Source organism: Colossoma macropomum, unplaced genomic scaffold (genome assembly GCF_904425465.1).
Source record: "Colossoma macropomum unplaced genomic scaffold, Colossoma_macropomum, whole genome shotgun sequence".
NCBI classification, from domain to species: Eukaryota; Metazoa; Chordata; class Actinopteri; order Characiformes; family Serrasalmidae; genus Colossoma; species Colossoma macropomum.
Window position 1 is genome coordinate 24,238,258 of NW_023494785.1, and position 72,089 is coordinate 24,310,346.

The 72,089-nt window shown below is 39.4% G+C and overlaps 3 protein-coding genes across 3 annotated transcripts; 2 read left to right on the forward strand and 1 right to left on the reverse strand.

The window, feature by feature from the left end:
* Window positions 1-5,725: 5,725 nt before the first annotated feature.
* On the reverse strand, window positions 5,726-8,001 carry tpbgb (trophoblast glycoprotein b). The gene has a single exon (XM_036588131.1). It carries the CDS (start codon window positions 7,473-7,475, stop codon window positions 6,315-6,317), a length of 1,161 nt encoding a protein of 386 aa, XP_036444024.1. The 5' UTR covers window positions 7,476-8,001; the 3' UTR covers window positions 5,726-6,314.
* Window positions 8,002-13,273: 5,272 nt separating this feature from the next.
* On the forward strand, window positions 13,274-29,787 carry ibtk (inhibitor of Bruton agammaglobulinemia tyrosine kinase). Its single transcript, XM_036588143.1, has 28 exons — window positions 13,274-13,658; window positions 14,855-15,775; window positions 16,132-16,228; window positions 16,417-16,541; window positions 19,591-19,701; window positions 19,807-19,977; window positions 20,070-20,187; window positions 20,396-20,576; window positions 21,140-21,263; window positions 21,369-21,546; window positions 21,647-21,800; window positions 22,156-22,773; window positions 22,946-23,032; window positions 23,136-23,218; window positions 23,673-23,710; window positions 23,852-23,948; window positions 24,039-24,140; window positions 24,254-24,371; window positions 24,584-24,644; window positions 24,732-24,859; window positions 24,954-25,090; window positions 25,473-25,612; window positions 25,775-25,890; window positions 26,123-26,218; window positions 26,383-26,535; window positions 26,631-26,825; window positions 28,515-28,647; window positions 28,849-29,787. Exons 2-28 carry the CDS (start codon window positions 15,452-15,454, stop codon window positions 28,972-28,974), a joined length of 4,011 nt encoding a protein of 1,336 aa, XP_036444036.1. The 5' UTR covers window positions 13,274-13,658; window positions 14,855-15,451; the 3' UTR covers window positions 28,975-29,787.
* An 11,091-nt stretch (window positions 29,788-40,878) lies between these two features.
* On the forward strand, window positions 40,879-45,896 carry tent5aa (terminal nucleotidyltransferase 5Aa). The gene is made up of 2 exons (XM_036588156.1): window positions 40,879-41,636; window positions 42,291-45,896. Exons 1-2 carry the CDS (start codon window positions 41,223-41,225, stop codon window positions 43,074-43,076), a joined length of 1,200 nt encoding a protein of 399 aa, XP_036444049.1. The 5' UTR covers window positions 40,879-41,222; the 3' UTR covers window positions 43,077-45,896.
* The last annotated feature ends 26,193 nt before the right edge of the window (window positions 45,897-72,089 follow it).

A 72,089-nucleotide genomic window follows, 5' to 3' on the forward strand; every position in this document is an offset into this window, starting at 1 on the left:
TTAAAACTGACCACACCATGACAAACAGATTTATAAAATGATAATAGGGTGCGTGTTTGTGTCCTTTTTTACATTCTACTACTACAGCTAATAATAATAATAATAATAATAATAATAATAATAATCATATACCCTTAAAAACTTGTGAGTACTTTACATTAATAACATAAATAATACAATTTCAGGGTCAGGCAGTTCAAAAGGTGAGAAACCTGTGGGGAATAGGTCTCATTTTGTCTTCAGCTGAAAGATTATTCAAGGTTTTGGTAGCGCTCCCTTAGACTCCAGAATATAAACTGTGCTGGTTCATTCGGAAATGAGAGGAAAGCGTTTGCCGATTTATGTGTGGCTCTGGCTGTTGACAGTGTGTTAGCACAACGCTGTTCTGAGGCAGGCAGGTCATGTGGGTCTCACATTAATCACCATCACGTCGGACAAATTATTTGATTATAAATATAAATTATATGTGCTGAATGTTACCTCCGAGCTGGCTTGGCATTCCAGTTCAGCGCTGCTGTTGAGCTGAGGAGGCCAAACATTAGCAGCACAAAGTCTATTGCCTCTGCATGGAGAATGTGAACATTTGTGTAGTTTTTCACTTTTTCATAGAAAACAATTTTCAGTGCCTTTGCAGTCACAGTAATATCTTTAGGATAATGAGCCGTGAAATTGACTCTCGTTTTTTTCCTGACCCGTGTCTCCTGCTTCAATTCGTCAAGTCCATAATGAGGAACAGCAAGGCACAAAGTGGAATATGGTACACAAAACAGAGAAAAGAAAAGAAACATAAGAGCACACTTAACCATAGGAGCTGAAAGTACTGCGAATAACTAAACTATTTATTTTAGCAGAAATACAAGAATATTTTAAGTCTTATCTTCAAAATGGTAGAATCAGGAAAAACATCCAAAACTATAATGTATATTAATGGATTATAATCCAAGTTATTTTGGACCATTTGTATTTGTTCGTTCATTGTGAAATGTCCTTAACTTCAATGTATGGAAATGTTTTCAAATGGTGTAAACAATAAATAAATAAATAAATTCTTTTTACAGCAACAGTATGATTTAGTACGAGCAGTCCAGTTTATTGGGCAGCTCTGAGCAATAACTGCACGAAGGAGGCCTAGAGATGTGACCGTATGTTACCTCAATCATATAATCATATCAAAGCCTTGAAACAGATCTCCCAGCACAGTCCTGGTCAAGATCAGCCTCCTTCTTAATCCGTCCGTTATCTCAGACAGCAGAGTCGTTTGTCAGAGAGGGACAGAGGGATGGATGAACAGTCCTCTTTCCATGAGCTCATGGTCACTGTAGTGGTCAGTGCTCACGCTTCAGCTGTCTGACACCACTCCACAGCAGCAGTCACAACGCGAACACAGCGTATTTATCTCAGCCCAATAACGACCCTCACAGCCAAGCAATCCTGTGAGGTCTGTTAGAACAAGTATCAGATTCACTAGAGAATAGAACAAAGGCAATTGTGTGGTTACCGGACTCCTCCATCTATGTCAACCTTGACAAGACTCACTTAAAGCACGAGGGCGGTTTGTCTCAGTTCCATCAGTTAGCAGGTATCATGCAAATGCACCGGGTCTGAGATGAAGATGGCGATATAAGTGCCTCCCTAAGTCTCCTGAGTCACCTCTAAAATCCGAATCAGAATTTCACGTGCTGAGCTCTTATCTGAGGTTGCTAATTGACACCCTGTCATCATAAGTGGACAGTCATCTGCACAAAACTGTGACACAGGACTATGAGAGTAATCAGTCAACTGAAGAAAGGATCAATAGCTTTATATAGTTATATAGTTTATTATAGTTAGAGACTGAGGTAATACTTTGTAACAAGATACACTTTTAAACAGGCAGATGAATGATGCAGTGGGCCTGAACTGGTGGTTTTCTGAAGTGGATTTGAGATGAGGGAGAAGCATAAAGTAAATAAATAACACCTGGTATTATGGAAGTGCATTATGATAAATCTTACATTTTAGAGGTCTTGAATTGGCCTTTATCCTTATAAACGAGGCCCATTGCTCCTTCTCACCGCAGGCACTTTTCCCATTTCCTGCTAGTTTTGTCCCAGCGGAGGCCAGGTTGAAGCAGCATTGCTGTCATCTCGGATTTGTCTTCATTTCTCAGGATGCTTGTTTAATAAAGCTCAGTAGGGAAGAAAGAAATGGCACACTAATATGTTGCATCATAAATCCAAATTAGGCAAAATGAGTCTCTCCCATAGCGAGAGCCACAATTCAGATACAGATACACCCACAGGATGAGTATGCGGCAATGCCAGCTGTGAGTTGTAGGAATCTAAGCTTGAGAGCAAATTCAAAAAATGATTATTTTAAACATTTTTTAAGGGTAGCTTGTTGAGTATGAACATGAGGCCTACCCCATAACTTGGATCCAATCAGACGTATACCATTAGGTGTTTCTTTCGAAGGTTCTTGTGCTTCTGTCCTTGGAGGTTTTGTCGTGAGTTCCCAGGGCATTGCGGAGGGAATAATGAAAATCTCTGCTGACCTAATAACACGACAGTCATTGCCTTGATCCCTTAGCACCGGGAAAGTGCTAGAAGTCATAACCGTGATAGGGTATTCACGTCTGCTCCTGAATGAGTCTGATGCCCGTGTATCTCAGCGTGACACACTCAAGCTATTTCACAAATCAGTCTTCCAGCTGAGAGAGGGTGGATGGGTAGAATCAGAAGATGGTATGAATATGGAAAGAAAGTAAGAGAACAAATGAATGACTGAAAGTGAAATGTCTACATGGCAACCTCTTGAAATAACTTTTTAAAAGAACTACTGGACTTGCATAGCCTTTTTCTAGGCATCATTTAACGTGTACACACTTCATTTAGGTGATATGACAGCAAGGTACACTTGTACTCACAAAACATCAGCTATTCATCCTTTATTTATTCAACCTTTATTTAAGGTTTGAGCACTACAAATAGCTGTGTGAGGGATTTTTATTAAAACGCCATAATATTTAGCATATTAGGAGTTCAATTTAATATGCAATACAAGGAGAGTAAGGTCTCTACTGCAAAATACAACCTCAACCACCACACAGAAAAATTTCTTCTACAGCACTTAAAACTCTCCCACACAATCCTTTATTGTTCAACCCCTAATTACACCTGCTCAACCAGGCATGGACAAGGTGCGCAGCTCAAACTCGTTAATAAAAGTCTACCATGTGCCGCCTGCCACACAGCAAGTGCGCAAGGTCGAGATCGTCGCCGTGGAAACATGAGATAGAAGGCACCTGTTCCTCCCCAGAGAGGGGAGCCCGAGCCCTCTCCTCTAGGGAGGGTGTGGCCCATCCTCGGGGTGTCATCAGCCGCTCTATTACACCCAACGAGCCATTATCTGATACAAGCATTAACCTCTGCTCAGCCTTTACTCTCAGCTCATAAACCATAAACACAAGTACAATGTTATTATAGGAAGAAATTAACAGCAAACATAAAAAACATACACACATACACAAAGTACCAAACTGTCACTAGGCCGGTACCCTCAAGAGTACATCTTCAGTACTTTTAGTTATAGATCATAATTGTATTATATTTCATTGAAAATATCTTTTTTTAAGTTGTATTGACGCCACACACCCTGTTTCGACTCCAGGCTTTTTATTTTACCATTCTGTTTCAAAACAATAGTTTATGAAAAGTATGTAACTTCTTCCTGGGAAATACACATTTAAGATTCAAGGTTGGACCTGTTGTACGTTTGAGGGTACATTTACATTGCCATTTTCCCACAGAATGTGTCTCCTTAGACCCGCATTTCTACAAGCCATGGGCATACCTTTACATCTCCAGCCTGCGGAAGCAGCCATTGTCCTACAACACCATGCTTGGCTGGAGAAAGAAGAAGCATTGACACTCCAGACAGAGCAGATTATATTACTCGTCCTGTCCCATCCTCTAGTTTCACCAGCCTTACTGGAGATCTGAGAGACACCTGACAATGGCCAAGAACACAAACATAGCGATAAAGAGGCCTGATTCGCTGGATGAATTACCACTGATCACAGGTTTTGCTTGAGCTCATTTCAACTGAAGCAGCCAGCACTGCAACAATCTGCTCCTCAATTACAAAATTGCTTCACATTTGGGACACTTAACAGATCCTGACAATGACCATCACATTCAAACCTGACATCTGGTCACACACATACAGAACGTCCAAACAATTCCAGAGACAAAGAAGTGAAAGAAGGATTCATCAAATATTAATCATCACTGAGCACTAACAAAGAATGAATTGTTATCATTAGTTAAGTGCATCACATAAACATTGCACCTCACCACTGAAGAGTAGGGATTGTTTGGGTGGCATGGTACGCAGCAGGAGAGGCGCAAAACCAAGGTGTCTGTGTGTGCTCAGCCCTGTGGGTGGTCTGCTCTATGACAGACATTATTACTCCTTCGATAAGACTTCATTAAGAATGTTTATTACATTTTATGCTATAATTTAAAAATGGAAGATTCTAAGGTTTTAGTACAGCTGAAAAAACTCCAGACCTAATAGTTTCGTTTTTTTTTTTTTAATTGTTGAGTCCCCCTTTTTCTCACTTCTGTAAACTTATCAAACACCCATCTTTACTTCATAAACTTGCAGGTATAAAGTATTCAGAAGAAATTATTTCCAAAAATCCAAAAATCAGTACCTCATGATAGTAAAAAGCATTAAAATTATTTTATTTTACTTACAGAACATCAAATGTAGAATTATGTTCTGTTTAAATTGTCTATATATGTACATCTAAATGTGAAAAAACTGCAACTCATGCATGGGCAGAGGTGGGCAATGTGGCAAACATCTATCATCAAGATTCTTCAAGATATTTTCATGATACACTACATGTATATTTAGTTTTTCTGAGGTTCGATAAGTTGTAGCAGACAAAAAAGCACCAGCAGTGCCAGATTTAAAATACCAGCAAATGCTATTATACAATGATTTTTATTTAACATCTAACATACTGCACTGCACTAAATACAATTAAAAGGGATTCTTAATTCTGAATATTGTTGGTGGTTAAAATATTAACAATGCATCATCAACAATGCATCCACATCACTAATGTATCTACTTGCAAAAAATAGGCAAAAAAATGTGAAAGTATGTAAAAGTTCCCTTCCCTCACTTCCGTGATCAGTCAAGAACCCTTGATGAATGTTTCTCAAACACTTTTTCCTTATCTTAATCCGTAAACAAAGCCGTTACGGAACTGGAATGCTTTGAAGTAGTGCTGAGATTATGAGGAGTAGTTGCAAACGAAAAGCCAGTAAATGCTGGCTATTAAGGTCTATTTCAGGAACAGCTCTAGTTCTGCAGTCTCTAGCCATACTGGTAATATCCAACATTTATTCTGGTATTATATCTGACAAAAATATGTATCTCATATTTTTCTTAGGGGGTGATAAACCCCTCCCCACAAAAAAAATCAATGAAATTAAATGACAATTATAGACAATTCTAGGAATCTTTCCCTATTTTTAATTCATTTATGAAAACTGATCTTTAAACATAGGCAGAGTTTTTTTTATATTCTAACATATAGGGCACTGTGACATATGTGTCTATTTGTGTGTGGGTGTGTATGCATGTGTAAGAATATGCCTAATCCCTGTTCCTGTTCCAGCAGCTTCGGATTCCCCTCTGGAGTTCAAAGCACTGGAGTGGAGAAGAGGGATCAATGCAAGACCTTTTTATTCAGCAGAACATATTCATAAGAAAAGTCAATCCATGTCCATTGAACAAATGTGAATATAAAAACGGACAACTCTGATAGTCAAATGTGGATATTATGATATTACAACCACTGGAAAAAGTACAGAAACACATGCAAGCATGGTACCACATCATCCAAGTTTTAAGGAGGGGAAAAAGGGAAGCATTAACAAGCATATGTTAAGACGTATAAATGTTCATTTCAGTCATTTCGCAAACGAAAAGTGTGCATATCTTGCAGACATTAGAATTAGAGAGATCCTTGCATCACACGCCGCATTGTTCCAAAATACTTTATGGAGAAGAACTTATGAAGCTCTATAATGAGTTCTTAATTCATGCAGCATTGCACAATATTTACACTTGACACAACACATCAGCAGACATAAAATAGCAGGGGGGCGTGCATGACTTGTCCACCCCAGCAGAGGCCAATTAATGTCCTATCTGGCACGGCACACCGCATATCAGGGCATAAGCTTGAGGAAACTACGCAAATCTAGAGCTGAGTCACTGTGCAACAACTGTGTGAAACACTTCCCCCCACTTCCTTACACATCCGAGTTGAGGCTTAGGTTGGCCAGACGCGGATCCGAGTTGATCTCGTACCTGTAATGGTAGCCCTCCATGTGGTCCCTGCATGCGTCACGGATATTGTACATCCATCTCTTGATGCCCTTTCTGTTGAGGTAAAGGACTAGCAGAAATATAACCCCGATGAGGGCCAACACCATACCCAGAAAGACATATGACGTCTCCATGACACCTTTCATGTTTCCAGAATAGTTGCACTGCAGCATTGTCTGGTCAACCTGTAAGAGTGGGGCGTTTCTTAATTCTGTAGGCTCAAAGCAGGTCATGTTCGCTTTGTCCACAACAAAGTCAAATTTCTGTAACCATATCACCATGTCCTTCATTTTGCAGTCACAATACCATGGGTTTTCAGTCAGGTACATCTGAAGCCCAGGTATCTGACTGAAGTCTGCTAAAGTCCCATTTGGTATATCTTTCAGCGCATTGTCCCGCAGGTCCAAATGGTTAAACACTTGACTTTTGAAAGTGACGTTGTTAATCGAGACTACTGAGTTGTTCCTCATGTCCAAAGAGGTGAGGTCAGATAAGCTAAAAATTCCATCGGGAAGCAATTTCAGATCATTATTGGACAAGTTGAGATGGGAAAGTTTAGGAAAACTGTGCTTTAAAAGGTTGGACATGTCTGTGTACGAGACATTGTACAAAGACTGGCTTAGGTTTAAGACCCGCAGCTTATTGTTCTCAGGGATGGCATCAGGACTAAAACTGAGGATCCTGTTATTGCTCAGGTCAAGTGAATGGAGATTTGGCAAGTTGTTAAACACCCCAGGGTCCACTTGCTCTATTTGGTTTCCAGACAGATAAAGGTCTGTCAGCTGCTCCAGACGAACAGGGAAGGAGCTCTCATTTAGATGGGAAATGCTGTTTCCAGTGAGAAAAAGTGTCGTTATGTTTGCTGGCAGAGGCTGTGGAATGGACATTAAGTTCTGATAGAGGCATTTTACCGTTGCTGATGCGCAAACACATTTATCAGGACAGTCCAGAGATGAGACTTGGCCAAAGCAGGAAAGAAGGAGCAGCACACATAGAGTCAAGAGGCGGTGGGCATGTTTCCTCTTCACTGCCAGCATTTTTGCAGGGGTTTGAAATGACAAATGAAGGTGACTGAAAAGCAGCATACGGATCCCCCCTCGGAACAGTGTAACAAAACGTCTGCTCAGAAATGAAAAGGATGTCTGAAATGTGCAGCTTTTCTATGCTCACTTGAAATTCCTGGAGAACACCCACATTCCTTCCACTTCTCTGAGGACTTCTCTCTTACGTAGTTAAGGACTTGAGGCGAAACAACAAAGGCGGCATGCAAACGACCAGTTTAGCGGCTCTCAAACACTCACAGTCACATACCCATGATTACCGATCATATTTGTCGACTTGAAGGTGATGGCAGCACTGCTTCTTCTTCATTACTTCCACCAAAAGTTCAATCTGTTACAGTCTACTTATCTCGTGCCAAAAAGAAAATTACATCCGGCGTGTGAACTGTTCGAGTTTTAAACGTTTGGTAGCGTTTATGTATATCCAGAGCCTTCTGCCTTTTACATTTCTTTTGTGGCTTCTGCGTTCTTTTCGGATTTTCATGTCAGTGCCGTTGAGCTCAGCACGCAGACTTCACGAGTTGGATTCCTCCTCGTCCGCTCCCTGAAACCTGGGCACAAACCACTGAGTGGACTGTACCACTACAGCAACACGGGGGGCGCCACGACATCCGCACACCATGCTGAGGCAGTTAAAGGTGTTTGGTCATTCAGGATGAGATCCTGTTTGGTTGTTTTTTTTCTGCTGCTTTTATTAACTTTATAGTTTTACTCTATGTACATTAAAGAAAAGCTTTAAAACCATCCAACTTTTATGCTGTCATCATGGGGTCTGAGAAAAAAAGCTTCATAACACCTTTCACAGTATTTAGACCATTCCCCAGTTTAAAGACAAACACCCCTGAATTGAGAGTAGGCCTACAAGTCTCACTATGTCTTTCTCATCTTCACTTTATTTGAGTACACCTCCTATCCGTTGGCTGAAGGGAGGGATAAGTATTTCCCACAGCAAATCTTTCAAATTTGCTCACTGCATGGGAATGCCATTTGACTTCTCTTACAGACAAATTCTCTCAAATACAAATAAAGACGGGTTTCTCTCAGGTTGCTTAGACACTGGCTGTGTTCAAAATAGCCTACTACATACTGCTCGCGTACTGATTGTGCCCAAATGTAGTAAGTAGTATGCAGTATGTGACCAACATGAATTTCTCCAGAACGCCAAAGATACCCGGGTGACGTACCGCTCCGGCCAAATATTCCAGTATGCAGTCAGAGCTATCTCTGTAATATACTGCATCCCAAAATGCAATGCGTTGATTTCAGGAGGATGGAACCACTGACATAACCACCTGAATATTTTTAATATTCCCTGAAATTAGCTTTTCAATACATTAATAGCAGCAAAATGAAAGAAATGTGTCCAAATGCTGCAGCACTCAGTGCCACACTGAACCCGTACTCTCTGCTAGTGTCATTGTGGGTTTGCTTACTTCATCTATTTAATAAAGTTAACTTTCTGCAAAGATAACGTGATTAAAAACAAAACAGTATCTCAGAAAAATTGGTCTCAACTAAACAACCCGCTCAGCATCGGCTTTTCAGGCCCCTATGTGGAGTCAGTCTGCTTATTATTCAGTAAAACTAGCTCATATTACCAAAATGTCATGAAAATGAAATAAATGACTCACAAATGGAGGGAAACTGGTGTGTTTGGAAACCACACAGGTTTACGACTCCACAGCTGCCGTTTTTTAAAGTTTATTTTGGGCTTTGAAGATGGGTAGAAAACAACGTCCTGCCCTCTGTCATGGTATGGTGTGTCTTTTAAGAGTCACACAGGCCAAAATATGAATGTACCCACTGAAAAGCAGGTAGCAACTATTGCTAAGCAGTGATTGGTGTGCTGAGGAAAATGGGGGTGGGTCTTGAGATGGATCTGACTGGCTCAGTCTCCAATGTTGGCAGTCTAGATGTGCCCCTGTTCTGTAATATGGCACATGGCTTTTGTCATATACTGGATATGGTATTGTATACTACTACGAAGAGTAACATGCAGTATACAGTATACACTAGTGCAGTACAAAGTATACAATGCCCAGTATATTTCTAACATAGCCATTGCTTATGGACAAAATTATTTAAAGGGCCCATATCATGAACAAACAAATTTCTCTCTTTTTTTAATACAGGAATTTGAAGTAATATGTATACACTGTTTCAAAACATACCATTCACTATTCAGTCCATACATGGAAACTAAGCTGTAAAAACAGCCTTTTTGGATTCAGTGTATCTGTGATGTCACGAGAACCAATTCATTTACATACGTCAACCTATTCAGTCTACAGCAGTTTAGCTCTGCCCACCAACACTGAAGTTATAAGGAGTATTTTAGCTCTAAGTGCTTTTAAGATGAGGCACAATACAGGGCATTCAATCAGAACAGAGCTCATTTGTCTTTCGTTTATCTGTCATACATCAATCTAAAAGGTATAGTAACAAAAACAGCCTGTTTAGTTCTAAGGGATAAAGAGAGCTTGTAAAACAGTCATGGAAAAATAAATTATGACCATGTTTGGTACATAAAACCAGAAAAATATTATAAGGCCTCAGGGGAAAAAATAAAATACAATTAAAGTATAGGATATGGCCCTTTAATGTAAAAATCTAATAATGATCAATCAAATAATAATATAATCAAATAAGGTCATCACAGTTCCACCCAAAATGACCCTTTTCCATCTTAACCTGAGACGAAATGCTAAGCAGACTCAAACAAGTCTTCTTCCTACATTGATATTTTCTCCTTTCTTTTGTGTTTAGTCCTTTTGAGTTAAGACAATTACATAGAATAGTGTTCTGCGTGGCCACCTCCACAGTGCACCAATGTCTTAGATTTTTCTCTGGTCTGATTAGGCCTGTTTTCATTCATATCTTAGCCCCAGCCGTCGTGCTGCCACTGAGTGGGTTTTGTAATCACTTTAAGTCTTGACTGCTATTCACCCACCCTGTTACAGCACTAATAGTGTTCTGCTTCTTGAGTCCATAATGTCAGATGTTTTACTACAGCTGCTAAACTAAAACTAGAACCTAAAAACTCATGCTTGCCTCAGACTGGAATTTAATGTACAGCTGATGAAATATGATTAAATGCACTTCTTAAATACAATAAGACTCAGAAGCATTTCCTGTATAATGCTGTTGTTATTGTGCTTTTCATGTCAACTTACTTCTCCAGTAATCTTACAATTGTATGTTTTAAGCCTTGATATAGTGACAATTACTGTTGTGCAAATTATACAGATACAATGCCACAGTTGTTAATTATTGTTTCAGCAAATCTCCAATCAATCCAACCAATATTCTCCAAATCAGCAAAGCAGGGATTTAATGGTTATCTAACAAACTGGGGTAAAGAAGTAAATGCCTCCCTTTGTGAAAAGGCAGAGGGGTTTAGACAAAAGTGCCTTTGCAATGTTTACCAAATTTCTTTAAACTATTTATATAGTGAACCCTATGAAAGCAATAGACTTTGCACACGGTACTGAACAGAATGTATACAGACTAAGTCATCTTTTTCAGCCTGCATGTGGGAAAAACATATTTCATGACTAATTAGGGGAAAAGTTGCAACATTTGAAAACTTTTTGGAATATGACCTATTAGAATGACTACAAATTACAAAAAATAGGCTAATTTTAATATAACTATGGTAATAGATGTTTTGGCTACCTTACATTCTTTATTGGAATGGAGAAAATCACAGGAACTGTAGTGTTGGTGATATCCTACATGCAAAGAAAGAAGGTGGATTTAGGCAGATTCTTTTCAGCACTACACAGTGACATGCACCAGCGGCCCTGTGCAGATTTAGTATGGGATATATGAAGACAACTGGAGATTCAGAAACAGCTTATTATATTCTTACTTCATTTAAAGGGCCCATATCATGGAAAAATCTCACTTTTTTTTGAAAAAGTTTGGTGTAGGATATTGACCATAAGATATAGTGTATCTTAACCAAGGTCCTGAGGCCCACTGCCCTGCACTTTTCCTGCTATAAAGCAGCCACATTAACTTAATAAATGGCTATTAATGAGCTGATTAGTTGGATCGCTGGGTCACGTGTACTGGGAGCAGGGAAAATAATAAAAAGTGCAGAGCAGTGGGCATCCAGAACCAGGGTTGAGAAACACCTGATACAGTCATTGTTAAAGTTTCAAAACATATGATTCCCTCCCCTGTCCACACAGTCCCAGAAATGGTTACTAAGCTGCAAAGAAAAGTAAAAATAAAAAATTGTAGGATATGGGCTATTTAATACTCCCTTAAACATATTCAAGAACATTCATCTATAGTCTGTGTCTTCCAACAGTAACCAGGTATGTGTGACACCAGTTCTTTAAAATGCAAAAGTAATTTAAATGCTTGATTTACATTTTCACATTATCATAGTCAGATAATCATTTGATTTGCTTTTTCAGGTGATCAAAGACTCTGTATTTCTTGAATACAAGACTAGCATTTGTTCAGTTGGATGATCTACTTTTGGATTTACAAGTAATATGTGATTTTAAATTGAGGAAGAGGGAATTGTTTCAATTATATTCAGCAGCACCTATATATATATATATATATATATATATATATATATATATATATATATATATTTATTTATTTTTAGTTGATGACATAAGAACATATTATATTGGGGTACCAAAAAAGTGAATAATAGGCTAAGGGAAATGTTTTTTGCCACATTAACAATGTCCTGCAACCTTACACTGCTGCATTCCTGCCACTATTTCTAATTCTAGTTCTGGTAGCCTGAGATCCAGACTGCTGACACTGCTTGCTGCTGCCCTAACAACTGATCATATTCAACCCTGTAAGTGCAGCATATCAGCCACCAACACAGCTGATGGTGAGTGTGCTCAATTTGCACCCAGATTGTGGACAGAGTTACATAAGTGCCAAAGCTACAAAACAGCACATAATCTAAAGGTGACGCAACCGAGAGAATGCTTAAATTTATACATATTTTGTACCTATCTGTCAGCTGCAGAGCTGACAAGACAAAGGAAAAATGACAAATCTAAAAAAGGTAACTAGTCACAAAATGTGCTCTAATTCACTTCATTAATAATGTTTTTTGATTATTGATTAGTAATCCATTAGTATATGGAGTGGTAATCAGCATATGCTGCATGAAGGTGCTACAGCCACAGTGGACTGACCCTTAAGCTATGTTGATGAATACAGGATGATCCACTATACATCCGAAAGGTTTGTAGAAACCTGTTCATCCAACGTTTCTTGTGAAATCAAGGGTATAAAAAGGGTGTTTGCATTCTCTTTGCTGCAGTAACAGCCTCTACTCTTCTGAGAAGTCTTTCCACTAGATGTTGGAACATTGCTGTGAGGACTTAACTGTGTTCAGCTACAAGAGCATTAGTAAGGTTAGGTACTGACGTTTGATGATTAGATCACAAACTCCACTCCAGCTCATCTCAAAGTTACTGGATGGAGCTTTATCACTCTAGCTCCACTGCTCCACAGTCCAATGCTGGGGGGCTTTATACCCCTCTAACCGACACTTGGCATTGGGCATGGCTGCTCTTAAATGTCTTATTCTAATGGCAGTCCTTTTTAATGGAAACTACACAATGCCTGTGTCAGCAATGGGTGCACATTTACTGAATTCACCTTTAGGAAGGAGCGTCTGGACGGTTTTGGACATGTAGTGAACAAATGAACTCATACACTTAGTGAATGTTCTGCAGTAGAAACCTCAACAGCTCTTCATCAATGACCCCCTGCAGACGGTGACGCAGTAGAGGAGACCCTTGTGCTATCAGTGTCCCACATATGGGAGGAGAGGTCGCTGAAGAGAGCTCCTCTGAGCCTATCCACTTCGAACAAACATACACACTGAACAGATGTCTCCTGTAGTAAAAACAAAGATAGATTTTTAATTTGTTGCATTAGAACTGTTTGCTATCCTAAACTAGATGATACACAGCTTTGGAATGTGTGAGCTAAAGTCACACAGCAGTCAGAGTGGAGGAGTCCAATAGAAGTGGACGATGTTGGATTCCCGGAGCCAATCCGAGTGCTTCTTGCTGCTCTTTCGGGTGCCTACCTGGCTCAGTTGCAGCTCCTCCGAACATTTATAAAAGCAAGAACGTCTATTTGAAGATGGACCTGTGGATCTGCTATTCTGAGTCAGACTCAAATACCGCTTTCTCCTTCATCTAGCGGCAGGTGAGAGAGTGAAGTTCCGGCTGGTTGTGGATGTTTAGCAGCCAGTTTGACTGATGATGTCACCCTGTGTGAGCTAAGTTAGCCTTTGCTAGCTAACTTACTTCGCATAAACTTACCGGACCTTCTAGTCAGCTGTTTGGCTGAAAACATGAGAGGATATATATATATATATATATATATATTATAATATATATATATATATTAACGTAGCTAGTCGCCTTTCCACTGCCACTCTTAAATTCTGATTAGCTAATATTAGTTAGCTAATGTCAAGTTAGCTAACGGCAGGGTAGCGTTAGTTGCCTTGCTAAGTATTAAGCTAACGTCTCAATTAATAATTGCAATGATTTTCGAAAGTGTTGCCATTATTTTGAACCTAAATCATGAAGGTTAGGGTTTGTGTATTTAAACGTCGGTGTTGAGAATGTAACCAACTTACTGATATGCTGGACTTTTCGATAAGTGAGCCTGACTTAGCCTTGTTGGTGCTGTGCTGTTAAGTAACTGGGAGCTGTAACTTACTGTAGAAAGATGCTAGTTAGAGGAGCTAGGTTAAGTTGGAAAGTTTGGAAAGTGTCGAACAGCATGTGAACGCCTTTTTATTCAGACTTAAACAGCTAGTTAGTTGCCAGAGACACAGAAAATCATTGGCTGAGAAGTCTAAGGTCCATCATGCCAACTTTTAAGAGTCCTGTACTTTGGTTCTTTTCACTATTGTCAAAGGAACCATTTCGCTCTAAAGTCTTTTCTTTCAGCCCTCAGCTTGGAGGTCAAGAGAAATCCACGTGTTCGGAAGAATAAAACCATGTTTTTGCGTGAAACAGTTGGAGTTGTAAAAAAGAGTAAACTGAGAATGAAAGAATTTCTAATCACAAACTCATCCCCATCCTTAAACCTCATCCCCCAGCCTTAACAAACTCCTGACACACCAACACCGACTTCCTCATCCAGTAATGAAATTATCAATTAGTACTAGTAGTACTTTTTAATGTTGTTTATATTAAATTTGACTAGTACAGTTGCTAATGCTACTAAATACTAAGAATATTTTTGCATGGTAAAGTAATTACAAAAGTTTAACCTCAAACTGGAAATTATCTGTAAAACTGATAAAAATGGCTGGTAATTTTAGGAAAAGACAGCATTTTCTGTAACAGAATGGGGTACTAATTTGATCTTCATTTCTTTCTGCACAGGTACCATATACAATTATGGAGGCTTAAAAGGTAACGAGTTTTGGGGGGAAGGGGTCTTTCCCCTGAAACTGGATGGACTGTTTGGATGGACTTTTTGGCTGGTTGCAGAATTTGTTGCCTTTTGCACAATAAGCTAAACTAGACAAAGAAAGAGGCAAGTATTTTTGGATAACTGAGGATATATTTGTAAAATTTTGTACAGAAAAATAGCCAATTATTTATCTGTTTCTTGATGCCATTGATGGTTCTTCCAGCACTGTGTAGTGTGGGTCACTGTGTTAATATGGTGGACTGAGGTGAGGTTGACATTCACCCTGGGGTTGCTAGGGTGCAGTGGAACCTCAACACATGCACAATTCTAGCACCCCAACCTTTGGACAGAGTGGTGCTTTTTCAGCTTTTCCTTTGTGCTTAAAGCTTTTTGCTGCAGCAGTTTTGGTTTTAATTTCAACCTGGTATATTTGTCTGTATCAGCACAGTTTTGTCAAGGGGTTGTAGCTTTGCTGTTTTTGGGGCTTATTTATTGAACGGTGAGGCAGGGGTCATCTGTTGTTTGGGGGAAACTGGATGTTTGGGTTTTGAAGGAGAGGGTTTAAGATGAGTGTCTTGACCCCGGAATGCACGTCAAAATGCCGTTCTCCACGCCATGCGGAGGAGATAGTGGCTGCTCTGACTGGTGGCTCAGAAGGGCAGCTAAAGGCCTTCCTCTCAGCCCACTGCTACAATGCTGCCACTCTGCGGGATGAGTTTGGCCGCACAGCTCTCCACCTCGCCGCCTCACTGGGCAAACGTGCTCTGTTGGAATGGCTTCTGGACAGCAAGAAAGCTGACCTGCTGGTGAAGGACAAGGAGTCAGGCTGGACGGCTTTGCACCGGAGTGTGTTCTACGGCCAAATCCACTGCCTCATGGCCCTCGTAAAGGTGAACTTAGTTTACTTATTTTCTTGTGTACTTATGGTGAACATTTTAATGCCAGCTTGAATTTTTTTTTAAGTAATTAGCTGGACTGTCACAATTACTCAGATATACTTGATTACTCCTTTCAGTGAATTGCATATTTTAAATTGTCCTGCTGATCTCTGTGACGTGTGTGTGTGAGTGTGTGTGTGTGTGTGTGTGTGTGAATATATATATACTTGATTATTTTTTAAGTAATTAGCAGATTATTCAGCTATTAATATATTAATTATATTAATATATATTAATATAATTGATAGTGACAGCCCTAGTAATTAGTACTTGAATTTATTTAGAGACATTGTGTCTTTGGGTTACAGCGTGGCGGTGCACTATCTATTCCGGATAAGGAGGGGCTGTCTGTTCTGGACTTAACTGTGAAAGACCGCCCAGCGCATGTTGTGTTCCGAAGCAGTGGTAAATCCCTTGTGTTTTTCATGTATTTACTAATGTGGGACATCTGGGGAAAAGTCCATTTGAATTAAAATGATAGCAGGTTGCGACCTTTTGTTCAGTAACTTTGCGTACCCTGATGTTACCTTTGCATTATACTTGTATAGTGTTAAATATTTCCAGAATTGAGTGTGTGTGCTCTCTTCTGTCAGATCCTACTGAAGTATACACCTGGGGGAACAATACCAACTTTACTCTTGGGCATGGAAACCAGGAGAGTAGACACCATCCTGAGATTGTGGACTTGTTTCCCAGAACTGGGGTGTATATTAAGCAGGTAATTTTATTATAGAATCTTTGTGTTACTTGAATACTTTCTGTTTTGACCTCCATTTCTTTGGTAACTCTGAATAGGAAAAGTCTATAACTAGAAAGAAGAGCTACCTGAATGCTCACTGTAATTTTTGCAATTAGTCTACTTTCATGGTATCTTTGTATCAAGTCCCAGTGTGATAAAGTCAGATGACTGCAAATTCCTGTTACAGTTATAGCTGCTGTTGTCAAGGTTAGGTATCACATTTAAAATAAAAAATAAAAAAAAAGGATTTTGAAGACATAAACGGATGATAAATAAAAAGAAAAACCTGAATAAATGAATGTTGAAACATGAGTGCAGATTTTTCCAGACACATGTACTGCATGATACATTTAATTAACATCCTACCATACTTAATGACATGTAAAAAAAAATGCTGAGCAAGTCCAGTTGACCCTCATTTTGGCTCAAGATGGCAAGAGAAAAAGATCTAAGTGACTTTGAATGAGGGTTTCTTTTTTGGGGATGGCTTGCAAGAGCTTCAGTCACAAAGACTGCTCAACTTGCAAGTGTTTCAAAAGAACACTGACTAAAATGACATCTGTGTTCAGATATATGGGGAAAAACAACAGTAAATAGGGTTGGACTTTGTGGGTGAAAGTGCACATTCAGTGTCCAAGATGATATCTGATGGGGAAGAAAAACAGAAGCGCTCAGGTGACTGAAAATGTCAATGCAGGGTGTGATGAGCAATAGTCAGCAAGAACAGTCTGTCCACAACTGCCTAGGTTGAAGACGAATGTACATTTGAAAGTCCAGTGGTGTAAAAGCCACAGACACTTACCTGAAACTGTTCTGGTATTTTCTGTTGGGTCAGCACCTTACTAAGACACTTTGTTGGTTGCTCCCTTCATTTGTTGCACATCTGTACATTTTATAAGAAACTGTTAACATGGCCATTCACAGCCCACCTGAGGAAGCTTGCATTTAGGCATGAAATCTTCCACTTGTCTCAGGAGAACTGTAAAGTTCAGGTTGATGGAAGAAAACTGTCTTTTAATGAATATTTAATATTCATGGAGAAAGACTTTAAAAGTGCTTCAAATGTATCAGACAGCTCTGAGCTGACCTTAGTAGCTAACTGTACTTGTGACACTTTTGAAATAGTATAAATTCATTATCTCTCTCCTCAGTCATCAGGAGGGCTAATTTGCATGCATGTTAGCTCTTAGACAGTTAAACAATATGTCTTTATGTGCAGAGGGGTAATGTGATACAGAAACCTTGCTTAATCTCATTGTAGACCTTTCACTAGAGTTTTAAGCAGTTCAGAAAAGACAGGCTATCTGTAATCTCTTATGACTTGGTGAGTGAAAGAATGTGAGAGTGTATTAGATTAAGTTACATGTAGCAGTGCAGCAGTGTTCTGTATAGCCTGACCAGTTACAGGACTGTGGCACGCTCCTCAACACAGGTACAGCTAGGTTGCTGTTATGATGGGAATGCTCACATTATGCCAGGAATTCTGTGCCATTTACTTAAAGATTTGGGGGCATTAAATAGATTTTAAAGGAAAACGGAACAAATAGATATCACTGTGATCTCATATAACACGATTAATTCAAAAGAGGAGGAAATGGGACATAGCAGTAAATATATGTATTTTCTCAAGAGAGGGGGTGACAACCCCCTGAACCATACCCTCCACCAAATATCAGACCTTTCGTCTGTTGCGCCAAAACACTAATTACTTATTTAACTTTATGTAGGTAACCCAGGTGAGAACTGAAATGATGCTTCACTTGACTGAAAGGTTATACTGTTCAACTGCCACTTATTTTCTTTATTCCCTACCCTGTACTTCAGCGCACTTCAGTTCAATTAGTTTCTGTAGGCGCATTCATTTCTGAAAGCCTCTGACCGGGGTGCTCCTGTGGACATTAATTTCATAATGCTCCTTGTGTAGAGGATCGTGTTCCCCAACCTTTCATCAGCCCTCAGGTGCCCAATACATAGAAAAAAGGCCGCTGTGACCAACCATGCTGTTCTGCAGATGCTTAGAGTTAAATATTAATTCATGACTAACATGCTCAAATTCAATAAGCCCAGCTTGTGTGACGGAGGGAGCGTGTCCACTGTGCACTTTGGCACATGCTTTACAGAACATGGGATGCTTTACAGAACATCTTTCCTTCTGCTTGGGCTTTGAAGAGTCTCTTGCATTAGTTATGATGTTGGCTCTGGCCTCTCCCTGCCACTTACTGCATGGCAAAGTTCACTGGAGTTCTGTAGTACCTGTACTCTGAACCACAGCAGGTGAGCAGAACATCGGGCATGCAAAGCAACAGCCCAGTCTTCACAAAGTTCAGAAACCCTGCATAATGAATAGAGCACAGCTGCTCTACAAAGAGTAAAGAAACGCAGCAAGGATGCAAAGATGCACCATAGGCAAAAGAAAGCACCAGGTGTGCTATGTAAGACTGTTTTTACACTGTGTTTGGGTTTTGACATTGTTTCCTTTTTATTCATAACATAAATATATAATATAAATTTAATACAATGTAAACCTCTACTTCTTTGTGATTGACTGGATTGTCAGTTTGAATTTAACCAGTCAGATTGCTGATGCTTTGCCCAGAAAACGTTGCACTTTCGTGCTTTGTTATTTAATTGCTCTTTTGCCATTACTAGCAGCAGCTTATACTCATGAGAGTCAAATATTAAAACAGGCAGATTATGCTGGTGATGCAGGGCTACCATGCTGCTAGAAGAAGAAGAAAGCATGCTATGATGTTGAATTTACTTGTTTGGTGCAGACCATCATAAAAATGCGTTCCCACCAGCAGTGAACGGAACCAAGGTTTACTTCGAAGCAGGCCGAGACCCAAGGTCTGCAGTTCATTTGTTTGTTCACACCTGTCAGAACGAGTTTGATTGGTTTGCACCAAACAAGGTAGGTGTGAAGGTACCCCAAGAGTTCTGATCGCATCAGTGAGACCGTTAATTTATATAATTCTGTTGCTTTCTGGTGTATCTGCTATCAATTTTTGATGTAGGTTTGTCTTCCCAGGTGGTCTTGTGCAAGTTCCACTCTGTCTTCCTGTCTCAGAAGGGACAGGTTTACACCTGTGGACATGGTCAGGGAGGACGTCTTGGACATGGTGATGAACAGACGTATTTGGTGGGACCCTCTTGCCTCATAGTTTGCTTGGTGTCTGTTATAATGTCTGTAAGCCTTCCGTTCCAGGTGGTTCTAAGTGTGTCTGTCTGTCTTCCTATGTTTCAGGTTCCTCGCATGGTAGAGGGGCTCCTTTCCCATCACTGCTCACAGATTGCTGCAGCCAGAGATCACACCATAGTTCTAACCGAAGATGGTTATGTCTACACTTTTGGGCTCAACACATACCACCAGCTGGGCCTGGCACCACCTCCTGCTGCCAGTCAGGTGCCCAAACAGGTTAGACCCACTCGTATTAGATATGCTGGTACCGGAGAGAATTTTGAGGAGATGAAGAATCCTTAAGCTTCCATTTACTATTTTAAATGCAGGTGACTTTTAAGTCTCTGAAAGGGAGGACTGTGATTGGTGTTGCTGCTGGAAGATTTCATACTGTTCTATGGACCAGAGATGCAGTCTACACAGTGGGACTGAATGGTGGACAGCTGGGTAAGATACAAACAATTTTTCATATGTAATGTGAAAATATGGCACTGTTTTAATCCATTTCCTCAAAAACTTTCTAGTTATTGATGTTTTTACTGTGTAATCTCAAATGTTTTTGTTTTAGCACTGAAATCCAAGCTGCATTTGGCGGAAGGGTGTTTTGGTCTTCTTCATGTAAGGTTCTGATTTAATTTTTTTTCAACACCCACAGGCTACCTGCTGGACCCAAATGGAGAGAAGTGTGTGACTGTGCCCCGGCAAGTGTCTGCTCTACACCACAAGGATGTGACCATCGCCATGGCTACAGCCAGTAATGGAGCCACTGTGTGTTTGACTGAGAAAGGGGACATCTACCTGCTCGCTGACTATCAGTGCAAGAAGCTCGCCTCCAAGTGAGTTATCCCTGGAGGTAGAGGCCTCAAGGCATTACCAAATTACAGAGGACAGGTCTTGGAAATATATCAGCAACATGTAATGCAACTAAAAGAACTTTCTTGGAAAGATGATGTAACACATTGGAACTGTAATGCTCAGGAAAAGAACTTGACTGTTATGGTCCCCATAAATATGTGGATCTGCTGATCTGGTTATGATGTAATATATGGACCATTCTACTGAATTAGTTTAATACTGCAATCCCACAGTAAGAATAATGTTTACAAAAAATATTTACAGGGATGATGTTAAAATCTTTTCAAACCAAGGCATTAATTGCAGTAGTAATAAGCTAAATACATATAAAGTTATCATTTGAAGAGTCCTTTCTATTTGTAGGTGGCTGTTCCAAACCCCTAAATTCCAACTTGTGAAAATAATGCTTTTTTGTTTTTCAATTTTGTAATACATCAAGTTTGAAATTATGTTGATCACTGATGGGGCCATGCATTGTTCTGTGCATACAGTAAGAAATGTGCAAATTTCAGTCCTATTTAAATGCAAACTTTTTACCATTCAGGCAGCTGAACATCAAGAAAGTTCTTGTCAGTGGAGGCAGTTTGGATCATCGGGTTGACCCCCAGCTCCTTAATGAAAGCGGCGGAGAAAAGATTACCATCCTGGCCTTGGATGAAGCTGGGAGGGTGAGTGTGATAACACTGTAACTGTAAGCACCTGAAAGCAGACTGTTTGGGTTGTTCTTAAAGGGGCGACTTCAAGCTGTTTTTCTCTATTTCTCCATCTCTCAGGTGTTCTGCTGGCGCTCTGTGGGCACTTCAGTGAGACAGTGTAGGTGGGCCTATGGGCGACAGGTCTTCATGTCAGACATTGCCCTTGGCAAGAGTAAAATGATGTTTGTGACACAGGATGGTGAAGGCTTCAGTGGCCAATGGCTTGGTGAATACAAGAAGATTGTTGACAAGAAAGGTAAAACGTAAACCTTGCAAAATTTGTCAAGCATTGTCAGTTTGACATCTGAAGAATTGTGTAAAATGATTTGATCTGACTCAGTGTTGTGATTTGTCAGGTGTTGGTACGGAGGTGTGTGGTCACTCAGAGAGTGGAGGTGTGTATGAGCGTATTCGTCTTGAAAAACTCCCTTACATCCACCGAGCTGTCAGCATCACCATGGACTCCAAAGGCCGTAACTTTGGGGTGTTGCAGTCTGATCCCAAAACAAGGTAATAACATCTAAAATATGATGCATATAGCCACACATATACAGTTTGTATATCTCCTTTCACTGAGAATAACTGTGGAATTAACTGTAGGGATAGTCTTGATTTCAGAGCGTAGCATCATCCAAAAACATCCATATTCTTAATGTACTGTTTGTGTTGTTAGTTGCCAAATACATCTTGTAGACCTATTTGGTAACTTCATATGTATAAAGCTATAATTACCAGTGCCTTTAAACATTAAACAACGTTGCAGTCAGCTCCATTCTGGTGCATGGATTTCAGTGAGTACTAAGTTGATAAGAGTTGTACCACTGTACCAAGTTAAAGAGTTTATTGATTCCCCCTCTCTGCGCAGCCTATTTGAAGTGCCCACCGTCTCAGCCTCATTGTTTGCCCAGCACTTCCAGCGGCTCCTGGCTGAAGCTGACGAAACAGACAGCATCCACGACGTGACTCTTCAGGCCGGGGACCGCATCTTTCCTGCTCACAAGTACATCTTATCCATGCGTTCTGAGTTCTTCCGCAAGCAGCTGCTCACAGATTCTGCTCAGGGAGATGAGGGGGATGAGGAAGTGAAGAGGAGTGTGGATGCTGTTGGATGTGACCTTCTGATCCTGGAGAAAGTCTCACCTGAAATGCTGGAGAATGCTTTGTGCTTCATCTACACAGACTCCTGTGAGATGCTGGTGCACGGAGCCAGGCCAGCCATGCCACACCTCAGCCAGGGCCCTGAGCAGCAGCAACAGCTGATCCACAGCCTAGAGGAACTTCGTCTTAGTGGCCGCTCTGCTCTGGAGGTTTACCGCTCTCTGCCTCCCTTGGCTTTTGGCGAGGGAGACAAGCCAAAGAGCAAGAGTGCCAAGTCAGGGAAGAAGAACAAGGGTGGTGGTGGTGCTACCGAACCTAGCTACAGTCCTGTGAAGATGCTTCAAGGAGTAGCCAAGAAACTGGGCTTAGGTAGTCTCTCTGCAAGGTGAGACTTCTGATCTGTTTGTCTCTTTGTATTTACTATGCTGAAGAAGTTCACAGTGAACTTTTTTGATGATGACCTTGTTTTTTGTGGTTGTTGTAGTTTATGATGATGATGATGATGATGATGATGATGATGATGCTAATAATAATAATTTATTGTTGTTAATCCATAGGCTTGATGGAGTAAAATATGAGAATGGGAAGATCAGTGTTGTGCAAAAGAAGACCGGAAACAAACCAAGATTTTACCCAAAAAAATAGTAAGTGATGCCGAGTAATCGTGCTGTTTAAAAAAATGCATCATGTGTTTGTTGTCGATCTTAGAAAGTTTCTGATTATGATTTCTGATCTGTGCTGTCTCAGCCCCTACCTCTGTGATGTCACCCTGAGATCTGATGATGGGAAGGAGTTCCCTTGCCACAAGTGTGTTCTGTGTGCCCGACTCGGTGAGCCATACAGAGTTATTATGGGGTCTTGTGGTTGCATTATGACAATGTAATTCATTCCTTTTATTGTTTAACTATTTAAGTTAATATTAGTATTTAATCTGAGTGTGAGAACAACATAACACCTACTAATTAGAGTATGGAAACAACGTTAGAATAATATGGCGAAGTAGCAGAGTGAAGGCTGGCAGTGTACTGCAAAACATCTACTCAGCTGTACATTGCTGCATAACAAGCATTACACATTTTGAAACTACTCCTCAGGCAGTAGCAGTTAATGTTCTATGTTATTTACATGTTGCATGTAGCTTAACATATCTATTTACACTGGCCCTGCAGATTCACTGTAAGTAAGTGCCATCTCATAAACCAATCAGTTACGCAGTGAACCACACAAAATTACATTTATGTTATTCTTTTTTTCTGAAGTTTGTCCCTTCTCTTTGTTTTCCAGAGTACTTTAACAGTATGCTGGGGAATCCCTGGATAGAGGTATGATTGTAATTAAAAGTGAAGATGGTTTAATCACGATTGGATGGCTTTACTTCTTTGTTCACATTCAGTGTGCATGCAGTCTGTACCACATACAGCTGTTACGAAGGTTGTCATGTAGGTCTGTTCTGCCCCTTTCAGTCTACCAGCTGTACTGCACTGGAGATGCCTACTAGTGCCAAGGTTTTGCAGGTCATACTGGAGTACATCTACACAGATGAGTCTCCCACTATCAGAGGTATTGTTCTTCTTCCTTAAATATCGGTTAGCCCTCAGTGGTCACATATATAAGGTGTCCCCTATGAGTCACATTCTGTTTCTCTTGCAGAATCTCTGAGTGTGGAGTTTGTATGTAATGTGCTGGTGGTGGCTGATCAGCTGCTTATCACTCGGCTGAAGGAGATATGTGAGGTGGCAATCAGTGAAAACTGTGAGTTTTATGTATTTATTTATTCATGTATTTATTTATATAACTTTGTCATATATCATGCCTGCAAGACACAAACATTTGTTGCATATCGTGTGTTGTTTATCTCTGTGTAGTGACTCTGAAGAATGCTGCGGAGCTGCTGGAGTTTGCTGTGGTGTACAACGCTGAGCAGCTGAAACTGTCCTGCCTTCAGTTTATTGGTATCAATATGGCCGCAATGCTGGAATCCAGGTGAGTCCTATATAGGACAATATTGTACATATATAATCTACAATATATTTTATTAATTTCTCTGATATTACAGGAAAACTATGAACCTTTACAAAATGTGTTTTTGTAAGCTTCTAGTAGTAAAAATGTGTTGTTGAATGAAGCTTGGCATGCTATTTTTGGATGAAGTTCCTTTATTCTGAGAAAGAACATTAAACCCTTATTTGACCCAGGGCCCTGGAGATTTTGAGTGATGATGTGTTGTTGGAGCTGTCCGAAGCATATAGGAAAATGGTGGGTTTATATCAGCACAGCCAGCTCAATGCTTTATGATGTTCTTGACTTTGCTGAGGTACTTAAATCATGTTGTGGTTTCCTCAGATTCCAGCCATGCAGAAGCGACTTATCACCCCATATTTCAATGCCCCTGATCTTAGTGCCTTTGAAGACGTGAGCTGGGATTCAATAATCGGCTGTAAAAACAGTTCTGAACAGGAGCAGTCTAGCAAGTATGTCAGTTACAGTTCACCATATTTGTCATGCAGTTCAAACCTGACTCTACAGTGCAAAGTAACAGCCTTGCTGTCATTTTTTGTTGTTCAGTGATAGTCTGTTGAAGAAAGCCAAAATGAAAGCAAAGAGGAAACCACGGCGACGCTCCGATAGCTCTGGAGGGTACAACCTGTCTGATATCATCCAAAGCTCACCCACTGATGTCATCCAGAGTCCACCTTCTTCAGGTGAACCTGCTTATCATATCATAACGGGTTTGATCCCTGCCAAGGCCACAGCCATCTCTGGCCAGGAGTCCTAGAGAGCATAACTGGCCTCAGTCTCTCTAAGAGGGTAAGATGGCTCCCCCCGCCCCATTACTGAGCACAGTGCTACCCAATGTGGACGTCTACTGGCTGACATGACAAAATTGGCAATTGCCATTTTTCTCCAAGCACATCAGGCTGACCTATGACATGCCAGCCTTGACCTTTCCAGCTTGGTAGCTTTGTATGATGGGGACACCTAATAAAGGGGTGGAAAGTACACTGTACTGTTTATATTGTAGTGCTGGATAAAATGACCAACTTGCCATTAGTGAAAACTATTATTATTTTTTTAAATTTACAGGCTTGGTTGACTCAGGGAAAGCTTGCTCAGTAGAGTCTCTTCATGAGCTGATCACTTCTGATTCTGAGGGCAGTTATATGGGTGTTGGCAGCCCTCGAGATCTTCAGTCACCCATCTTTCAGGACAGGCATGACGCACAAGTAAAGGCACAATTCCCACACACGTACACACTATACATACATATTGCTCACATTGTGTTCATTGTGTTTACCTTTAGCTATATATGTATATGTATATATGTATATATGTATGTATGTGTATGTATAATATTTAATGAGATTTGTTTTATTTTTTGTTATTAGGAAGAGAAGTCAGGACACGTTGACTGGAAAACTCCTCCCAGCACCCCAGCAATGAGAAATGGTGCAGTGCCTACTAAGTGTTCCACTCCTGAAAACATCCCAAAGTTTAGGGCCAGGTATGCAGGGGTGCACCTTCATCAAACTTAAGTGTATCATGCTCTAAATTTAGGCCTGCATTCTAATAAAAAAAACCTGAGATGAGTCAAACTGCTGTACTTACATAATGTGTCAACCTCAGGTCTGTTCACATACTATAAAATATACATTGCAATATTTACATGTATCTAGTTTGCACCTAGTGTAGCCTATGCTGAAATGCAGCCAAGTTGTAACTCTTCCTGTGTTCAGTCCTGTTCGCCCAGCGCCTGTTTTGGACCTCAGGGCCATTATGGAAATGGAGGCCAACTCCCTGAACCTCGGTGCCACTCCAAAAAGCCCTAGCTCGTAAGTGTTACTTCATATTGTCTATGTACATCTGTAGTGTTAATGCTAAATCCTTGGAGAGTGTCAATAATAAATAGAGCACAAAATTTAGAATTTTGAATAAAATGAGTTACTTGGATAAATGTTTTTGTCTTATATTTTCTTACTCTTTTTGTAATTAAAAGGTCTGGAAGTAGCAATAAGCCTTCAGCCATGCCTACTAAATTGTCTCAGAAGCAAAGGAAGATGATGGCCATGGCCACTAGAGAGGGCAGCGGGGAAGGAGCATCTGCTAAATCGCCACCTGTAGCCGTTCCAGTGAAGCCTGTGAAGGCTTGGTGTGTATCTATGCTCTGTGTACTTTATCCTCCCCTCCACATTGGTTTACCCCTGTACAATGTTGAGAGATCTATCCATACCTGTGCTTGCTCAGGGCGACGGCAGTACAGTCCCCTCCCTCTTCACTCTCCTTCCGGGATCTATTGATGGAGGAAGAGCAGCGTAGTAAACCATCTGCAGCTGCCATCATGGCTGCTGCAAGTCCAGCAGGTCCTGGAGGCTCTGCCATTTGTGCCAAAAGAGTGACCTTTAAGTGTTCGGAGTCCAACAACGCTGACAAACCTGCAGGGTGAGACACAGTGCCCTATTCAGCCCCAGAATTGGCACACATGCTGCTCTATGATCATCAATTTGTTGATAAGCACAGCTTCTGTGTTAAAAACATTGACAGTACTTCATGGTGCCAGTCTCACCTGGTAGGGCTCGCTCTTCCATTTTCCACTAGGTGGCACTGTTGCATTTCAGTGTGGATTTATTTGTAGCGTACATTAGTAGGCATCAGTTGGGTTTGAGTAGGAAACATTAAACATGAATGGGTCATTTTTTGCAGTGAAGGGCTATAGTATACAGATCAACAGTAGTAATTAGGTCTCTAAATACAACTTATGCCTACAGTAATTTGCATGGACATTAAAAGATGTCCCATGCTGAAGAGGAGTTTCTGTGATGTTCTGTAAGTGAAATCCAATATTACTGTTAATCACCAAGTTTGAATCAGTGGAAATTAACATTTGCAAAAAAATATTATTAATAGGTGTTATCACATCTTTATGTGGAATTATTAGTAGGACGGTTTGGCTTTTTAAAACCTGCATCTGCAAATCCAAATCACTATTTTAACACACTTGAATGTTAATGAAAGTCAGCCTGAACCCTTGTAGTTATATTAAGATTATAGGTTGAGATTATATTCACCATCTGGTTTTGTTTACTTTATTTTCAGGCTTTAGTTAATAAGTCCATGGATGAAAGGACACCATGCACATTTGTTTTTACCACTTACAGTTCAGAGATGTTGTTGGTGCTATATTATATTGATCCTATGTTATTGTTCATATTTATGCTCAAATATCAAAAGTCTTCAATAGAAATTGTTTTAGGAGAAATGTTGATTATTGACAGTGGCATTTTTGTGTAGAATATTCTTCAGAGGCTATACGTTTTGAAAGCACGTTGTGTGTGTGCACGCACAAATGCATGCATGTGTGGATGGATGTTATTCTGCATGACCTCTCTTGGCCAGGTTGCTCAATCTTGAGGGAAGTTTCCCCTAGCCAGTGCCAGTACTGATCTGATATCAGGCAACAGACCTGCAGCTCTGGCCAGGCTTCTCTAACGCTCTATCCGTTCCCTGCTGTGGCCAGCTTCAGCATAAGTCAGAATACTTTTTCCACCCGTGTTTCACTATAATATTTTGTCTGTGATCATAATCTCCATTGATAAGGGCACACTTTGTCACAACCAGTCTATGTTTTTGCTGTGTATTATGTGTATTTATGTGTACACCCTGAGTGGGAGTAGGCCAGGGAGAGGACACAGCAGTTGGTTATAGATCACTGCTCATGCTGCCTCAGGAAAGGACTGCTCTTTAACATCCAGGTGAAGGCTTGAGTGATTTTTTAATAGGACAGACAGGCTTGTTAGGCTTTCAAATTTGAAATATTGTTAGTGTTGCTTTGGGTACATTTTATACTTTTATGCTTCCTCCTCTCATAAAATAACTTGCCTTGTTTGGAAATTCTCATTTTTGAGCCCTGTATGTGCAATCACGCTCTCTAAACTGTCTCGCTTTTTCTCGCTTCACTTAATCGCTAACCCACAAAAACCCACACACTTGCAACCTGCTTGTCATGTTAAGAAAACTCAACTTCTGTTTTCCATAAGATAAAATTACTCAACGTTTGCAGCAGTATGATTAGCGCTAAATGCATGAACATGAAACCCTGCATTTGTTAGTTGACTTTCATTTTTGTGTCAGCCCGTGGCTGCTTGGGCTGGTGGGCAGCCCACCATCTGCTGCTGCCGTGACCTTTGCATCCATTGTGGAAGAAGAGAAGCAACAGGAAGCTGCCCTCATTCGCAGTCGAGAAAAGCCTCTGGCATTGATACAGGTAACTGGTGGCTTTATGAGTAGGCCTCTGTCCGGTGGCAGTTAATCAAAGAAACCATGGTGTCCCTATGGTGGGTATTAAAAGTGGCTAGAGTGGGGAACCATGAGTTTTCAGTTTCCATTTTTTACTTTGCTCTACTTTTTATATGAAAATATGAATTCATTATCTCTTATACTCTTCTGTATGCGTCTTCTGTTGTAGATTGAAGAGCGAGCAATTCAGGACTTGCTAGTTCACTACAGAGCCTTGAACAACCCGGATGAGCTCATCGTGGTGGAGAGGTCACCCCAAGGCCCTGTTGCCACACCTACGTGGAACAAACATTAATATTAGCATAACTGCAACTTATCCATAATGCATTTACTACATATCCCGTGTGCACTCTGGTATATCAGTGTTGACTTGTACCTAAAACTGCTCCTTGGTTATAGAACTGGAATGATGTTTTGGCTTTATGCTCTTGGGTTGGGCATTTTGATGCTGCTTTTTATTTCTTTTGTTAATAATTGAATGTGTTCTGTTAGAAGGCTTGCAATAAAGCACTAAAAAATTATAATGATGCCAGTAATAGGCAGGAATTTTGGACCTGACCCCAAATCAGAGAGGAAAAAGCCCCATGGCCACATGTGCAGACTTGAGTATTTGCCAAAGATTAGTTCACTTCATGTGAAAAAGCCTGAATTTCACCACGTCACCTCCTATGTTGTCAAGAATTGTCTGTACCGTATAAAGAGAATTGAGTGGTCCACTGTATGAGGTGTAGAGGAAAGCATGTGGCTGCATAGACAACTCAGGCTTATCCTAAAATTATAGTTCTGGAAATAAGTGTGAGGATTTAAAAATTGTAGGCCTTCTGTACTCAGAGTAAATGCTGATGTTAATTAGTTAATTTGTTTGTTTTTTTTTTTGTTTGTTTTTTTCCCCCCTCCTTTGTCTTGGCCTAAGACTTAGAGCAGTTATTAAGCTTAGCATTTGCAATGCACAAGCACACAGTCCCATGAGCTGGTTCTGTTGGAAGATAATTTTTTACTCTGTGATCCTGAAGTAGCACATCAGTATTACAGACAGAGAGAAAACATTTGTTTGTTGTAGACAGAGGATTGTTGACAGTGGCATGCAATAAAGAACTCATGTGCATCAGTTCTGGTTTCCTTTATTTTTTGTGCAGTGTCTTGGTTTAAATCAGACTCTTGCATTACACATCACTTCAACATAAACATGAACACAGCTCGGTACACACGAACAGAATTTCAGATCACTTTGAATCGAAATACGATCTGTTGGAAAGAACAGTGAAATCAAACTGGCTGCATGATTTTATAACAAACAGTTTCTTTAAATTCTACACCCGGTAGCCTACTGCCATTTAGTTAAAAATACTTCACATAAAAATTCTGAATCCACTCAAAACTGAAAAACGAAGCGTATAGTCATGAACTTTGCACTCTTGAGAACACGACTAAAACCACTTCTCAGAGCACTTCTATAGTAAATGTATGCATGTAGCTTGCATGGGGCAGCTAGTCTGAGTAATGTCCAGACAAACCTGAAAATAAATGTTTACTGTTATCGGAGTTATTATAGTTGACTAAAACTTGTACTAAGATATGAACTAGGGGTGAAAAAAATTGCTTATTAATTATATTAAAAATAAAAACACTTCAAAACCGCCACAACCATAATGTGCACTGAAAAACTTAACTAAAACTAAATAGAATTACTAAGGAAAAAAAACAGTTTAGAAGTGGATTCCTTTTTGTCTTTGGCCATCTTTAAGGGAAGCTGCAGCCAAACCGAGCTCAGTCTACTGTTGTGCTAATTTTATACTATACTTATCAAATACCCACTATAACAGCTTTCATTACTATACTTAAAACTAAAACTATAGTTGAATCTAAATAAAAATAAATGAAAACTATTAGTTTTCAGAAAATAAAAACTAAAACCGTTTCAATCTAACACTTAATATACCGTGATGGGAAGCAAGTATTTAGACACTCTAGTTTTTGTTATTTAGTAAACTTCCAGTGCACATATCTACTTTCAGTTGACATAAAATAATGTCTTTGGACTTTGTCATTTGGTTTGATAATATGCAAGTGGAAAGTTCAAGGGATCACAACTCATCGTTGTTGGGATGGGTGCGCCATGCAAGATTTCACAATGTGCTCTCAGACTAATGGTACTGAAGGTAAGAGAGAAGTGTGTAGATTTAAAATGAACCTCACTGTATAAGAGTCAAATAAAAAGGTGTGTGGAGCTTATCTGCAGTATTATAGCTTCTCTGTTTTCTCATACGCTACAAGTTATTATATTCTTGTAAACCACACAAACACTTGTTGCAGTTGTTTTGTGCACCTGTTCCTGTTAAAAGGTTCAAAATGACCTGTTATCTTTCATATTAGGAGTCAGATGAGACCCTATCAATTATTTTGAGTGATGTCAGTCTTATTTCTGTTACATTTTCATTCATGTGCTCATGTTGATCTCCTCTTGATGAATTCAATGCTTGTGATTAGATAAGCTAGACAGATGACTCCTCTCTAACAGATTCCTCCCTCTGCATACTGAAGTTCCATTATGGTGTTAAAAAGGTGTGACTGTGAGAGCACACTGGATAACCCCTCCATAAAAAAGTGCATCGTGATTAAGGACCTTAATAGGCAGTAATTGCTGACATGGTGCCATTTAGTCATCTGACATGGGTCCTGTGAAGAGAATAGCAATTACCTCTTTGACTCAATTAGTGTGAGATTAGATGTTTCATGGGCCTGACAAAAAAACACCAGGGGGTCGCAGAGACATCTTGAGATGCATGTATGGCAAAGTGTATTTCTTGATTAGGAGACTTATTTCCAATAAGGAAGAGTAATGGCTGTCCTTAAACACACTAGGTCACAAGCGTGCATCATTCTGGACACATGAACTTCACCGTGCAGAGTGAGATAACGTCAGTGCAAGCAAGAGTGATATTTATCGGTTCAAAAAAAAAGAGCTGAAACTTTCCGTTCTGTCAAGCATTATTGGCGCTCTTCTGTTGTCTATTCAAAATTCTTTTTTTTTTCTAACAAAACCAGAATGTATTTTCAGTGCATCTGTACATATGAAATGAGTGACATTATTCCATCTGCACAACTAATAAAGAAACAGAAATAAGCTTCAGATAAGAAGAAATAGCAAGACTTTTATAGTCTATTGACAGTGTTGTATGCACCAAGGGAAAGCCTGAGTTTATTTTCCTGGCTGTGGGCAGGAAAGCAGTAAACGGGGCCTCATGGTCACCTTTGCTGAAACAGTAGGCCTTTGAATTGACTTGATTCAAATGTGTGGGTGTGTGCAGGGCACAACCTAATGCTGGGTAAAACATAACACAGATTATTTTTATGCAGTTAAATAGGTTCAGTTAGAACATGCCTCTCATCTTTTACTGAGTTGTGTGTATAAGTCACAGAATTCATACCTATATTACTTTAACCATGGCTGTAATATCACACATAACTTAGCCTCCACACAGCGAGGTTAGTTTTAACACAGTGTTACAACAAAACTTCAAGTAAACAATGAAAGAGGTCCGTATTCCCTGATGTCCAGATGTAACCCCAAACGCAAATTCAAAACAGCTCATTTCATAAAAAAGTTTCATAAAAAACATGTTATAAATGTCATTTAAATAAAATTTTAGTTGCATAGATCTGATATTTGCAGTTCTACGTTGTGATCAAGACTACATTTGCTCGTGTTTGACACAGCCTCATTCTGCTAATCATATTTATCTCAATGCAGATATTTTTAGGTATTTAGGTTTGGAAAGCTCTTCTGATTCAAGCTGTATTGAATGAATGGTGTTTGCATAAATTTACCAAACTTTTCTAGTAATTGTAATAACTAGACCCACAGACCATAACAGTTAAACTCACCTATAGGGTAAGTTGTACCATTTGCACTTGTGCTGCTTTTAGATGCATTATTTATAAATAGCAAAAGCCTAAAATAAAGCTGCTTTTTAAAAATATTATTAATCTTGGCCAAATATTTTTGAAATTATTTATCAAAAATCAAAATGCATCAGATTTTGCCCTGCTCTCCCTTAAATCATTTCTACGTGAATTAAATTTATTACATCAACACAATATGTGCTTTTAGTTTGCTTACTTTTAGGAAGAACTGTGCTGATGTAATATATGTTATTCATGTGGAACTATACTGAACAAAAATATAAATGCAACACTGCTGGTTTTGGTCCCAGATGGTGGGCACAACAGAAACTAATGTAAGAATTCTGTTTCAGTGTATTTATTTATTTATTGATTGATTGATTGATTGTACACATAAGTGTATGCCTCAGATGATATCCTGTATACGCATCCATTACATTTCTGATCAGTATAATTAATTTGCTAGATATAGTGCTTGTCACTCTGCAGAATCAGTCTACTGTTGAAATAAAAAGTGAAGGAGAGGCACCATCCAAATCATCCATCATACAATCATCTAAACATACAGTAAAAGGTGTTGGACCCTTACTGCTGCCGCATGTCATGTTTCTGAAATGAATTCTCTTTAGTAATCATCATCTCATCATTACATTACACCAAAGTGTAATGTAAAAGCTGACCTTATGTCATTTGAACAATGCTGTTTAGGCTTTCTGCACAATATTCAGGCTTTATCAACGAACAGTTGTAGACGTTGTGTCATGGGAAGTTGCCTAAAGAAGAGTAACTGAAATTAGGTAAGTCAGTTATCTGATCGGTGGTGGATTTTTTCACAATAATGGTTTTGGTATCCTGTTTCTGGGTTAAGTTGTTGTTTTGATGCAAGTAAAACTAGACTAAATGTTTAGCCGGTGATCTTTTTATATGACCTGTAGCGATGAGTATGAATATGGTGTGTTTCGCTTTGACTGAGTATTATTTCATTGATCAGGAGAGTCAGATAGAGGCACATTCTTTCAGCATTGTGCTGGAAAGTGACTGTCAGTTTTCCCTCCTGACACATGGAGAAGCCATCCGGCTGCCCTCCAGCCACACAAGATACCTACAGAGCTGTGTGTTTGTGACAAATGGGATAGAAAGAGGGATGGACTACCCACCCTGAGGAATTCCTGCTCCATTCTTAACCTGCTCAGAGAGCGGGCCGGTGCCAGGTCTGGACACTGCCATCATTCCTCAATCAGCTCTCTCAGAGCGAGGCTCATCCTCCACTGCCTTCTTTTCAATTAGAATTTTCTTACCGTGACTTCCTTGATACGAAGAGTAAGAGTTGTATAGTGATGCTGACATCACAGCAAAGCGTGGCACGTGAAGTATGGCACGATTCCCAAGGTAGTACTTGGTCAGCTTTTAAAAGGCCTTATCCTACATTTTTATTTTATTTTCCACTAAAGTCCACTTACACAGTTGCATGCAAAAGTTTAAGTGCTCCTGGTCAAATTATGTTTTGTTAGTTTTTTAAGTGAAAATATGTTGCACATCCTCTACAGGGAAAACACTTCTGTATATTTTAATATTTTATTGCACATTTACTGTTACTATGTTGAATCTAACACATTCAGGGGAGGATAAAACATAAAATGTAAAACAAAAATGTTTATTTGTTATTTTATTTTATTATGTACTAAACTTGTATTATGTATTTCTTAAACTTATGTAAGATAGAGGATGCAAACTTATTTTTGCTCAGAAAAGAGTGTTTGAACCTTGTGTGTGCAGATTTCTGAATTCTTTTAGACTTTTTTAGTTTGTTTTAACCATTAGTCTACTTTACAGCACCGACTTGGCTGAGACATAACAACAGCGAGTAAACAATCAAATTATATTTTTTCTAATTCATTAGAATTCATCTTCATACAGGGGTAAATACATTTTTTCTATAACATCTGAAGGAGTAGGGGGCCCATTTGCTAATATTGAAATGGGGGTAGTCCATTTACACATTACAGGAGACACCCCCCCTTCCCCCGTCCTCCGGTTCCTATACCCCCAGGTGTAGGTCAGGGCAAAAACCCCTCTGCCGTACTACAGCAGGAGGAGACACTACTCAGCTTGTACTTCTGACACTACATGTCACATTAACTTTACTGCAGATAGAGAAAGGCGCGAGAGAGGAAGTGAGCAAGAGACTGTCTTAATTTCCTTTCAGCAAAACCTGAAACGTCCACTCTAGCTGCTTAGTCTCTCTCCCTCTATAGCTAAGAACCCAACCAAGTCAGCCCTCCTGATCTCATTTGGCTGTCATGGAGCCATTTAGCATGGATTACGCGAGTGCTCTTCATTAGCCGGCTGCTTTGAATGATTAAGGCTACAAGTTGGAGTGTAACCGTGAACATGCCCTGCTGCGCTGTGTGACGTCAATCATCCTCCATGCCTTTGGCATAGTAAACCCTGCAGCCATGTGCTGCTGTGCATGTCCTGGTCCACTGCCAGATGGGAGGCAGTGTGGAGAGTTTCCCCTGGATAGGGACTTGAACACGTGTGTTGCTAGGCAGGACTGAGGCAGCAGTGGAAAAGAAAGCTCACCTATGACCTATAGGGTTAAAAAAATGCTTTTTTTCTGAAAAACCATAAGCTGAAAGAACACTTATACTTGCATTACACTGATAAGGTCTTTCCTCAATGGGTTGTAACAGTTGGCTGGGGGGTTTATTCACAGGTCTCCGGGGCATTAGAGAAGTGGAAGTCTGTTACAGCTGATGGAAAGCACGTCTGCTCTGCACATCACTAGCTAAAGTCCTTTAGCAGCAGTGCTCTCTACTTGCACCTTTAGAGTAGGCGTCTGGAAGCTAAACTGCAAAAAGCCCATAATCAAAGAGATCAGATCTCACAGAGGCGTATGAGATGTTCAATCTATCAACTGCCCTGAGACAGGAACACGTGCAATAGCAACGTTATGAACCTGCTATTGTCACTGATCCGCCAAAGCATTTTTCAGTGTGGAACTGAAGGCACTGAAGGCACAATGACCGCTTTATTTTTCCATCTCTCTGGCCCACTACATATAATCCCACCCTAAAGTTCCTCAAAAGCCGAGAGATTCCGCATCAGGTTGTCCCCCGAGTCTGACCAAGTGAACTGAGAAGGGCTGGAAATCCCATCTGGAGTGAGTGCCGATCTGATATTCTCCCAAAACTAACTGTGCACTTTAGCACTGCGGCCAGCAGTCCAGCAGGACTCACTCAAACAGCCCACCTGGTATTTCAATTGAGGATAAATGAGAGACAGGCCAGAGGAAGAGGAAAGAAAAATGGAATTCAGCATCATTTTCAGGCTGCATCACAATCTTTTTACTGCCTTTTTATTGCCTAATTGGAAGAAACCTACATGGCATGCCTATGAATAGATAACCTGTAAGTATTCTACATTTTTCATTATTATGACATTTGTACAGTTTAGTGCTAATTCATTTTACATGACCACTTTCTGACCTGTATCCCTTAGAACAAACAGGCTTATTTTGTTACTGTGCCTTTAAGACTGATGTATGTAAATAACCTTTGTTTTGAATGGCTACTTGATGTTTTGCCACATTCAAAAAGCAGTCTGAGCTGAAACACTTTTTCTAACTTCAGTGCGAATGGGCAAGTCTGAACTGTAGGCTGAATAACTGTGTCATTACAATGTGGTGCCAACAGGAAATAAGCTGAGTTTCATGAATTTCATAATTGGTTGGCTTACCAACACTGTTGAAACTCATCATGGCACAGTACCCTGGTCATACAACATTACTGTTATGCAGATGGGGAATTGTGTGTTTGCATGTACATGTGTATATATATATATATGAAACAAAGTACTGAAGACTTTAATGAATAATTACTGCTATTTTGCTGAATTTCACATATTGGAAAAAAAATAATCCATAAAATGTGGCTTGTGCAAAAGTGGCATTGTTTTTATTTTTTCCAACATGTTACACTCAACAAGTAAATTGTGCACTAAAATTTGCAGAAAAATGTTTATATATTTAAGTTGTTCTCTGTAGAGAATGTTTATTTATCAAAAACAGCTCTTTTGGGATTTTTGTACAATATGGTTACAAGATGTGAAGTCTCACTGTGGCACAAGAGTTACAGGAAGGCTTTTTTATAGCAATTATGGTCACTTCCTGTTCTTATGTGATGAACGGTTGTTTCTGATTCTGATGTGATGAATGTGACAACAAGCAAGTCAGAATGTACAGCAGTCAAATGTAAAGATGGTCCTTACTGCTTCTTTTCACTATAATCTTTTACCTTTCATCATTACTGTACGATAATACAACCAGAACATGACACTAAATTAATTTAGTCATTATTGTTCTCCTTTTTTTTGCATGGAATCTAAAGCATGACATGAGTTATCACTTTCTTTCACTGGCTGATCAGCAGTCCTCTTTGACAATAGAAAAAAATGCTGGAGAGTGAAGAGAGATCGTAAATGCGAATGAATCCTTTTTGACAACTTGGATATGACAAAGCAATTTAATATTTTGTGCACATAAAATTCCCAGTCCTGTCAGTTCATTGGCAAAGTCGACCCTCTGCACTTGGTTTATTAGCCGGTGTGTCCAAATCAGTCTTGGTCAGGAGTTTCAGAGATGTGCACTCGGGGACCACAAAAGAACTTTTTTTATTGCTTGAGGGCAATAGGCCCTGTCTCCAGATATTCAATTTCTTACCAGACCAGTACTTTTCATTTTTGAAAGCCACAGTCTATTCAGATATGCATATGCATGTAAGTCAGTTTTGTCTGTGTTGACTGCTCTACAATGGTGTAGTGTTTTTCAGGGGTGAATAATGTTTAAGTAATTGCACTTTGTTATTTTATATATCCCAGCTGTCATCTAAACCGCTTATCCTTCTGGGTCGCGGTGGGGTGCTGGAGCCTATCCCAGCTGTCATTGGGCGGACGGCAGGATACACCCTGGACGGGTCGCCAGTCCATCACAGGGCGGGCAGACAGACAGACATACACACACACACACACACCACACCTAGGGGCAATTTGACTGCATGTCTTTGGACTGTGGGAGGAAACCCACGCAGACACAGGGGAGAACATGCAAACTCCACACAGAAATGACCCTGATCGCCCGGCCGGGAATCGAACCCAGGCCATTCTTGCTGTGAGGCGACAGCGCTACCCACTGCGCCACCGTGCTGCCCTATTTTATATATATATAAAATATATAGTAATATATAGTAATTATTATTATTATTATTATTATTATTATTATTATTATTATTATTATTATTATTATTATTATTATTATTATTTTGGATCACATTTCCAAGAGAAAAAAAATGATGTTTATTACATTTTTATTTGGACCTTCAATATACTAATTACAAACCTTAAGGAGCTCATATCATGCAGTTTGAAGTAATATGTAAAAATTTCAAAACGCACCATTCACTACCCAGTCCACACAGTCCATGTATGGAAATTAAGCTCATAACCTGTTCAGCCTACAACAGCTCAGCTCCACCCATTAATGTTAAAGTTCTAGGGAGTGCTTCTTGAATGAGGCGCATTACAGGGCAGCGAATCAGAACATTTATTAGAGTTCATTTATTTTATATCAGTCCTAAACGCTCAGTAATAAAAAAGGCCTCTTTAATTGTAAGGGATAAAGAGAGGCTGGAAAATGATCATGTTAAAATGAATTAAGAGTTTGAATTTGAAAAAAAGAAAAATGTAGGATATGTGCACTTTAAAGACCAGGAGTTTTTATTTTTCCACTCACACATTTTATTGCTATTATTTTATTTTTTATTGCTATTATTTATTAAAGCAAATAATTTTTATTAAAACAAATTAATTCTAGTGTAAAAAGTGTAATTATTCTTTCTATAATGACTAGTATCACATGTTAATCACAGCACCATATGTATTGCCCACACTACAGGAGGATGGAGCCAATCCCAGTGGTCAATGGCTGGAAAGCAGGAAACACCCTGGACAGGTCACCAGTCCACCAGTCCATCACAGGGCAGACATACAGAGACACTGACACAATGATACAATACCCATACTTTCACCAAAGTACATTTTCTCTATTTTTCCACCTCTAGTATTTTTAGCAGTATTAATAGTGTACAAGACTAGTAGTATTAATAGTGAATAAGTAGGGATATGATTCAGTAGCACTGGAGTGAAGTTTTTACAGCTTAACAGGCATTATGTTTAAGTTTAGGATCAAAATGTTTTAAAAGATTTAAGTGAACTGGTACTGATTTACATACAAGTAGGCTAGGGTCATCACTTAAGGTAGCCGTAGGTACATAGGTCCTCCTCTCTGGGCTAAGACTGTGTTAGAGTAAATGGGATAAGCTGGATTTAAAGGGCTGGGTGGCTGCAGTGACGCAGACCTTCTGCCTTGATGGATCCTGACAGATGCCCCACCCTGACACTGCACCCAATCTCTGACTCCTTCCCTCAGCCTGGAGAGCACCTGGGCAGGCAGCTTACCTTCTGCCATCAGCGTTTCTGATGTACATGTCTAGGACTGTACTGATGTCAGTGACGAGTAAGTGATGCCAGTTGCCTTTTAATGAAATGCAATATGCATATTGTTAGTGGAGAGAGGAGCAGGAAATGTTACACTGTCTTAGTGAACACACCTTTTGAAAGCTCCAGGACGTGACAGGGGCTGCCAATCTTATTCAGAAAGGGCCGCCGTGGCTACAGGTTTTCATTCTAATCAAGCAGAAACACACCCAATTCCACTTGTTTAAACAGTTGGTCTCAGTCTTCAACTGATTAGTAGTAAGAGGTGTGATGCTGCTTCATTGGAATGAAACCCTGCAGCAACGCTGGCCCTTTCTGGATAAGATGGGTGACGTGTGATCTTGGCATTATTGCAGTAAGGGTACATATACACCAACCTAGCGCTCTGTTTCAAAATAAACTGTTGATGTCGCCTCAGCCATGAGCTGTGAAGTTTGAACAGGACTCGTGGTTCAGGCTGAAAACTGCAAACTGCAAAGATTTTTAGCAGACATGGTGTGGGCAAGTAGATTCAGAGTGTGACTGCACAAGATCTAGAAAAACTTTTCACGCATTTATCTCCAGCGGGTTAGAAAAATCCACTAGACAGCTGCAGCTCAGACTGCTGCCAAAATATTAACCAAGACAAAGTGGTTAGAACACGTCACTCCGACATTCAGGCCCTAGTACTGGCTCCTGCTCAGCTACAGAATAGATTCCAAAATACTACTACTGGTCTACAAATCACTACATGGACTAGGACCTAAATTACACTGCTGGCATGCAAAATACAGCCCCACTAGACATCTCAGATCACTACAGTCTGGTCAGTTAACAGGGCCTAGAACTAAACATGGTGGCACTGCCTTCAGGCAGTGGAAACAAACTCTCAGAAGATGTCAGATGTGCACAGCCACTTTCAAAAACATATTGAAAATCATATCTGTTCACCTGTGCCTTCCAGACCCCTTAAACGTATTCTTAACAAACGTGTGATCAATGTACACCGTGCTGTGTTTCACTCCGCCACCACTAGGGGGCACCAGATTCGGAGTCCGGGCAGAATTTCACTGCGATTGTTTACAAAAATGTCTCTTCGGTTTTTCCTGCTTACTAGTCGACGCGCACCGCTTTAATAAAAATATATTCTGGTCATTATAACTTGTTATAGCATCATGAATAGTCTGAAAGTCTATATGGTGCAACACGGCCACGTGTTTTTCTCGCAGTCTGTTTGTAAAGCGAGATTATTTTTTCGGATATCTGCAGCTGTCTCTGTACCTGAAGGGTGCCCACCTCCCGGGAATGACGGACTTCTGCTGGTACTGAACCTGCAGGAAACTCAACATCAGCATGTATGTGTTGAGCCTGATGTGGGGAAGGTTCGAGTCTGATGGGGTCATTCGGAGGGCAAAGTGAAACAAACTAAAGCACATAGTGTTTAAAAACAGCTACGGTTTGAAAACTAACTGATAAGCAGGATATACAGAAAATACAGACAAATGATGGTGCTCTGATCCTCGTTTGAGGATTGTGCCAGGTGACCGCAGTGTATTCTGTACAGAGTGATAGGTGTGCCCTGAAGCCATGGAGCCGCAGGCTGAACTTCAGAGAAAAGCCCTGCTGGAGTTTACAGTGTTTTCCCACCTGTATTCGGACAGGCCCCGCCCCCCGAGCAAGGATTGGGCGGACTGATTGCAACTGTCCAATCGTAGCGCAGGAGGCGAGCCGCAAGTAGCTAATCAGCGCACAGGAGGCGCGGATTTCTCCGAATACGGGTGGGCAAAGAACTGCAAGCGGTCGTATACAAACGGCCCCCACACTGCGAGAGGCAGAACCTGCGCTTCACTGTAGAAACGAGCAGACGAGCCGCGTGCCGCGCTGACACAGCAGAGAAACAGTGAAAAAGAGAGAAAGAGGGAGTAACTTCGACTTCGGCCGCCCCCCAGCGGAGTGCGACCCACGCAAGTCACGAAGTTTTCGGACATGCAACTCCACCAGCGTCCACAAGCATAAGGACCACCGGCGGAGGAGAGCGGCTCTTACTCCGATGAGGCTGGACGCAGGCTCGTGCTCAGTCCAGCGCAGACATTAGAGAGAGAGAGCACGATGGCCGAGGAGGACAGCGCTGCCCCCGGGGCCCTGCAGGGCAGCAGTTTCAGCGTGCTCAGCTGGGAGCAAGTGCAGCGGCTGGACAGCCTGCTGACCGAGAGCATACCCATCCACGGCCGGGGCAACTTCCCCACGCTGCAGATGAAGCCGCGGCAGATCGTGAAGGCCGTGCGGAGGCGCATGGAGGAGCGCGAACTGCGCGTGCGGGACGTCCGGCTCAACGGCTCCGCGGCCAGCCACGTTCTGCACGAGCACAGTGGCCTGGGCTACAAGGACCTGGACCTCATCTTCTGCGCCGAGCTGAAGGGAGAGGCCGAGTTTCAGATGGTAAAAGACATCGTGCTGGACTGTCTGCTGGACTTTCTGCCCGAGGGAGTGAACAAGGAGAAAATCACACCCCTGACCTTAAAGGTATTATTACTACTACTATTATTATTATTATTATTATTATTATTATTATTAAACCATGAAGGCACTGCTCCTCTGCATGTTTTTCTATTTGATAGCATTAGTATTGTTTTGTTGTTATTTTGTTGATATAATTATTAACAGCACTAGGATTAGTATTATTGTTGCAGCTGTTTTATTGTCATTGTTCTTGCCTGTTGTTCCTCTCTTATATCTTCTAGATTTTGGACACTGCTGCCCTTTGTCTTCTACACTTGCAGTAGTGCCCAAAGTGCAACAGTGTTCGTAGTGATCATTCTTATCAAAGTGAAGGGCACTGCACACTTACAAGCTCCAAAATGCAATTAGCCAAGTTTACTAATAGTAAAACCTCGGTTTTCGATTGCTAAGAGGATTGAGTTAAACCAATTTAAAGCCGATCCTGCTTTCTCAGCTTCTTAGACCTTACACAGAGAAAGGGCAGGCAGTGGCGCTGTCTCAGAAATTCTGGTGTCTATAAAACTGCAGCACTGTATCACAAGAAACAACCACATGCGATGAATGTGTTGTAGACAAAAGTTCATTTGTGTAATTGAAAGTCATTTGAATGACTTAAGGGAAATTAACGACAGTGCATAGTCAGTCATTCAGAGTGTGTGTTTTGGCTCTACCCCACAGGAAGCTTACGTTCAGAAGATGGTGAAAGTGTGCAATGACTCGGACCGCTGGAGCCTCATCTCCCTCTCCAACAACAGAGGCAAGAACGTGGAGCTCAAGTTTGTAGACTCATTGCGGCGGCAGTTTGAGTTCAGCGTGGACTCGTTCCAGATCAAACTGGACTCTCTCCTGCTCTTTTACGAATGTTCAGAGAACCCTATGGCCAAAACCTTCCACCCCACCATCATCGGTGAGAGCGTATACGGGGACTTTAACGTGGCGCTGGAGCACCTACGCAACAAGGTGATCTGCACGAGGAACCCCGAGGAGATTCGGGGAGGGGGCCTGCTGAAGTACTGCCACCTGCTGGTCAGAGGCTTCCGAGCCGCCTCTGAGACGGAGATGAAGTCTCTGCAGCGCTACATGTGCTCGCGCTTCTTTATTGACTTCTCAGACATCAACGAGCAGCAGCGGAAGCTGGAGTCCTACCTTCAGAACCACTTTGTGGGGCTGGAGGACCGCAAGTACGACTATCTGATGACTCTGCATGGGGTGGTGAATGAAAGCACGGTGTGCCTGATGGGGCATGAGCGGCGGCAGACTTTAGGGCTCATTGCCATGTTGGCCGTGCGCGTTTTGGCTGAGCAAAACGTCATACCAAATGTGGCAAACGTCACCTGCTACTACCAGCCTGCCCCTTATGTAGCAGACGGCAACTTCAGTAATTACTACATTGCCCAGGTGCAGCCAGTGTTTGCTTGCCAACAGCAACAGCAGACCTACTCAACCTGGTTACCCTGCAACTGAGTGCATGGAGAATTAGAGAAAGAGAGAGAGAGAGGAAGAGAGAGAGAAGTTGCATTTCCATAAAGAAGCTGAACCAGATTTGCCATTTGTCCTGAGCATTTCAGGGAAGCCAGAGCAAAAAGATTATCTACTTTTCCACTCTGAATTGAAAGCCCCATGTTCTCCACACTGCATTAAAGCATAATTTGCCATTAAAATGGGGCAAATGATAGATCAGCTGCTGCAGACAGGGTTCTGTTGTGAGACTGGAATTTTGACAGCCTTGCTAACAGACATCATGAGGATCCGGCATGGCCCTGCCTTGCCATCTCTGGAAGGATCTTTTAGGCTTTTTTTCTCAAGCTAACTAACAGTCCTAGAGAATGCAAGTAAAGAGACACCCATTAAAGACCCAGCCTCAGCTTGGCTGACACTGTTGTGAACATTAAAAGTAAATCTTTACGTGGCCCGAAGACTGGCTGTATATTAGTGCTGTTTTGGAGCGCTCCCATTCTAACTGCATGCGTGCAGCCATACTTTCTACAAGTGGTCTGCATCCAGATGTGTGGAAGACAGAAAAAAAGGAGTCTCCTTCAAACTCTTTCTTTTGATCTGACAGGAGTAAGGTGAGGGGTCGACCTATTTACATCGGCAAAAATGAATCTCAGAAAAAAAAGGTGATATTCTTGATAAGTGTTTACAAAACCAAAGATTTTATGATTGTGTATGTTTTTATTGCCCAAATTTGGAGGTAGTGCTGTCTATATTTGTATATGTGAAACACGCATTCTAAGTGCCTAATGCCAATGCAGAACAGTAAGGGAATTACGCAGACCATTATAGTTTCTTTCTTTTTTTTTATGGTGAATAAACTCCACAAAAAGTCCATGATCATCATACACGACAAAGGGACTCAAAGCTTGTGAATGTATGAGATGTATCCTGATTAACAGTGTGGTTCAAACCTAAGGTGTCATCAGCTCACAGATAAGAAAAGACTATCTTTCAGTTTAGAAAAGAGTGTTTAAAGCAGGACATCTCAAGATATCTGGTGCTTTACTTTTGAAACACTGCATCGAAAACGGAAGAAAATGAGTTAGTCGCATTACCTATTTCTTAATTTATTACTGCTCGCAATGAGCAGAATTCAGAGTCAAACTGAATTGACTCCCTTGACACACCTGTTACTGTATGTATCATAATTAACAAGATGGATTTTTCATTGCTTGAGCTGTTAGGGAAAAAATGCAATCTTGTGGTACAGCATGAACTTGTTATACATTTTGGTTACAGTTCTCAACGATTATTACGCTGGCCTTATTATAGACAAGTGGAGAAAAAAAAAATCAGGTGAGAGAGGGGAGCAGAAGCCGGGGCACGGTAGAAAACAAAGAGCTGTCTTATTGAATAGAGAGAGGGGAGTGTGTTTCCCTCCGCTGCCTTGACGGACGATATTTGTCGAGGCACTTCTGATGGTGGGACACTATTTGATGTAACACCCTAGCAGGGAATTCCACAGTCACCACTGAAACGGCAGAACTAAAACCGGCTGTGTTCATGCTCCCTCGCTCTAGCTTGCCGTTCTGTGTGCTCAGTGTTAACCTGACATTTAGCCTGTACTAACAGAGGGTTAACCTGTTCTTGATTAATAGTGGAGAGAGGAAGCATGTCTGGACGGATATTTAAACTTGAGGAGGAGAAGGGGAGAAGGTAGCGAAGTGTGAAAGAGTGCGTGGGAGAGGTGAGGAGAGCACAGAGAGGGAGCTGGGGTGTTGGGTGCAGCTGGTGATGGGGTTCATCTCCTCCTGCAAACAGTTTTAATCAGAACCGCTTCTTCAAAATGATCTGGAACCAAGACGCAGTTCTTTAAAGAGACATAAGCGGGAACCCAGTGTAATCAAATACTTATTTCAAGGAATGTAGCCCAGAAAAACACTTCAATCAGTGACTTTTCAAACACGGGTGTTCACTATTACTATGCATCCATAAAAAATTCTTCTTTCAATAAAAGGGCCAAAGAAGAAAAGGGAACTCCAACAACTGCTTGTATATGAAATTAATTAGGGTCAGCAGGGCCAGAGGAAGAAATTCAGAGGAAACATCTGATTGAGCGCCGTCCCATGAGGCTGCATTCCCCAATCCGCCAGGTCTGCATTTGAAGGTGTTTGTTTTCTACTGACAGGGCTACTTCTTCCATAAGCTGCGTGTGCGCCGTAGAGCAATGCTGAGATGGATCAGTCAGTGAAGAGCTTGTGCATAGACTACGCTGTGTGTCTGTCGCTGATTCAAGCAGAAGTCTTAAACTTTCTGTCTTTTTTCCATATCCTGCTATTTTATTTGCTCACATCTAATATTGAGTAGATTGATTTGTGGTTTGCACCCAACTGTTGTTGTTTGATTTGTAACATTGTTGTTTGATTTGTAACATTTTTTCGTCTGTGTCCTGTGGATGATGTCCAGAGAGGGAATTCACACACACACACTCACACACACACACACACACACACACACACACATAGGGTGAAGGTGAGAAAAGCTCAAACAGTGTCGCTCGGCCCCTCAACTGGATAAAGCAAGTAGAATATGATGCCGTGTTGCACAGCGTTCTGAACTGATGTTCACAAAGTCAAAAAATGAGAGAGATTTTGTTTTCTCTGTGTTTTTACTATCATACTTGTTTTTATTAAATGTATTACACATTCTAATTGTCATTCTGCTTTCAGATCTGTGGTCAAGCTGCTAAATGTTGATTTCTGAACTGCTTTTTTGCAAATGTTGTTGATGTGTCCATTGGGTCGAAGATTTAAAGGATTTTTCCTCAATAAAAATTTGAAAAACTTCTATAATGTCACTTGTGCCTTTTCATTGCAATGGCTTGATAGTATAATTGTTTTGTGACCCTCAAGAAAAACACCTCCAGTCAGGGAGGAATTAGCTGTATTATATTTAAAAAGCTTTGAATTTCATAGGCTCTTCCCCCTGGTGGAAATATGAGATTGTCTGGGTTCACAGTTTGTTGCGGTATCTAGCAGTGCCTTTCACATGTCTTAATTTGGAGAAACAAAAAGAATATTCGTGAAATAATATAGCAATGTTTGCATTAAATCCTCTGACAAATATGATCTTTTAATACGAGAAATCTGGAAGGAGGAATATTTTAACAGCTCTAAAGTAAATATTCTCACTTCATTTTGGGCCTAGCTCCCGGCACACAAAGGAAAATGCTGGAGTGGGATTGCCAGAGCAGAATACTGTCCAGCCACAGCGCAGAGAGAGTGAGAGAAATTACTCTGTTACGATTGCTGCCAGAAATAGCTGCTGGGTCAATGGGAGGGATTTGCATCCACCAAAAAAGAGACTTCGATGCTTTTGTGCTGTGAATATCTTTGCCAGCTCATCAGATTCTCCCTACTAAGCTGCAAAAACAGCCCGGTTTGAATACATAGTTTTTGTGATGTCACCAAAACAGCCTGGGATAAAGAAAGGTTCAAAATTTGACATGTAAAAAATTATTTTGACTATTTTTGTTACATGAAAAATGCGCAAATTAGAAAAATATAAGAGATGGACCGTTTAACAAAATAATTTGTTGCAACTGTTGATAAATTTTCATTTCTAACATTAAATTAGGTGCAATACTTTAAATAAAGTTTGTCTTCAAGGCACCATCACGTGAAACAGGATTGTCATGAGGCTTTTACTTGTTCTGTAGCTGGCCAGTGTAGAATTAGACAAATGAACTTTCAGCACAGTCCTGTTTGTAAATGATTAAAAGTATCTGTGATGGAAAAGAGCATAATACCTGTTTGTGAGGTTCACATACAGCTTAAAAAATCCTGTGATCCAGTGAGAGTGGTGAGAGTGGCAGGCCTGAGAGCTGTCCAATTTACAGTGTACACACACAATCACACTTACAAAAGGCCTCTCTGACCTTTATTTATTCAAGGTAGGGCCATTGAAAAGTTGTTTGTATTTTTCAACGCTGCTCTGATAGGGAAGGACAGGGTAAAAGTGAAAGTGATAAGAAATGAAAGCCTCTAATCACCATGAGATTATGTTAGCCCTCCTTTTATCTTTGGGGTCAACTTGACCCCATTCATTGTTTAATGTCAATAAATAAATGATTGACATTTTTTTTGCTTCATATTTATATTCAAATTTAATTCAGACAACTGGGTAAACACAAAATTAACATGATGTTTTTTCAATGTCTTTGCACATTTTGTATGAATTGGTGTTATTTGGGGTCAATGTGACCTCAAGCTGTTTTACACAACATTTTACACTTATTTGTTTTGGATGATTTTGAGGTCACTATAACACGCAATTTTCTAATTTTCAAAAAAACTTGAGAACATGTGAGAACATGTGAGAACCACTGATAGTTCACACCACATGTGGGAGAGAAAAACATAATTCCCACCAGAACTGTGATATTTCCCAGAGGTTTAAATTGCCATAGTGGTCAAACTGATTCCAAGGATAAAGGATGTTATGATATCAGGAGGGTCAAATATATTGAAAAAATATTCAACCACTTTCTAGACATTTTTTGTTTATATGAAGTGATTATTATTCAGTAGTAACACATCATTTACTTTCTTTTGAATGGTTGATCAATGTAGTGAGATCATTTTTAAAGTTATTTAAATTATTTAAAACGCTTTCAGATGTCAAGAGAAAAAATTTAATCTGAAACAGCAAGAATTTCTTGTAGTACCACAAAACATAAAGTGAAGTAAATTCTGTTATATTATCAGTCACTGTCAAAAACATGAATGTGCCCTTTACATTGTGCAAAAATGTCATGATGAATGGACCAACAGAAATGATTCAAAATGACTTGGAATAATATATTTTCACAAAAAGGTCCATGAAAAGCTGAGAATGTTTTTTCTTTCTCCTGAAAAGTTACCATTTTGGAAATCAAGTTTTTGTTGCAACAGCAACAACATGATAATGACAGTAAGGGCAGAGACTGTAAAGGAGAGTATTACAGTAATTTAAGCATGGTGTATCTACATACAAGTATTACAAAAATATTTCACTTCTATTGGTTCACTTTTCATGAAATGTTCACAATGTAAAAGAAAAAGTATGGTGTAAAGAAATTAAAGTTGAACAAAATGGAGTTGTGAGACGGGATAATATATTGACTGCATTTAAGACGCTTTCACTTGCCAAGGCATCATCTTTTGCAGTGCATGTAGCAGGATCTTTTTTAGGGGCTCTTACTTAGTAGAACTCAGTTTAAGTGTGTGAACCTTCAAACGTACAGCTACCTCGTACAAGACTAATAATCAGGAATCAGACTTATTACCCGACAGTCATTATCAGTAGGCCTTTTCACTGGGTTAATTGGTGCTAAGCATAATCCATATGACACAAATCTGTCTGTCCTGAATTCTACAGGTTGCGTAACAAACAGGAAGGAGATCCCTTTGAGTTTGTGAGAGCAGTGTGAGTAAGTGCTGAGACAAATGAAGGCTGTCCCCTCTGGACAGGCAGCCTTGCCTCAGAGCTGGTTCCACTTTGAAGTTCAACCCACAGACTAATTCTGATTTAGGCTGTTTTTGCTCATAACACCTCTGCTAATAGAATGGCTTGTGTTGCGCTCAGAAGAGGTCAAGCAATCTGAGCGCAGACACACTCAATAAGCAATAAATGTGTGCTGCTGTGAAGTGACATTTCTATAAAGCTATGCTGTATTGCATCTCTGACATCAGCAGTTGTCCAGGGCAACTGTTTACAGCAAGGCAAAATTCAAAACAGACTAACGGCTACGTTTTGGACTGACCTGTTTCAGGTGGATTAAAGATTCTGTGAAAGTATTAGATTTGAAGAAAATTTCAAATAATTATAATTTTTGAAACCAAAAAATGTGCTGTATAGAATGATGTAGTATCAGTGCTTATTCCAGTGCCTTGCTTGCACGATGAGGCTAAATCAGTTTACCTTAAAAATAAAGAGGTAAATTAAAGGTTCTATTAAAGTAGTAGATTTAAAAGGTTTCCTCCTGATTATAATGCAATTATGTCCTCAGATTTAAATATAATTTTTAATCTATGCATTCAATTTATTTCTATAATTGTAATATTGTGCAGTAATCACTGCAATAGTTCAGTATCTCATTCTCAGTGGGTGCAGCAGAGACCACAGCAACCATCCTGAAAAAACACAATGAACCCCATTAACTACTAATTCTGATCCAGAGTAGGACAAACCTGAGAGAAAGCAGCATTACAGGGAATTAGCATTACACATGAGGTCTACAGCCAGCTGCCCGGTTTATTTTCAAAGTCAACCTCAGAAAAAACATTGGCAGGCTTTCACTGCTGTGCGCCATTTTTTCCCTAATTGCTTATGAGGTTACTGCTATCGGCTGAGAGGTATTCTCTACATACCCTCAGAACCATGCAGCGCCTTTTCTGCTGTGCTTAATGTGTTTTCCACCCATGGACAGAAGTGCAGCTGGACTAATTCATGGGTCTCTGTCTTCTCCCGTCAGTTTCTGTGAAGCATTTTTTTCCAGATAAAGAGTTTTATGGAAGCAGAGAGAGACTGGAGCAGCGTGGTGACATGGCAGAGTCCCTTCTCAGCAGTAAGACAGAGGGATTCCCTCCAAGAGGATCCTCCACGGCCTCCGGGAGCCACTACTGTAAATTGCAACACAGTAAGTATAACACACACAGACAGAGCAAAAAGTAGCTATGAGCAGAATTCATGTGTGCAGACAGATGCTGAGAGCAATAATACAGCCTGCAAAGTCAAGGTTATTTTTTCTGAAAACCATGTATAGCTTAATCATTGTAAAGGAAACCAGGCCTACCAGCGCTAGATTTGTGGACTGTGCAATATAATATATGATCTACATTCACACCAAACGTTCTTAACTGTTTGGAAGCATTATTATCTTAGGAGGAATCTTTTATGAGTATGGAAATTAATGTTGAAATGTGATACATTTAGTGCAGAAGCATTGTTGTGATACATTTAGTGCAGAAGCATTGTTCATTATTTTTTGGTCAGATTAAATTATTTATGATTTAAATCTCTGTGTTTGTATGCATGTAGAGTTTCTTCAAAGATTTCTCTCCATCATAGCAGAGTGAGTGTAGTGATGTTATGAATATTGTTTTTTTTTCCAGAAAGAACCAGTGTTGTGGAATATCACAGAATATTCCCGAGGACTGACATAGCTGCCTTATGAAATCCTTGTATAAATGTCAAATTTGTAAGAACACCTCAAGTAAAGCCCCACAAAAAAGCTACTGCTTAGTTTTTGGGGCTCATGTTCAGACAAATTTCATACAAACTTCACAGTGTCAATGAATTTAATGTATAGCTTAAAAAAGTGGTGTTAACACTTTACAAAAAGGTCCACAAAATGAAGGTTAATTATGTTGTTATTAAGTCATTAACTACTCATTAGTTATATATGAATTACATATTTATTAAACATTAGTTATTTTTAGTTACTGTTTAAGTAATTAATAATTTAGTACACTGTAAACTGTACTAAGTGCTGCTTTTTATGTTGCTAATGAACTAATAAGTGTGTTTACTCATATAAAGAAATGACATGAGAGCTCACAAGTACTTTTGTGTTAGCGCTGTCAATTATCTGTTAATGAATCTACTGATTCATGGTTACATTTTCCTTTACTGTGCAGTGTTGTGTGGAACACAGTCCTTGGGCTTTACTGGACACTTTTCTTCACCTCCACACATTCAGCTGCCTCAGTCTGCTCAGAGTTGTCTTTACATTTTCACCATGAATTAATTACTCCTTATCTCACATTACTTAACCATTAATGACTACTTTATGTGTCCGTCCAAATAAAGTGGCACTCATAACTACTAATATACAAATTCTACTACAAATTCAATGATTAAGAGTCTTTACACACTTTACTGTGGATCACACTAGTGGCATACTCAAAACAGAATGTGCATATAAAACATATGAGGGCCAAATATGGCATTTGCAAGATAATGGGGGTGATGCTAGTTAGGCCTAAAACACAGGCTGCAATTTCAAAGACAAATGTAGACAGCTCCCCTTTACAAGCAACAGAATGAAACGTGCACATGTTGACAGTATCTGTCATGCTATTATCTTATTATCTTAAATTTGAAGGTGCCAATATGGTTCTTTTTGGAGCAATGCCATGGAAACCCACCCTTGGATCCCTAAAGAACCTTCAATTGGATGAGACTTGTAAGACTCATTTTAGTTTAATAAAAAAAAAACATTGTTCTTAATTGCTGTTTGGTTTATTGTGCAGAATAATTTAGAATAAATGTGAATTAATAATTGTATAATTGGTAGTAAAAATGATCACTTTACTGAGAGGGACACAAAGTAGTAATTAATTAATAACAATAAATCAGTATATTAATGAACAGATTATTAACAGGACTTACTCATAAGTACTGGTACTCAGTCAACAGTGTACTTAATTGCTAATTACTAAGTACATAATCAGTTACTAAAAAATAATGAATGTTTAATGAACAGTTAACTAATATATAAATAAAGAATATTTAATTACCATGTAATTATCTTTTTAACTCTTAAGTTAAAATGTTACCAAAATGGCAAATATTTTAACTTGTGCAGTCATTAAAATCTTTTCATTTCAACAAAAAGTTCCAAATAATAAACATAAATCATCATAATGAGATCACCCTCTCACTAGACAAATCTTGTTTTAGCCCTACCAGAGTCATTCCTGGCTAAATGAGTACATTTCAGGATCCTTTCCCACAATTTAAACAAGATGAAGCCCACAAAGAAGCAGAGAGCATTAGCTGCAGCCCATTGACCTAAAAGGAGCCCTTGGTGACCTGACCACAACTGGGAAATCAGTTATACAAAGTGTGTAAATCAAGTCCTCCTGTGGGAGAGGAAAATGGGCAGATGCACAGAACAGGGCTTTTATTGAGCAAGGTGTGGTGTTGCTAGGTAACAGTGGATAAAGAGAAGTATTACTTTCTGCCAATGTGTAAAAGTTCATTTCTAATTTTACTTTAGTGTGCTATTTTGTGTGCCGTGTACTCGTTGACATCCAGCAAGACTGAAAAAGTGAGATTGGTCAGCTTAGGCATCTGCCTCTACAGACAGCAAACCTTATGTACACCGCCTCCAATTCGTTACCCATTCAGTACATTTATACTATTAAATCATTAGCAACAACTGCATTTTTCCAGTGTTGATTTTCTTTACAGTCATACAGAATAGGAAATGTATTTTTACTTTATTTGCCCGTTAAACAGCTAATCAATGTCACACAGTTAAATAAACATAGAATAAAATCAAAGGCAACCAGAGAGAGACTGCTCAGAGTCAGAGCAGAGGCAGGCTGTGTTCTGTGATGAACTGACAGAACAAAAAGTCTCTGATGATGTATTATCATCTGCAAGTTGAGATCGAGGGGCGAATATGTATTTGGTAAGGCATTTTTTGAGTAAGTTAGGCTTGAGAAGCAGCAATTTTTAAAATTCTGGCACATTAATTGACTCTGATGACCTGGACTGTTTCTCATGTGAGACAGTATGAAGTTTGTCCATGTGCAGTGTGCACTTAACAAAAGAATTTCATAGAAATGACTATGCCTGTGCTCATACCCCACCACCCAGTCTGTTCAGATGGCTTTTTGGGCTACTAAGTTGCAAAAAAGCAAAGTGAAAATAAAGAAATCTGGGCGTAAAAGAGCTACTGACCAGAGTTTAAGGGGAACCTATTAGATTATTTCCCATTTCTTAGCGTTTTACTGCTGTATACCTCCAGAAACTGCTGCAAAATCGTGTATTATACAGGTAAAATGTGTGGGTTAACACCCGTGGCTGATGGTGGTGAGCTGTGGAAAATGACATTGCAAAAAGTTGTGCAAGTGTTTGTGTCTGTCTGTTGTGCACACACAGCATTTCCTTTTGAGGTCAACACTGAAGGTGCAGTATATGCTGTATATGTGTGTTTGTTGGGGGGGCAGAGAGGTGGAAAGAAGGGGGAGATGAGCTCCTTGTCTGAAGGATTAGGTTCATTGGGGTTAGCAGGTTTATCTGTAACAGATATAATCACTGAGACACACAGAGAGAAGAAGGAGTGTGGGAAGGAGGCAGAGAGAGGGCTGGTCACGGCGACAGTGAGAGGTACACAGTTCCACACAGCCTTGCTGTACCGAACACCTGAACTGGTTCACCTTCAAATCAGGGCCACATCAAAAATCAACTCAGCTTGTCTTCTCAACCCCAGACAAACACTAGTGTAAAAAAGCATCAACGCATTGTGATTGATCTGAAGATGGCAAATAAACTGCAATGAAGTATGCTTTCATTTTTCAGCCGAAATGAAATTCCTAGAATAAATGAATAATCCATTTAGAGCTTGGTGGATTGTTTTTGTTGTCTGTATTTCCAAACAGTGTAAATAGTTCATCCATTGATATTTGTGCATTAAGTGCATTGTTTTTATTAATAATTCTGATACGTAGAACAGATGTGTCTGATACGTAGAAAAATAAGCTGAACTGAATCAGTTCATGATCCTATTCATATTGAAATGTTGTGAGGTCAGAACAACGGCATAACTAGGAATTCTGGACCTCAGGAAAGAATATTATTTGTATTTTTATTTTGGCTGATCTGTGCTGCAATTTTATGATGCTGATAATGTGAGGCAGTCTCATTGTATTTGAATGCTGCTGCTACACTTAAAATATTATAGCGTAATTATGCATGACTCATTGTTCTACATAGACAGCTCCCAGTTACTTTAATGTACCTTTTTTCATTTATGTTATTTAAATAGGAAACTGACTTTCCATTTTTGTTGCCATGTAATGTCAGTTTGGTTTATATAATAATAATAATGTTAATAATGCAAATAATGTTATTTATGTCTCAACTTTGGCTATTAAAAAATACTAAAACTAGCGAGATCCATATGTTCACTTACTCCACACAGAGTGCTTCAGGTTAAAACACAAAAGGCAAATAAAAATCTGAAAAAAAATCCACCCTTAACTGTTTTGTCTGTAAAGAAAAGAGAACTGGACTTGGACATAAAAATGAATGATCTGTGCATCCCTTTATAGATATGAATAGTGTTTGTGTGCATGTGTGTGTGTGTGTATGTGTGTGTGCAGGTAATATATATTAGGGCCGTGTAATGATTAATGACATGATTAATCACATTCTTTTGTGTAGATAACTGTGATTAATTGCATTTGTCATATTTGCTCACATGTAACTCAAAAGATTTTTTTTCTACTTAAAAGTCAGTGCATTTATTTTATAGCTTTATCAGTGAACAAAATAAGCTTCATCAGTATTGTATTTATTACCTTTAACAACTGATGAACTGAACATAAAAATCACATTATTCCCATAGGATGAACAGTCACATTTTTTGGCACAGTTTATTTTGGTCATTCAACACGTCATCATGGTCATCAGGTTTTCAGTAATGTTTTAACATTAGCAGTTACTTAATCAAATAGCACAACAACTGCTATTCAGTATGATACGGCAAAATGGCTTAGATGCAGAGTTCTGTATTTGGGCATGAACGTGCGTGTCGTAGAGCTGTATGTCAGTGAAGGATAAAATGACTGTATGGGCTTTTTTGCTTTGGTTTGCAAAACTAAAATATTTGTGGAAGGATAAATTTTCTTTTTGTATTCTATTTTTTCTGTTTACCTTTCTTCAAAGAAATGTTTTAGTAGCACTTGATGTGTCTCATTCAGGTTAGATAGCTTGAGTATTAAGACTTATTCTCAAAAACTTTTTAACTCCGAGGTTTCTCGTGCTACACACGCTCCACCTACAAATTCTACAGGGTAACAATAAGGAAATGGTTGAGGAATCTGAATGTATTTTTGATGAAACATGTCTGATATATTATATGTGGAACCCTTGAGTCAAAAGATTCACAACAAATTGTTCTTTTCTGTTAGAAATTTGCATGTATGGAGGTAGCAAAAGTCATGTGGTCAATATGAAAAGAATTTTCCACACAGTGAGAGACAGACACACCATAAACTTGAGGCACACCATACTTACTCAGTAATTACACTTTAGTCAGGAGGACATCTGTAGATGTGCACAACCACACTGTCACTACTACGCCTGCGAAGAGAAGAGAAGAGAAGAGAAGAGAAGAGAAGAGAAGAGAAGAGAAGAGAAGCTATTATAGGAATGTGATTGACAGAAAAGTGGAGAAAAGAGAAGCACTGAAACATGAAAATGCTGCTTTAGTCTTTAAAACTGTTGTGTGCGTGTGTGTGTGTGTGTGTGTGTGTGTGTGTGTGTGTGTGTGTGTGTGTGTGTGTGTGGACATACACAGGTCGCAGGAATCTACAGGAGAATAAGAGAAAATAAAGTGGCTGGAACGAAGTGCTGAGATTAAAGAGGGTGTAACCATTTACCATGGGCGTTTGCAACAAGCACAACATGGTAATGATCACATCGTCATGGACAAACATGATGACACACAGAAAACACACAAACAAGCTGCATGTGTGCTATTTCAGGTAGCTCATGGGTTAGACACCTCAGTAAACAAATAAATTAAATACTGCATTAATTAACAGCCAAATATAGAAAATGACTTAGTAGGAACTCTCAGTTCATAATAATGAACTCTCAGTTAATGAATCCTCAGTTAACTCTGCACCAGCTATTTCAGCTATTGCATTCCTCTAGCACGTATCAGTTAATCCAGACATCGATTAAGCCTTAATCTTGGACTAAATTTTTGTATCAACGGAGAATTACCATGGAAATTCTTTTTAGTCTAAGCTTAGGCTTAATTGGTGTCTGGGAAACTGGCCCTTAAAGGTGCCATAGAATGGAAAACTGTATTTACATTTGTGCAGTTAAATATGGAGAGTTTGGTACATGGAACTGACAAACCACAAACCTCAAACACTGTTGTCTTCTCCTTCAAATGCACATCCTACTTTTGCAAAAGAGGATGGTAAAATGTTTCAATTCCAAAATCCTAAACTGTTATTCAACAGTCATTAATATTTAGGCCCCCAAAATTTACACACACCAGTCCGCATAACATACCCAGCTGGTTTTGTGAACAACAAAACAATAACAACAGAACAACAGCAATGAAAATGACAGAATATGTGCAGAAATGTACTGTTGCAGGCTGTGAAGAGGATGTCAGCACTTTTAATACCTTCCCAAAGAAAATGAACTGTCGAGGGACATGGCTAATGTTCATCTTTAGATGAGGCTGAAGTTGGCTTCCTATTGGCCAGCTTTTAAATAAACATTTCATTCCACCTTAAATGCTATGGTTTGTACAGGTGCCAGAATGTACAGTGCCAGGATGTAACTGTGGCACCATTTAAGGTGGAACAGAAAATTCCTTAAACATGCTGGTGAATAGGAAGCTAACTCCAGCTCCGTTTTATTTTCCTGCTTGTGTCTATTTGGACATTCTGCATCTGTGTGAGCCATCGCGGTGCCTCGCTGTAAACAAACACATGGGATCAGAGCTCATCAAATTAGTCATGAGCCCCCCTCCCCAAAAAAAAGGGAGAACAGCTCATTTCATTCTAAGGCCAAATCATAGGGTTGTTAGTGGGCATGTAAAGCTGCATCTAGGCATTTTTTGCCCTGATCAAAGTCACATACCTTCTATGTAGATATCAGAAAACAATTTTAAAAATTTGAATCAATGCATTCTAAGGCACCTTTAATGTGTTATACTTTAATGCATTCCATAATAATCTGGAACTATAAGACTGCCTACTGTCCAAACTATAAAGCTTTGTTGTTTTTCATGTACAGTAAATTCTGCTGGAAAGTATTGCTTATTCTGAAGACTTACTGCCCAGGCTGAATGAGGGACCTGTGATGTCTTTATTTGCATCTTGACCATATAAAGGTTGCATTCTTTTATTAACCTAGAAGGCATTGTAAGAGATTTTCCGTAATCAGTCTTTTTCTTTTGTTCTTTTCTGGGAGTGTCTAGAGTTGGACTGATCTCAGCCGTGCTTATGACTACTTGACACACGCTAAGTCAACCTGTACAAGAAAAAAAGAGAAATGTGAAAGAGCAAAACACTTAAGGAAAAGTATAAGAGTTACATGTACCGCTGAAGGGCCTTGCAAACAACGCACATAGAATGCAGTCCATGTGGACGGTGATGCAGTTTTTGTTGTTTTGGAGCTGTATTCAAGGACACTACATTTGAGTGACGCAATGATTGTGAGGTTTAAGTGTGGAATATAAGTTTAAATTTGATCATGGTTTTTTCTAGACCATTCTACCACATTAGTCCATTATAGTCCCACAATAAAAAACTATTTACAAAACAATGAAGTATTCAGATATTTACAATGATTATGTTATGATCTATTTAAACCTATGGCATGGATTGAGATAGTAATAATAGCAAAATACATATTTTTGTGTTTTAATGAAAAAAATATGATTTCAACTGTTCATAGCCGTGTTAGTTAGTCATGTACTGGCAAGCGTTTTTGAGTCATGCTCAAAATTAGCTGGAACTGTCACTACTGAAATTTACTTCCAAAACATTTAGTGAAGTTTCAGAGGTGTAATAGGTGAAAATTGAACATTCAATCATTTATTTTAATAAAATCAACATAATTAAGGTATAGGGTCATTCAAAGCAAGTAAGTAAAAAGTCAGAAATGTGTTTTAATCTCTGACTTTGAACCAATTTGGTAGGGTGATCCATATATTGGATATATCCCTATGTATATGTTGGACATATTCCTACATTGATCATAAATAAATAATAACCCTTTTAATACAAAGCCTCCCATTACCAGGGACCACAAGTAATTGGATAGTTAGCTGCTCAACTGGCTTGGTTGAACTGTATGTTATTGAATCAGTAGTTACAAGAGAGCTAACAAAAGGTTTTAAGTTAATTCTTGATGTGTCATTTTTTTTACCTGGAGTGTGCTTCTGTTGTCTCTCAGTGTAAGGACCATAACAGTGTCCATAGTCAAATCATTAGACATGTCACATGTCTAGTGTTTGGTGCATTTTTGAGAGGTAAGAACATAATGTGGGGTTTACACAATTTGGCTTATCTTCAGCAGGTTTCATTAATGTAGCCAGAATTATACTGAGACATAGTTAGAAGGACTGGATTAAACTCTTTACTTTTGCTATGAGACTTCTATAATGCCATATGAATTGATGTTAGCTATGCTCTTGCATTCCATCTCTAATTTTAGGCAGATGTGAGGAAATTTCTTTAGAAGACTGTGTAAATACACTGGAAGCAAGTTCACCATGCAATGTGGAGGTTGCTGTTGCCTCTTATGCTGTGCTGCATTGTGTTTGTGTTTTTGTAACTTTGTAGATTTGGAACACTTTGAGGTTGAATGTGTGGTACTGTACTTTTAAAGGTATCTCTCCTTTTTTTCTAGTAAAAACTTATAGCATGCAGTGGTGAGCTTAGCAATAGAAAACAACCACGGAAGACCACCATAGTGGATGACTGAATATCACTTTCATAAAGTGAAGATTACACCCCCAAAACCCCTAAGGATTTACCACAAGACACAAACCACTTGCAAGCCACAAGAACAGAATGTTAAGGACAAAAAGTACTTATAAAAGCCATAAAAAAGCCAGATCCAGGATTGATTCACAAAGATACCACAGCTGTCAATAGTTGGTATGTCCACAAGAGCACATCAGTTATGACTATATGTGAAATGCAAGCAGTGATATATACATTCTTTTTGAACTTTGAAATTGAAAACAGCATAAAAAACACAATATTTGATGCTTTACTTCATGAACATTTTTTTGGTAAATACATGCTCATTCTATATATGATGTCTGCAACACGTCCCAAAAACACTGTTACATCACCTTTCCTTTTAACAACACTTCACAACCAGTGGTGGACAGTAACTAAGTAAATGTAATTCTTACTGTACTTAAGTAGTTTTTTTGTGTATCTGTACTTTACTGAAGTATTTCCATTTTGGGCGACTTTTTACTTTCACTGCACTATATTTTAAAGTCAAACATCTTACTTTTTACTCCACTACATTATGCAAAATCTGTCGTTCCTTTTGGCTTTTGTGTGCATAAAAACGTAACGTCAAAACGAAAGAAGCGCGAAGCAAGCACACCAATCAGGGTACAGCGTGCACTTTGTTTTGAGCTTGTTTTGACCTGTTGGAGATACCGACCCAGTGCAAGCATACGGTTCAACATCAGTGCAGCAGCGTAAAAGAGTGCCTATTCCTACATAAATGATGGAGGAAACTCTTGACTCTCTAACCCCACTTTGTGTAAAATAGACCACAATATAGAAATATGTACATATATGCAGTTGTGACTGATGTCTTTTTTCTGAATTTACACAAACACTCATTTTATAGTAAATTTGTTTTTGGTAGTTTATGTTTATGAACAGAGACCTACAGATGCAATATAGTAAAGGAAAACTCATTTGTGAACCTGTGTTTAAAGCAAGTTTTTATCAAACTTAAACCTGTAACTAAGTTGCAAATAAATCTTAAACTGAAACTTTGCTTGTTTGCAAAAATTTATTTCAGTGTCAGACTAATTAATGACATTCTATTAAAAGATTGGTTTACCAAGAGTGACACTGGAGTATTTTCACCTAAAATGAGTTAATGAAGCAAGAGTCTTGTTACAAAAACAGTAATAGGACATTAAAGTCATAATTAATCTTTTAGTACTTTTACTTTTCATACTTAAGTACATTTGAAAGTGAATAATTCAGTACTTCTACTCAAGTGGAGGTCTAAAGGGAGGAATTCTACTTTTACTGGAGTAATATTTTACTTTGGGTATCTCTACTTTAACTCAAGTACATGGTTTGTGTACTTCGTCCACCACCGTTCACAACTCTTCATAAGGTGCCACACATTGTCAAATGGCTGACAGGTCTGGACTGCAGGCAGGCCAGTCTAGCATCTGCACTCTCTGATTACGCAGCCTTGCTGTTGTCATACATGCAGAATGTGGTTTGGTGTTGTCATGTTGAAACAAGTTCCTGAAAAAGATGCCGTCTAGAAAGCAACATATGCCACTCCAACATGTGCACATATATTACAACATTAATAGTGCCTTCACAAATGTGCAAGTTACACACACCATGGGCAGTACACTCCCATACAGCGACAGACTTTATCTTTTGTACTTTACACTGGAAAGAATTTAGATGATCGTTTTCTGCTTTGGCTCGGAGAACATGGCGTCCATTATTTCCACAAGCAATGCGAAATGTTGACTTGTCAGAACACAGTACACGTTTCCAATATGTATCAGTCCTCTTCAGATGAGCTTGAGAGAGTAGATAAGTTTCTGGATGTTGTTGACATGTAGGAACATATGGATTGAGTGGTGGAATCCATCACGGAAGCATGCCAGTTTTTAACACAGCACCATCTGAAGGTTGAAGGTCATAGGCATTCAGTTGTGGTTTTTGGTCATGCCTTTTATGCAGAGATTTCTCTAGATTCCCTGAAACTTTTGATGGTGTTATGCACCACAGAGGGTGAAATGCCCATAATAATTGCAATTGCTCGTTGAGGAACGTTGTTCTTAAACAGCAGGATTATTCGCCGACAAGTTTTTTGGCATAGTGGCGAGCCTCAACACATCCTTGCCAATAAAGGACCAGGACTTTACTAGTTGCTACTTTTATACCCAAGCATCACCTGTTTAGGTTTTAACAACATTTCTAGTCTTAAACTGCCCTTGTCAAAAACTTTTAATAAGGTAAAGGTCAAAGTGGATAAGGTAAAACATTAAATATCTTGTATTTGTACTTTTTTCTTTTAACTACACTTCAAAATGGATGTACAAATCACTTATTTCTGTTTTTATTTGCATTTTATATACTTTTTGGAATTGAGTTCATCTACTTTAAAATTTACTTTCAAAGATGCGGTAATTTGCTACATGTGTAATAGAGGAGTTTTCAATCTCTCAGTTTGGTGCCTTTCATATAACAGATTAGAGCTAGATCATGTGGGAATAAGTAACAGCTAACATTGGGAGAAAAGTGTACTAAGTATTTTGTGTAAACTCCTTAGATTACTAAATGCATCTTTGCCTTACTCTGTTACAAATCAATCTGCAGGTTCAGTTTGTTTACACTTATGTGCACACAAAATTCATTCTCAACCACGTTTGACCTACATTTGCAGCACACAGGCACAGACAGAGTAATGCACACCCTCTTACAGGTGGCCAGGGTGAAAAGGGTAAACATTATGTCTACAGTTGATAACAGTCAGAAAAATTAAGAAGCAAAGCCACATTGGAGTTCTGGTTGATTCTCATTCACTGACTCACATATGCAATGACCATCTGAAGTACCCTCCAAATGTCCTGCATTGTCGCTATATATTGATGTAAGTATTAGGGAAGACATGAGGGGCCTACACATAGACGCATGTCTCCTTATTAATGCTTCCATAGTAATTGGCTCAGGCTTGGACAAGGAAGCCAGACTAATGTGGATTAGGAGCTATAGGGACACTGAGCCAATCCTTCAGCTTGAGGCTCATGAGGAGGATACAGAGTGCCATCCACCGGTCACTCCCTACACAGGATCACACCCTGCCCCTCAACAGCCAAGTTTGTGTTTATTCAAGAACTACCCTTTAAATTCATCACTGACTCAGTGATAACAATGTGAGAATGAATGTGAATATGAGCAGCTCAGGACACCTGTTTAGACTTCATATAGTCACATTCTAGATCCTGCTGCGTTATCTCTCTTTGGAAACAAGATAGCCGCATTAAAGCTATATGCACAAGCACACCCATCACGGATGTGGGAGGGTGAGAACTAGTGTGGGACTTTTGTCATGTACATTATCTACCTCCTGACAACACAACATTGCTGAACACAAGTTTTTTTTGTTCTTGTGAAATAAAAGAGTTTGAGTTTTAAAACAGATCATTCACTCTCACAGTCTATCCAGTCCATGTATGGAAAATAAGCTGTGGGCAGGGTTGTGATGTCACAACCATGGCAACATTTAAATATGACTCTCCATTTAACACCCTACAGCATTTTACCCCACCCAGTCATGCCGAAGTGATAGACAGTGTTGTTACTGCAGACAACCTGTGGCAGAGTTACTGGTGCAGACATTGTGAAGGGAAATATCTACATGTGCTGTTCCTGGTTGTCAGGAAACTAACAATTTCAGCCTTCCAAAGGAACTCTGTGTAAAATATTAAAATTGCTTGTTACATTAAAATTGAGTGAACAAGATGGACATTTAAAACATTTAAAACTTGCTTATCAGATGTATCCTAATACTCATCAGGTCCTAATATTCTGATATGCACACGGATTGACAGCTGTCAGTCCAGCACGTTCCTAGTGTGCTACGCCACTGAAGTGGAACTACACACAACAGTGTGGGTAGGAAGAAATTACTAAAACAGGCTCTGCATATTCTACTTTACTGTGTTTATTGCTCAGTAAAATCATTATCCAGCTTTTAAAAACTTAAGGTTTTTATTCACTTTACTGCTGGATGTGCTGGATCACGCAACACAAAACACTTCCAGAGACACATTCAGTAAGACAAACCTTGAGTGTCAGCATTTCTTTGTCGTGTTGTTGTGCTCACACGGAGCTGTGACTCATCTGTAGTATATCTGTAGTAAATCTTCAGCTAGAAAACAGCTTGCATAAGAGGATCAGCAGAAGCGGTGATGCTAGCAGTCTGTTTTAATGATAATAGCATAATAATATGGAACACAAGTGGTCTGTTAAAAATATTACTCTATTAAGATTCATACCCTCAAAATATGGAGCTCTACTACATTTGTTGTGGCAATAAACACTAGAACACAGCTGCATCCAAAGCATTGAAAGCATGCAAGTCCATTCCATATAAACAGGCTTAATCTCTCTGAATAGGGAACAATGTGTTTTCAGAGCCCAGTGAAAACATATTTGCCTGGCTGTTTGCTGGGGTCTGTTGGGGTGGACCGTGGATGGGGGACGACTGCTGGGCTAACTGAAGCCAGATGCTGCAGCTGATAAAAGAGCAGGTCATTTCAGATGAGACCATTAAACGGCTGCTCCTTTCATTAGCTACAGCCGCACGGTGCCCTGCTCATGCTCAGACCACGTTTAAAGAGCTCTTAACTCTCGTTTCATCAGCAGAACAGCAACCACTAACATGACTAACATGCAATTTGAACTTTGCAACCAGCACACTCAGGCTAATACATGGTAGTCACTGTGCAGTGTACTTCCATAAAGATGCCCAGTGAGTGTTTTGGACAGTTTAAATTAAGGGGTAAGGGGGTAGAGGCAAGCAGACAGATAAAGAGACAGACATGCAAGATCTATCCAAATGGACTGTACTGTAAATGCTCAGTAGCTGAAATTAATCTGAAGGATTTAGAAAACCAACTGCCTGTTGCCTCAACTTAATTTATAGGTATCGGACTAATTGGTCCAAGGCATACATAAATTATCAAAGATAAAGATTATAGCAAGCTCTTTGATTTCCTTCAGACATTTGAGTAAATTTATGAGATGTTTCTGCCATTTCACATTTAACAGTGTGGGTGGGTTGGCTATGTTTGCTTCTACCGTTAAAATGTGGTCATATATGGAAAGCAGGTGTAAAGGATTAACAATAGCAAAGGCATGCCGATAAATCAGCATGTCAAGATTTGAGAAATGATGCATTCTTTCAGATAACTAAATCAAAGCATGAGACACCAGCATAATGCTCAAAGAGCAATGGCTATCAGTGTGAAATGGCATACTCTATTACATGCAATCACAAATAACTGATACTATTCATGCAATAATTTTCAAAGAAGTGTGAAGCAATCGAACACAATGTATATTGTAGCGTCTTTTTACTGGCTCACGCTGCTGTAGGGGCTCATGAGAGGCATGCGCCCTCCAGAAAAGGGACTTATTGTTGTTGTTGTGTTAGTTTAAATTATGTGTCATTGTGTGCCAGGCAGTGGGTTTAGGTAGTTGGGTTGTCTACTGTGAAGCAGAGATGTATGGCTGGTGACGCCTCCCCACTGTACGTGCTGTGTTGTTATGTGCCTTTCTTCTGGTGTTTAATAAAGAGCACTACTTGCTGCAGAACCATGACCTCCCCTCTGTCTTACTCTGCAGCAATGCCACAATATATATGTGGTCTGGGTGCTCTGGAGGCTCTCCTGTTGTTCTGCTTTAGCACTGGGTCTAGAAGCAGCTGCACACATGCAGCTGTGAAACAACATGAAGAGGACCTGGCTCTGTTCGCACTCTGCCTCACCGCGGGACAGTTCAGATGGGGCAGGCTGCGGATATTTTGTTTGCAGTGAAAAGCAGAAAGACTGAAAAAAAGAGGCATAATGGACCTCTTTCATGAAAGATTCCTTAATGTGAATTTGGATACAAAGGCAGCACTAACGTTTCTGCCAGATTCCTCAAAGTTGCATGTTCTCCATAGAGTTCTGAAAGTACAAAGGATGTCCAAATGAGATTTCCTTGCCCACTATGACCTGATACAATTTCACAAAAATGCCAAATCTTGTAGTTTATCTCACACTGACATGTATTTAAAGGATACAGGGTCAGAAAACCTTTAACATTTAAGTGGGAGGACATCAGAGTCTCTGTGGTGTTATATTTTTAATTACAGTTTAATATAGCAGGCAATGCTGTTCAGTATGTTAATCTTCACAGTGGTCTAAGGTATCAAATATGGGTTAATTAAAAGTATGTAATCAACTTAGTTTGATGTTATAACTGAATTAATTGGGTAGATAGATAGATACGCACACAGAGAGAGAGAGAAGGAGAGCTAGGGCCACACTTCCAGCCTCTCCACAGAATCTCCTTCTCCAAGGGCTTATTGCGTTCTCTCTGCCCCCCAACTGACCAAACTCAGTTCCCTTTGCGTTTAATCTTTACCAAACCAAGAGCTAACCCCACCAATCAAATGTGACCACATGTTGGAAACAGCCTCCAACCTGAAAAGGTACCACAAAGTCTGATAAAATGCTGATAAGAGTTGTCCATTTTGGGGTAGAGGTAGGGCAGCTCCTCAGGAAGGCATGGTTGAAAACGTTTTCGGCCCTACGCTCTCCTAGCTTAGTTCACAGTGAGATGTAATAAAAAGGTCATTCTGCCATTGTGGTGGCAAACAGGGTACAATTGCTGATATGTAATTTGTGCAAAACATTGTCTGTTACATTGAACGTTATCAGTTAAATTGTAACACCACAGACAAAATGCCTAAAATCTGAGAACACACAGACATACATTTATTTTGGTTTGTTCTCATTTTGAGCAGCTCATTTTCATGGCTTCAAAGTTGTGGGACACCATTTGCCACCACATTGGTAGAATGACCCAGATGCTCCTGGAAATGAGGGCATCTAAAATGACTATTAAAATGATTTTATACTATGCTGATGGCTTTTGTCTAATCTCGGTTACCTTAGACATATTCAGTTTTGCTGCAATACTATTGATTCATCTCTAGCAAATCTGGGAGATCTCTGGAGCTGTTTTTCTCCAAGCAGCAGTAATGTCTGGTATGCAGCAGGATTACTCCCTGAGAGGTATCAGCCCTGGTATTCATAAGAAATGGCCTCTTCTAACTAATGATGTTCTTAATTAAGGCCACATATTCAAGCAAATGTAATAATCTCAGAATTTACTCTAATGAGTCATATTTATAGCTACTACTGACTAACCCATTAGTGTCTCAATTTCTCAGTTGCACAGCAAACCCCTCTGGTATCTACTTGTTTTCTTATATCATTGAAAATATGAAGTAAGCATGAAATAATATGATGTGAAACAGTGGCTTGTATTTCCCTGCTCCAAAGCATGCTGAAGTATAAAGCCCAGCGTGGGTACTAAGAAATTGTGGAATATGATCTGGTTTGAGTAAATAAGGTAACTATATTACCAGGGAATCAAGGTCATCAGGGTTAATATAAGGGGCTGTCTGGGCAATTATCTAAAATGTCATACACTTATAAAGCTTTGACTGAATACACATTTTTCATTTCAGCCTGTGTACGTTTGTGCATGCTCAATTTGCAGTTTTTTCTGTGATCTCTATGGGGATCACTATCACTGTGCAGTGGAGTATTTCACTAGGTGACAGCTGTTTTCTTTTCCCTCGCCCTCCCTAGCAGTGTGACTAGTGTGTAATTCCTCCCACGGGAACAGCTGGTGTGGTTTACAAATAAAAAACTCTAAAACCGTAGAAGCAGAGCTTCCAGCTCTGTACAAGACCAGTGCAGAGTTTATATACAGTACTGTATCCAAGACAATGCCATTCCAAATTCAATATAGGCTATTTTTAACCCAATCTTTGTAAGTTCAAAGCACAATTTCAACATATGGTTGTAATATGACTACAGAAGGGGAGAGAACTGGAGTTCTGAACAGCTTCTACTTTAAGCTACAAGGCTGTCCAGTACTAGAAGTCCTAACACATAAGACTGAGGAACATGGAGGAGATGGGGTAGTGGTGGTAAGGTGCGAAAACTTTGTCACAGGAAATTTTAGCTAGAGATGGACATTTATAGGAAGTTAGATACGAAGTAGGAGTTTCAGACATAGGGTGCCTCCCAAACTTTACCTAATTCGTGATACATTCAGAGGCTTTTGTAATGTCCTCTTTAACTCTTAAAATCTGCCTACAGAGTAATTACGATGTGTGCATGTCAATGTCGGCTGTAGTAAAATGGATCAGCATGTGGAATCAGAGCTTTATGTGTTCTACTGTGTTTTCTATCGCTGTATAAAATTAGCATAAGGTTGCCTTTATTGTTGGATGCACTGTGATACTTTCAGAAGGGAATTCAGATTTGTAAGTGCTCATTATTGATTTGTTTAAAGTGTAAAGTATATACATTTTCTTGGAAACAGAAAACTAAAATCTGTGAATTTTCTGTTTTGTTACATCAAAATAAATGCTCAAACAGCATTATGAAATCCTGCTATTAAGGGAGCAGAGAAGATTTAAAGACAGAAATAGCTGCTATTTGTGTCTCAATATTAAAGGGTTCAACACTGTGTATGTTCTGGTGTTTCAGCAAACGACAACAGGTGACAAATGAGACTTTAAATTTGTTTGCAAAGACTTATAGGTTCTGGCTTAAACATTTCTCCACCCAAGCAGTTATTATAAAGGATGAAAGGCTGCCCTTTCAAAAACTGCTGTAAGTTCAGGTCCATAACCACATCCTTCTCTTTGTGCAAGTGCTTGATTCAGTGTATGGCCCATCTGATAATAATGGTCACGTACATGCACACGCACACGCACACACACACACACACACACAGACACACACACACGCACACACACACACACACACACACACACACACACACACATATATGTGAACACCACAAATGCACAATGCAGCGTATAGTTACGCCTAAGCCCAAGATCTCCTTGTGGCTTAGTGCAAGATGCATTTTACATCAGATTTTCTGCCTAATTTCCTGTACCGGATGACCAAAAAGTATGACACGTTGCTGGCATCATTGTTTGGAGTGCGAGAAGTGACAGGATGTTTGAGGCTGTGCACTGCTCTCCCCTGTGGGGTCATCAGAGGCTGAGTGGGATTTTACCCAAATGGTGAGATAAAGCCAGAGAGAACGGCCTGGATTACTGTCTCAAAGTGACCTCAGCACTGGAGGGGAAGTAAACTCCGGATAACTCGCGGTCACTCTTACAACAGTGCGCCTGAGGGTCAGGACTAAAAGAGATTATGACTCAGTGAGATTCTGAAGCAGGCCACTGATAGATCCCTGTGTGAAACTAGACAGCGAGATGAAAGAGTGAAAGACTGTATTGTGAAATAAAATTTAAGACGACATGCATCATTGAATTCTGTATTTATGCCATTGTTCTGTAGTCGATATTAAAACTGTTGAGATTTAAAATCATTGGGCCTCGTTCACCAACCGTTCTTAAGAAGAAATTTCTTTTCAAAACCCACTGAGGCAGTTTTCATGAAGATTCTGGCAATGTTTTTAACTAAACTATTTAGAGAAAGAATGGAAATTCTGACCTGCCTCCAGTCCCGCCTCCCTTAGTTATTGTTTGTTATGTCCATCAAACTTTCAGCTTAAGCTGCCCAGTAGTATCTGTAGCACTTGTGCTAACGGACTAAAATGCTAAGTATAAAACTTTTGAGGTACTGATGGAGTCAGTTATATTTAATTGACTTTTGGTTGTTTATGTGATTTAACTTGTGTGGTTTGTTTTTCCCCTGACGAATGTTAATGTTGATTTACAATGTCTAATGTTGTAAATAGCCCGGTTGCAGTCACTTTTCATACGTAAGCTTGAGGTGAGCGATATGGCAAAAATATATCACGATACATCATGGAATTTTCACAGTGCATGATATAACGGCATTTACACATTATTTAATGTTATTTTTCTGGCAAGTTGGAACAAAATGAATCTATAGTGCTACATTCAAAACTACTGCAAAAAACCAAATGATTTTTATTCTACATTTCACACACTGTGTTGCACTAAATCCAGTTAAATGGGACTAATTATGCTCTCTTAATGATGAAACATGCACTTGGTCAGTGTTCTAGAAGTACTGACGATTGCCCAGCCCCTCATGTAAGTGGACTGACATGGCAATGTTTAATTCAGTATTTGAGCAGAACATTAACATTTACTATACTAAAGCCTCAAAACATACCGAACAACACAATCGCCACAAAATCCTGTTGCACAGGGGCACTTCTATCTATCATTAGCTTAAGTTAACACCACAAGCATCTTTTCTGAAAAACGAAAACTACCTTACCGAAAGAATCATGTCTTTAGTTGAAAAAAAACAGGAACATACCTTAATGAAGGTCTAAAAATGTATAAGTACTGCTGTAGTGTTTTACCTACTGTAATGAATTCTACTGCATCGATATAGAAGTCCTTGTCCTTGTAGGCTAATTTAAAGCACAGTAAAACATTCTGGAAAACCCATTTTAAATTAGTCACTTTAGGGAAATTTTTCCATCACTGGGCATTAAATCAGCAGATATTCACATCTAATAAAGAGGATGTTTGAATGACTGAAGCTGCTTCTTCAGATGATCCAACATAAGAGGTAACACTAAAGCTAACACTGGAGGTAAAAGAACTCAGCTTAACATTGTTCTGTAACATCATTTATTGTAAAAAAAAAAAACAAAAAAAAACACAACACCATCCTCTAGATGATCGGCATAACGCGTTTAAGTTAAACGATTCCCAGGAACACTTTTTCGCCTCTCGTAGCCTAATAAGTCTGACTATACTGCCGCCATCATTCTCACTGCAGGTGAGAGTTTTTCCTTCACTTGACTGAGAAAATAGTGTTTAGCGACAGTTGTGTTTGGCTGATAGGTGTGTCAGTCTTCATTTGGCAAATGGTCAATGGTTATTGTGATTATTACTATTAACAATAAAATATTGATCAAACATTGGTGTATTTTATCATACTGTATTTTACTGCCATTCTATAAAAGTTTTTTAACAACGCCCCTTATCTATAATAAAATCATTGCAACACACTGTCCCATGGTTTATTGCTTTATTGTATTTTTAACTTGTACAGAATGGTAGTGAATGTTAAGAATAGAAATTTGACATGTAACAAACATAAAATATAAAAACAAACAAGCAACAGCAACAATGGGCTTAAGCAATGTTTTCACTTGGCTGAAGTGGCATTTAATATAGCTTTTAATGTTTTACTCACTCTAAGCAACAATTTTTGGCATGCCTCTATCTCTTTGGGTGCTCATTTCAGTTTCAATTACACTGGTTAGAGGCTTATGAAGCCTCATTGGCAGCTTTAGGGAGAAAGCACTACACCCAGCCTTCATTACAATCCTGTTGCATACGTCTCTCTCTTTCCAACCTCAGCCTGCTGGATTGGAACCACAACCACAGATCCACAGCTATACTTACCTCAGAGGTGATAATAATAATTATCACCTTATCATCATCATAAGCTTGCAGATGGAATCCACAGAGACACACACCTGTGGACAGGTAAGTATAACTCTGTGGATGACAGATGCCTCCATTTAAATAATGGGCTGTTACAGATGCCTAGCCATTGAGGAGAAACGTTTAATTCCAACTTTCCTCCTATTTTTATAGATTCACACAGATTGACATGTAACACAGCCAGGGGTGCATGCAGTGTGGTAATGACCGCTCACTCGCACAGCAGATAGTAGGGATCAATATATAGTCAGAGGCATAAATATTGATATATAACCATTAAATAAGAAAACAGAAACATTGTAACATACAGAATGATAGCATTTTGTTTTAGTTTGGTTATTTCAGTTCAGGTTACACCTTATTTGAATAGTGCATGTGGTATAAAGCACTTTTGCACTTTTAATAATGTCAAATTTAGAGAATCTGTTTTTGGTGTGTGTATATTTTGTGACAAATACATTTAAGGCAAATTAAAAGCACATTAAATTGCATTAAATTAGCTTCCTTCAGTTTTTGTTTGTTTTGTTTGTTTTCATTACTTAGTTTTTTCTTCAACTGAAGATAAATTTAAATCAGGAAACTGATGTGACTAGTTTAAAACTTCACACTTTTTCTGATTAATTGTTTTGGCAGTACGTTCTGGCAGGTTGTCTTGATATATTATAAACTTCTGCCCAGTCAGTTTGGAGGTATTTGTTGAACATGGAAAGTGTTTCTGTACACTTCAGAATTCATTCTGCTGCTATTCTCATAAGTAAAGACCTGTGAGCCAGTTTCAGAGGCAGCCATGTATGAAAACCATGACACTACCTAATGTGCTTAGGACCATTTGCAATTCCTCACTTTCTCCAAACAATTTGTTTTCAATCATTTTGATGGAAGTTTATCTTCACCTCATTTGTTCATAAAATAATGGTCCAGAACTCTCCTGGCCTTTCTGTTTTTAGCTCTGTCTTGCTTCTTCATTTCCCTAATTCTACTGTGAATGGAAATGTCTTCTGGATAATTTCTGTTGTTACTTGCTGTGGTGTTCCTCAAATGACCTGGAGCTCACTACTCCCTACTGCAGAACACTGTAAACTTTAATTAGTTGGATTTACTTTAAAAAATCATGCACTTTTTGCCTTAAAAAATAAAGTTACTTAACAAGGTCAAGCTTAAACAACTTTAAATATTCTTCTAAGTGTAATGTATTGGCATCAAATAAAAAAAACTCTATATGTCAAATGTTCTGTCATATGTTTTGTACAGTAACATATAAATGGCTTAGATAAGACTAGAATCGTTCATTCCAAAACTATAACAGCCTAACACATATTTTCTATTCTGTTAACATTCACAGCTCCAGGCTGAACTGGTAAACCTGAACACTAAACTCCATCATGGTAAGAATAACAACGTGAAAAATGCATCCCAACTTCACATTTAACATGCGAGTATGCTATGACACAAAAATAACATTTTGCAAACAGAATTACATTCATAAATTAGAAAACTAAGAGTTAATTAACAAAAGCCAACAAAACCACTAAGAATGCTGGGAAAATACCTTTCAGTCTGTAGGACTGTAGGACAAATTAACTGATCTTAACTAGATTTAACTAAGTAGCTAATGATTAGACAAGCAATAGTAAATGTTACTATATTTGTATTAGTGATTTTATCAGGTTAGTAAAGTTAGTGAAATGATGTTTTACAGTGTATTTTCTTTCTTTTAAAATACACTTTTAAATGCATTTTTTAAGCCTGTTTGCTCTGCAATGGCTCTGCCATTTGCCTTTATAACATCTTTAAAAATGACTTATATTTCCATCATAGTCACTTTCCTAGTTGTCATCGTGGTTGATTTTTGGTTTGTTCATTCATCTGCATTTAGGGGCTTCCATAGATTTATGATTTTAGCTCAAAACCAGACTCAAAATGCAAACTCCAATGGCTGCAGGTAATCCTACGCATATGCATGCAGCCATTAAATGGAACACTTAAGCAAAGAGAAACACCCCTCATCTT

Coding starts and splice junctions, on each gene's coding strand:
- tpbgb (XM_036588131.1), bottom strand. CDS start 7,475: ATGCTGCTTTTCAGTCACCTTCATTTGTCATTTCAAACCCCTGCAAAA.
- tent5aa (XM_036588156.1), top strand. CDS start 41,223: ATGGCCGAGGAGGACAGCGCTGCCCCCGGGGCCCTGCAGGGCAGCAGT. Junction 41,637..42,290: donor TCACACCCCTGACCTTAAAG/GTATTATTACTA, acceptor TCTACCCCACAG/GAAGCTTACGTTCAGAAGAT.
- ibtk (XM_036588143.1), top strand. CDS start 15,452: ATGAGTGTCTTGACCCCGGAATGCACGTCAAAATGCCGTTCTCCACGC. Junction 24,372..24,583: donor GCCGCAATGCTGGAATCCAG/GTGAGTCCTATA, acceptor TATTTGACCCAG/GGCCCTGGAGATTTTGAGTG. Junction 25,613..25,774: donor AGGACAGGCATGACGCACAA/GTAAAGGCACAA, acceptor TTTTGTTATTAG/GAAGAGAAGTCAGGACACGT.